The 72,089-nt window shown below is 40.8% G+C and overlaps 2 non-coding genes and 1 pseudogene across 2 annotated transcripts; 2 read left to right on the forward strand and 1 right to left on the reverse strand.

Moving 5' to 3' along the window:
* Positions 1-3,493: 3,493 nt before the first annotated feature.
* Positions 3,494-3,685, forward strand: LOC116858824. The gene has a single exon (XR_004381021.1). It is a non-coding gene; the product is annotated as a U2 spliceosomal RNA (small nuclear RNA).
* A 9,641-nt stretch (positions 3,686-13,326) lies between these two features.
* Positions 13,327-23,558, reverse strand: LOC116858779 (annotated as a pseudogene).
* A 13,900-nt stretch (positions 23,559-37,458) lies between these two features.
* Positions 37,459-37,616, forward strand: LOC116858822. Its single transcript, XR_004381020.1, has one exon. It is a non-coding gene; the product is annotated as a U1 spliceosomal RNA (small nuclear RNA).
* The last annotated feature ends 34,473 nt before the right edge of the window (positions 37,617-72,089 follow it).

A 72,089-nucleotide genomic window follows, 5' to 3' on the forward strand; every position in this document is an offset into this window, starting at 1 on the left:
CACTTGCTCCTTTCCCTGGACTGGGGAAATTTTCATCCAGGATATGATCAACTATATCTTCTAGTCTTTCTGTCTCCACCCCCTCAGGGATCCCAATAATTCTGACATTGGAATGTTTAATAACATTATTTATTTATTTATTTATTTATCTATTTATTCTTGGTTTTCATGGCTTCTAAGCTGTTTGTTCAAGGCCTTTTCCTGATCCTTCTTTTCTATTAGTTTGTCTTCTAGATCACTAATTTGATCTTCTGCCTCACTTACCCTAGCTGTTAGAGTATATAGATTGGATTAGATCTCATTGATAGCATTTTTAACTTCTGGCCTTAGAGATTCTATGTTGTCACTAATGGTCTTCTTCAACTTAGCTATTGCTTGGATAATTGTTACCCTGAATTCCTTTTCTGACATGTTGTTTATGTCCATATCCAATAGTTCTGTGCCAGAGGTCAAAGTCTCTGAATTTTTCCTCTGTTGGGTGTTCCTTCTCCTAGATATTTTGGTGAGACTTGGTTGAGGGGATTTATAGTTGAATATAGCAACCATGGTCTAGGCAATGTGCACCTTGAGAAGTTTCAGAGCAATCAATAGTCACCACCAAAAAGAAAGAAAAAAGAGAGAAAAAGAGAAAAAAAGGAAAAAAGCCACCAAAATGGGCCCCAAAAGTAAGATTACAAGGTACAAAGACAAAAAAAAAAAAAAAGACTGACAAAAGTAAAAGAAAACCCCAGCCAAAATGAACCCCAAGAATAAGATTTATATAGTACAAAAACAAAAGCAAGTACACAGAAACACTGACAGAAGGATAAGATGGGAAGGTGTTTATAAATCCTCGATGTGGGTGAGGAAGTTTATTTCAGTTCTTCCTGGGTTTATCTTGCTATCTTTGTTAAAGGATTCAACTTTCCAGAGATACAGGGAAATTAAAACTGGTTTATATATAGGGGTAGTGTTGAATAGGGAAAAAAGATTACCTTGAAGCTTATATCTCTATTTATATTAAAAAAGAGAGAAAGAAAGAAAAAGAAAGAAAGAAAGAAAGAAAGAAAGGTATATGCATGAAAAAAGTTCAAGTTAAAAAGTTATTATGTTGTATTAAACTTCTAGTTGTAATTGTAAGTAGGTTTAAAAAAATTAAAAGAACAAGAATTGTGAGAACAAATCTTTTAAAAAAAAAGTTGTATCTATGAAACATATAGGTTTTGAAGCAACACCAGGAGGTTAATATATTGTTTTCCTCTGATGTTGGGGTTCTCCAATTTTATGGGGACCCCGTGGTTGTTGTCCTCTTGTTTTTTCAGTTTGTATTCTTGGGGAGGGGCTTGCTGTGTTGTTTTCCAGTCAGTCTTGCTTTGGCTGAGTCACCCTGTCCCCATCAGGGGGCTGGGCTCTATGGAAACTGGTTATTCAGGCTTTTGTTCTCTGGAGGTTTTTGTTCTTTGGGGGCTTTGGGGACTTTTCAGAGGGTTAGTGAAAAGTAAACTGTCTGCACCCAGACCTCTACCTCAGAGGCAAGCCTTAGTCAGCTCCTCTCTGGGTGGTTCAGAACACACAGACTCCTCCTCTGCAAATTCCGCTGAACACCACAACCTCCCACAGGCGGTGCACACCCCGGCCACCATCTCAGTGGCCACCCAAGGCTCCACTTGTCTCTGCATCCCTGTGCCACTAAAACCATGAGCAATATTTGTCCAGGGGGGCCTGAACCTGGGTGGCTGCCACTGTCGGGACTGCTGTCTGGAGCCCATGCCCATGCCAGGTGCACTCACACCCGGCAGCAGTGGCAGGATGCAGAAGGCTGCAGGCTGAGGTACCCAAACTGGAGACTGCGCTGTGTTCTCTGAGACTGGGCTGGGTATGCTCAGATCCTGAGGCTGCGCAGGTCATGGAAGGCTGTGGGCCCAGAAACCCCCAGCCAGTGGCCACACTGGGCTCTCTCAGGCATGGGCAGAAGTGTACCCAGCACGAGCAGTGGTGCAAGCAGTAGAAAGCCAGGACCATAGACTGGAGCCCCTATTGGGGGGGCTCTGGCACAGGTGATCGCTAGTGGTGACTGTCCTGAGACTGTGGGCTTAGCTCCATGCCCATGGTCACTTGATTCCACCAGTTGCCCCTTAAAATCTTTTGTTCTTTTTGAGTGTTTTTAACCAGACTCCCAAGTTAATGCTGGTCACCAATCACAGGACACTTTCATATTGGGGTATTACTTTCCAATGGGTCACTTCTGGTGCCTCCCTCTCCCTTCTGTTTATCCTCCAATATCAGTCCAAGTGTTCCCACTGCACTTTACTTCTCCACTGATGATCTTCTGACACCATAGAGATCCAGAAGCGTATAATCTTATATCTCAGTCTGATTTCGTGAGGGTTCAGAGTGTTCTGGTAGACATTTAACTCACTTTAGTGGACCAGGTGGAAAGAGGGTCTCCTACTTCTCTGCCATCTTGCCCCTCCTTTTATATATTTATTAAATATCTAGATATTCTCTTTTGTGATTTATTTCTTTTTCGCTTTTGCTCATTCCATTGTTAAGTGTTTGTCTTTTTTTAACTGATTTGTCAGAATTTTTCAACATAGTTTAACATAAATAAGCAATGTGATTTTTTTTTTTCTTCCATGTCTGACAGTTTTAATGTCTGATGTCTTTATGGAACTAATTCTTCTGTTTCTGGTTTCTGCTGACTCTTACTTATTTTATCTTGTTTCTTTCTGTGTCTTGTGTTTTTTACTGTGTCATATTCAATTTACTAGTAGCTTCACCATATGGGAATGTTTTGACACCTAGATTGAAGTCAGCTCCTCTAGAAAGAAGGTATACTTAGTCTTTCCAGTCCTCTGGGTATACTACTGACATGTAATCACTTTCAATTTTTCAATCACCTTGATAGCATGCATTCAGATCACAAACTCACATGTGTTCTGGCTGGTACTTACTAATTCTGAAAGGATTTTTTTCTTGATACCTACTACTAATTTTCAATAAGCAATTTTATCCTTATTTTATCCAGGATGGGGTATTTGTCATTCATTCTTACACTGACAGAGTAGCCCTTTGGAATCTGTGATAATTAGTTTGATGTATTTACTTGGTCAGTCTATAGTACCCAATTATTTAATCAAACGTTAATTTCTGTTGCTGTTAATGCATTTTGTAGTATGGCCATCATCTGCAATCAGCTGACTTTAGGTAAGATGACTCAGTAACTTGAGTAGGGCTACTTGTGGAGGAACATTTTTTTCCTCACTCTTCAGGATTCTTGGAGCTGGTCTAAGATTTAAATTGACATGAGATAATTAACAGGAGAAAACAACAGCAATGCATTTAATTACATGTATATGGAGACCAACTATAAATATTGAGACCCAAAGATGCCACTAGATATTCAAGTTGAGTAAAGCACAAAGTTAAATTGGAACCTCATGTTCAAAAAAGAAGTTTTGGCTATAAATATAAATCCTAGAGGTAAAGTAATGGATTTAAAAAAGGGGATCCCATCACTTCTCAGATTTTTGGCTAAGATCAAGTGTAGTATCTGTACTTATCAGTTTAAAAAAGGGGATCCCAGAAGAGCTCAGTAGGGGATCAAAGGAAGGAGTAAAAAGTTGGACCTTAATGAAAGAGTGGACTCATCACCTCAGAGGCTGATGCAAAGAGAACTTTGGGAATGGGGTTGCAGGCACATTTACAAGGTCTCAGCAAAGATGAAAGTAAGAGGGTGGGAGGGGAAGCCTAGGGAAGGAAGTGGAACATGGCGTTGTTTGTGAGAGCTCAGGGAAAAGGCACTGACCAAACAAGCAAGAGACTGGGAACTGTCAGGATGGTGGGTGGGTCTCCTCTCTGACTCAGGATAAGCTACCTTGCCACTCTTCGTCCTAATGTGCCAAGAACAGTTTGGTGGCTACAGGTACAGGATGCCAACATCCAACACATCCCTGAAGCAAGTGCCCCAGCAGGTCTGCATGCATCTGCAACCATTCACCCCTTGTGCCTGGGACTGCTGCTGGCCTGAAGGTGTTCTAACTCCACACCCACCACAGCTTGCCCCACCCCTGCCCTGGCCAGGGAGCCAGACTGCCTGCACCACCTCCTGGCCAAATTACATCCAGAATCTAGCACCCTTCTGCTGCTGTTCCCTCACCTACTTTCCACCCCAACCATTGTAGGAGATAGCCCTGGAAAATACCCAGGTCACCTGATTCAACCTCACTGTTGCAGAGAAGACACCAAAGGTATTCGTTCATTCCACAAACATGTGTTGGGCTGCCATTATGTGCTGCTATACTTGACACTATCCCAAGAGCTGGGATGTCCCAGCTGGGGATGTCCCTTTCCTCATATAGCTAACATCTAATGAGAAGATAGATGTAAAATAAATAAAATTAATAACAGCAGAATTAAAGTTATGGTTCCAAATCATGCACTTTTGGAAAGGGACATGTTTCTGAATAAGTACATGGCTGACGGTGGGGGAAGAGTTCTTCTTTGAAGACACAACATATTTTATTTTATTTTATTTTATTTTTATTAAATTATTTATTTAAATTCAATTTAGTTAATATATAGTGTATTATAATTTTCAGGGGTAGAATTTAGTGATTCATCAGTTGCATATAACAGCCAGTGCTCATTACATCAGGTGCCCTCCTTAATGTCCATCACCCAATTACCCCTTCCCTTACCCACCTCCCCTCCAGCAACCAGTTTGCTTCCAAGAGTTCCGCATCTCTTATGGCTAACCTTTCTATTTTCATCTTATTTTATTTTTTCTTCCCTTCCCTGTGTTCATCTTCTTTGTTTCTTAAATTCCACATACAAGTGATTGAAAACATGACATTTAGACCCAGAATCAAAGAATGTATAGAAATTGATCAGCCAAAGAAATAGAGGAGGTTTCAGACAACATTCCAGACAGAGAAGGCCCTGAGGTCCACAGACCATAACCCTGTCTCAACTCATGTCTCTTCTTTGATGTATCCCCCCTCCTCCCTTATTCCCACTTATCTCCAGATGAAAATCTCCCTGAGGGAAGGAGATATTGGTTGCCTTTTGTTTATTCAAGTTTAAGGACATATGGTGGTTTTTATACTTCAGACTATTTGTAACATTGCAAGTTCTTCCACTCTTTCTCCTTTAAATAACAACCCAGAGAATTTCATTATTACCTAAACTTGACAGAATAACAAACCAAAAGGGTTTAGCAAGCATCCTTAGCTTTACTGAGCTAGAATCCAAAACAACAATCTCTTTTTTCTTTTTTTTTAAAGAATCTCTGTGATTTTAAGTAGCAGTATACATTTAATTTCTTCACACACTAGAAGTCTACAAGTCATGAAGTTCTATCCACTCTCCACAAGCCACACATCACTCAGAAAAGCCCTTCTATCTGTCATATCTGGGCTACTATATACATACAACACTATTTCCTATGTGCCTGGATCCATAACAGGCTAGTGTGCCCAAAGATATCTTGAATAGTTAAGGGCCCACATCCAGATCAATGGACAATAGACTAGAAGATACACACCTGAAATGTGAACCTCATGACATGTATGTAAAAACAACAAGAAGGGAAGGGGCACCTGAGTGGTACAGTCAGTTAAAGTGTCAGACTCTTGGTTTTGGATCAGTTTGTGATCTCAGGTTCATGAGATTAAGCCCCTTATTGGGCTTGTGCTCAACACAGACTCTCCTTAAGATTCTCTCTCCATCTACCACTGCCCTCTCCCTTTAACTCTCTCAAATAAATAAATAAATCTTTTTTAAAAAAAGAACAAGAAGGGGAAATAATTAAGAATTGAGCTAAATTTAGTAAAAAACAAGAATAAAACTTCCATATTTGGGGTACATAAGAACACTGACGGGGCACCTGGGTGACTCAGTGGGTTAAAGCCTCTGCCTTCGGCTCAGGTCATGATCCCAGGGTCCTGGGATCTATCCCTGCATTGGGCTTTCTGCTCAGCAGGGAGCCTGCCTCCCCCCACCTACCTCTCTGCCTACTTGTGATCTCTGTCAAATAAACAAATAAAATCTTTAAAAAAAAAAAAAAACACTAATAATAAATGAAATGAAGACTGTGGGTTCTCCATAATAAAAATGGAGTAATTGAGAGGAATGAACAGTGGCATCACACCACATACATACACACACCCACATCACACTGCACACACACCACACACACGTATACACCACATACACATACCACACACATATATACACCACACACTACACACACATTGCACACACACCACACACATATACCACACACAAATAACATATACCACACACACCACACACACAACCCTATGCTTACACACATACTGCAAATACCACACACCACACACACATATGCACCACACATACATATACCACACACACACCACCCATATCACACATACCATATACACATATACACTACACACACACACACACATCATACACACACAAACAGTACACATACTACAAACACATACACACATACCACGCATACACAGCACATATACATACACCACACACATAGCCTACACATACCCCACACACATCACACGCAAACACATAAATACAAACTTCAGCCACAATTTCTTTCTCCTTCTAGCACTCCAGAATTATAGAGAGTGATAACACTTGCCATTGCGTTTTTGATTTCTGCATCAAACAGCAGAGATTTGTGGCTTGTGGATGACTAACATCCTTGAGGTATATTTCTGGAAAAAGTGTACAAAACAATGGTGATATAGGGAAATCCACCTCAATCTAGGTTCTTGACCATATCTCCTCAGTTATTTATCAAGGAAATGTGAGCACAGTGCCCTCCTTGCAGCTTCTTGCAAAGGTCCAATGGGGAAATGTATGTAGAAATCCTGAGAGCTTGTTGCCCAATGTCTGTGGATATTTGGGAGGTGACTGTGAAGGATTTGAATAAGATGCTGGAGAAGAAGAAGGAACTATGGCTCATTAATGATGATTAATCAAAATCCAAAAGATTTCAGCAGATTTTAAGTATGAGGAAATGTTGCTAATATTATAGCAGATTTAGTGTCTAATATGACACTAAATCAAGACAAACTGGAGTCCCACACCTAGGTTGAAAAACAAGACTGGTGAGGATATGATGGGGTAAGAGGTGGAGTAATAGCAGTTGTGATGGAAAGATCTTCTGGGCAGTGTGACCAAAAGACAGTCTTGGAATGCATTGTTTATATTATTTTTTTATTGAAGTATAATTGGCATACAGTGTTATATTAGTTCCATATAGACAATATAGTGATTCAACCATTCTATACATTACTCAGTGCTCACCACAGTAAGTGTAGTCACTGTTTGTCACTGTATGTTATTACAGTATTACTGACTATATTCCTTATGCTGTACTTCTCATCTTCATGACATTTATTTTATAATTAGAAGTTTGCACCTCTTAATTCTTTTTATCTATTTCACCCAACCTCCCCCCCTCCCAATCTCCCGTCTGGCAACACCAGTTTGTTCTATGTATATAGAGTCTGGTTTTTTGTTTGTTTATTTGTTTCTTTGTCATTGCTATCATTATTATTACAAAATAAATTCAGAACTACACCACTTACATAGGGTTTTGCAGGTATCACCTTATAAATTAAAGAATATTGTTGGATCAAGAAAGTAATTACTCCTGTGAACTTTATCTAAGTCAAGGGACCCTGGGTTTTTTGTCCAGTTCTGGCCACCCACTGTAAAGGGAATGTGAGCAACCTGGAGAACAGCCTAATGTCCAGACAAAGAAATAGAAACTCAGTTCAGCACTGGCATGTACTAGCTGCGTAGCTAACCTCAGGAAGGTGATGTAATCTCTCCAAGCCCAGCCTCAGTTTCCTCAGCTGTCAAAGAGCCCTACAGAGCTGTTTTGAAGATTAAATGAAATCATATATAGTGATTCCCTGAAGGAAGAAAGACCACTGAATATTATTAGACACTCAGCTATCTTAATTATTCAAATATTGGTGTCCACTCTGTGGGTCTGCTGTGATCTGGTTTGATCCCAGGTCAGTTTCTTCCCTCCACCTTCACACCTTGGGCTCCTCCTTCCTCCCCCACCCCCATATGATGAGCCAGTGGGAGGGATACCATCCAGGACAAACCAGATACACAAATTACATTTGCCATCTGCTCCAAGACAAGTCAATAGACAATCACAACACCAGTTTCCCTTTGAATTCTGCATGTCTAAGATGTTTGCTGAGTACTGACACAGACATGGATGGGGTAAGCATGGTCCCCACTGCCCACTGTCATGGCCCTTATCATCTAGTATGTCAGTCAGACAACATAAAACATGTACACACATATGGGCACACACACAGAAAAACACGTAAAAAAATAATTACAAATTAACAGAATGCTAAAGAAGAACCATACAGAAGAATCCTAATTTGGTAGCCTCAAAAGATGGACTCTTAAAAGAAGGAAAATATGAGCTGAGCCTAGAGGAAGAGTTAAGAAACTTCCCATCTCCCCTTCCATGCAGACAGCTGCATCATTCTTGGGTACCAAAAGGCTGCTGGCTATCCTGAAAGGGAACTCCCAACTCCCTACCAGGGGGAGTCACATTTTACTGCAGTCTCTGCAGAAAGTCCCCTAAGTTCCTCCCACACCTCCCAAGACCTCCCACCCCACCCACCACTCTTCCCAGCTAATAACACCTTCTCTTCTCTCCTAGTCAGCATTTCTAATTAAGGCCTTGCCCTCAGTCAGCCCTGCCAGGCAAAACCTGCTGGGCCAGAAACACACCTGTCCTGCTTCTGCTTCTGTGTGGCATTAAATTCTGAAAAATGTGTCCTTTACCCATAGCCACCCCACCCTTGGCCTCCTGCTCCTCCTTCCACTACCTGGCACCCTGGAAGCCCTAGAGCAGGGTGGGACACATTGGTAGGGATCAATAGTGCTAAGGCACAGGACCCTTTCCTGCTGCTTCTTCCATGCTGCCATTTTCTAGATGCTGGGGAAAGCAAAAGAAGAAGGGCAGAATCAGGTCAGCCACAGAACCAGAAGGGTGAACAGAGACAGAAAATGAGAAGCATTGAAGGGCAGAGAGGGAGGCAGGGTGAAAGAAAACAAGAAAAAGAGAGACTTAGGCAGAGGTGAGAGGGAGACAGAGACATAGAGATAATGAAGAAGGGCGCACATGCGATAGAGAGAGAGAGAGAGACAACTGAAGTGGGAAACAAAGAAGCCAGAGGGACAGAGGAAGAGCCTGGGAGTATAGGAGGTAGCTGGGCAGGTGGGGTTGGGATAGTCCCTGCCCTACCCCAGCCCTGGCTGAGGCCTTCACAATAAGAAGGTCACAGAAGCATCCAAGGATGGTGGGGGAACTTTGGTGGTAGAGCATGTTTTTTCCCAAATCTCACTGATTTCTGGGGGTGGGGGGAGTATGCCAGAAGGTGGGAGCAACTGTTGTCCCAGAATAAAGATGGAATTAATCTGTGAAAAATCTGATGTGCTACTAGTGGGCAGTTTCACGCAATGTGAAGACATGGGATTTTCCACTCTTGACAAATTTCTCAAAACCAGTTGAGGGAATAACAGCTGCCTTCCCAGGCTGGGAATGCTTCCTCTGCTCACCCAGCCCTGCCCAGGCATGGCTCTTCCCTTCCATTGCACAGACACAAAGGCCTCCATGTGGCCCTGGAGATCCTGAGACCGGGCAGGTGTGGTGCAGCATGGGGAGTCCAGGTTGGGAGGGAGAAGTTGGGAGGGAGAGGCTCAGGTGAAGTCCATGGGCACCTGGGGCAAGAAGATGTCATTTCTGGTCCAGAGAATCAGGAAGCCTTTTGGAAGAGCTAGCCTGGATTAGTGTTTTAAACCTGATATAATTGCAGTAGTCAGGAGTGGGGCAGGGACAGTGTGGGCAAAGGCTCCCAGATGGAAAAGCCCAGCAGCTGAGCCCATACCTTGCCCAACTGGGCTCATTCTGTGAGAAAAGGTAACTTGGAGTGAGATTGTGGAAGGCTCTAACTGCCATGCTGAGTTGTTTACTCTGTCTGAAAGGAGGGACCACAAAATTATCTTGACCAGACAGGTGAGAGGAATGGTGCCATGCTTAGAATCTGAGTCTCTCTTCCTTTCTTTAACTCACTGAGTGAACTTGAACAGGTCATCTGACCCCTTTGGGTTCAATTTTCTATAAAATGTAGGGCTTTAGCCAGATAAGCATTTTATTCTGGAACCAAGAAAAAACTTCGTTTGGTGTCTTTTTTTTTTTTTCCCCAGCTACTAGTTGTAGAAAATAACTGACAAGATGAGCCCTAGAACCCCTCTCACTCTGACAGTAAAGGGGCCATGAAGGAGGTGTGTGTCCCTCCTTTACCATGGGCTCCTTCTAACCTGCCAAGGCCTGTGTGCCACAAGCTTCAGGCCAGCCTGATGTCCTGGGGAGTATCAAACACCTGGGAGCTCCCAGGGCTGGTGCCTGCATAACCATGTCCTTTCTGCGGCAAATAGGACTAATTGATACTGAAGGAAAGAGAAAATTCTTCTCTAAACTTGAGGTCTTCTGGCTGGACTGGAAATTAAATTTATATGAGATAGATTAACAGGAGAAGAAAACCTGAAAGTTAGTTATTAAGTGCACACAGAGGCCTAAGAATAAAATTGAAAACTAAAGAAATGACTAAGGCTGTTAGTTTTTATATATTTTAGACAAAGAGATAATAAATTTGTCAGGCATGGACAGAAAAAAGGAAATTTAACTTTGGGAGCTTGAGGTAGTAAATTAGTAAAAAACTAACAATAATTTTTTATATAGCCTTCTCTGCTCTCAATTCCCCACCTCTGGTGATGAGGATATCTCTTTACCTTATGCTACATGGGAGGTACCTTTCACATGGAGATTTACTTCTGCTTTCAGCAGGATTGAGAAGGGTCTGAGTGTCCTTCTAGCACAGGCTGTCTCTTACATAACTTTTACTTAAAAGGATTGGTATGCCAAAGTGGCACATTTTGGGGCAGCCTGCTCTTGGCTCCTATGACAGCAAAACTATAGCAACAGCAATATGAATAGCCATACCTCCAGGAACTTTAATAGAATCATTATCACATGCCAACCATGAGGTCTAAGACCTTACCACACTTCATTCACTTAACTCTCACAACAACCCTCTGAGGGGGTGAGGGGTAGTATGAACCCCACTTCATGATTAAGTGGAGTTGGGAAGAATTTATCTATACTGAGGACTCAGAAGAGGCAATGGCACAGAACAGGCTGCCTCAGAATTTGCCATGAAAAAAAAGCATTTGCCCACTTGAGTGCTCTGTTTTTTACTTAGATTGTATATGTGAGACCAATACAAGTTAAGTATTTGCAAAAGACAATAGTCTAGACCACAGTGTTGTTGATTTGAGGAGGCCTTGAAGAGTGCTTGTGGAGGTCAGGGTGTCTACAGCCCTGTCTACAGCCTGCCTGGGACAGAGGCTCTGGGAGGCCTACAAGATCCTCTGGGATCAGGTTTGAATCAAAGGGAAGAGAACCTTCCTCAGTCAAAGGTAGGATTGTAAGAAAGGTCAAGAAATTTGAAGGACACAGTTTTTATTGTGATACTATTCCTCAGCATCTTACACCCTCCTTGTTGGCTACTCCCCGTGTGGAGGGTTGGGAAACTCATCTTTGATGTTTTAAGTGATGGAGAAATAGAAGTTTCCCCTGGAAAGTCTGTATCCAGCCCCCTCCCCCAAGGAAGGAGACTCTGGTAGAGAGAGCTCAAGGGGGTTCTCCAGGAGCCAACTCCTGAGGGCTCAGTAAATCAGAAAGGGGCACTGGGTTCCCTAGCCCACCTAACCCTCGAGATAAACTATTCCTTCCTTTGCTTACATGCCAGGTAGCCGGACAACAAATGACAAAAGGACAGCAAATCCAGTAAGATCACAGGGACAGTCTTTGAAAAGCAAAGGGGCTGTAAAAATAAGAGGCTGTCAAAACCTGCCTTGTTGATACAAAATTTGGGTATTCACCCTTTCTGATGGCTGTGTAATATTCCATTACATATATGGACTACATCTTCTTTATCCATTCATCTGTTGACTCTTGGGTATTTCCACAGTTTGGCAATTGTGGCCATTGCTGCTATGAACATTGGGATGCAGGTGGCCCTTCTTTTCACTACATCTGTATTTTTGGGGTAAATACCCAGAAGGAAGAGATGTAAAACACCAGACACAGTATGAATACCAAAGGTTATAGAGGGGAGAAAAGTCATGTTTCTGGCTTCTTTTTTTTTTTTTAACCCTCCCCTTCTTCTTCCCCCTTTATGTCTCCAGATCAGGAGAAATAAGATCCTACCCATGTGCTTCCAGTGCACAGCAGAATACTGCCTACTGCATGCAGAATATTTTCAGTATCTGGCTTCTCTCTGGGTGGGAGGATCCCAGGCCTAGAGGACTGCAGAGTGCCAGGTTCTATGTCCTCAGTGAACCCACACCTAGTAGGGCACAGGTGACTTATATGGACACAGCTCAGATAGGCCTGGAGGAATGCAGTCTCTGTCCTCAGGGAGTTCAAGGAGGACAGGACACAGGACCCTTGAGGCATAGCAACTATTACACATAAGCCACAAGAGCTGGCTCTGAGCCTCAGATAGGGAAGGGCAGGAATAGAAAGAAAGCTGGCAGGATGGAGGACTTCCCCAGAAGGCATCGCAGAGAAGGGGTAGTGGAGCAGACTGAAAAGGGGAGCAGGGACTTGATCCACTCTTTCATTCATTCGTCCACCTCTCCAACAAACTTCTGTAGCACCTACAAGACTCCAGACACTGCCGAGGACCTGAGGATATGGGGAAAAAGAAAACTGGAAATCCTCACAATCCAGTGGAGGGAGGTAGCCCACCTATCAGTGATGGAGCCCTGAAATAAGGGCCACATTCACATTTGAACAAGTTGGTGTGTGCGCAGAGAAGGGCTTCAGGCCTTGAACCCGTTTGAGTCTTGGGGGCTGCCAGGCAGATGGCAGGGCTAAGGTACATGGGACAGAGGGGCAGCCAGAAAGGGAAAGAGAAATCAAACAAGCAACAGCCCACCTTCCCACCTGGCTTAGGAGCTGGGTGCTCAGGGGAGGGGAAGATGAGCAGAGAGGAAGGTGGGGCCTACTCAGAGGGCTGGGACTGTCCAGCTCTGGGGTCTCAGAGCTGCTTGGAGGATAGTGGGGTGTTAGCAGTAGAGGATCATCCTAACCTGAGAAAGGGGGGATAGGATGGGGCTGACAGGGACAGGACACCCAAGTGTTGAGTCAGGACGGAGGGTGAGGACAGGGAAAGCCCAGCAGCCAGGCAGGCACAAGGAATAGTCTCAGAGGGAGCAGGGGCTTCCTCAGTGTTTGAAATGAGGCCAAGCCTTAATGATGTTGTACAAAGTTCACCCAGGAGACAGAGTGTTGACAATATCACTGTGCCCCACCAGCAGGTAGTTGGGAATTAAATATCCCTTGTCCACTGCGCACTGGATCAGGTTCTGGGCTGCCTCCAAGGCTGTGGCATTGGGCGAGGTATCTGCAAAACAGTTATCTATCTGTTACAGGTTTCCAAGGCACCCTGCCCAGGGCAGGACCCACTCCTGAATCCCCCTTAATGCACCCCTACCACCATGCTAATATATTCTGCTACTGCCTGCAAGTCTATATACAGAAAACAAAGTCAGGCCTTAGATTCATCAGCATCAAAGTTCTTCCTGAATGAAAAGAACAGAGTCTGTGATACATAGAGTTGTTTGGGGATGTACAGAATGTTTGTCCATTGCAAATATTTAACCTGATAGTTCTCAACTAAGGGAATTTAGCCTCCCAGGGGATATTTGGTACTGTCTAGACACGTTTTTGGTTGTCACAACTAGGCAAAATATGTTACAGGCATCTGGTGGCAGAAGCTAGGGATGCAGCTAAGGGTCCTACAATACACAGGTCAGTTCTTCTACAAAGACTTACCTGATCCAGGATGTCAATAGTGTTGAAGCCGAGAAACCTTGCTTTGGCCACAAGGTGTGCTTCCTGTACCTTCACACACCCACCCCCATCCCAGGCACCTTCCTAGGTATCCCCTCGCCCCACCCAACATTCATTTTAGTATCATCCTGAACCAGTCCCAGTGACATGGGCTCCTCTTCCCAGAGGTGCAGCAAAAGTTCCCTGAGTTTAAACAAACTCTAGTCAAGAGCTCTGAACAATGGCAATTGTCAGTGAACATTCTGGATGCTGATACAAGGACTAATCCAGGGATGTGGCAAATAAGGTAAAGGTTCCCACATTGTTGCCATGGTAAAAACTTAGCAAAATATGTGCACAAAGATATTTTCCCCTTGTCTTATATATGTTTTGATGTCAGAAGAGAAAGACATTTGATTGGTTGTGAAGGAGATAGATTCAGGGTGGGCATTCTCTCTGGGGGTGGGGGAGTTCATTCCTGGTAACACTCAGATTAGTCAAATGATAAATCTGAAGCTGGCTAAGTCTAGCATATGCTGGCACTGAAGTGATGCCTGAGTTTGATGCTGTTGTCTTGCATTTGAGACACTCTCCCTCAAACACCATACAATGACTGCTACTGCCCAAAGCATGCACTTACACAAGAAAGTGCCCATAAAGGCAATGCCCAGGGCAATGTCATTGTAGCCAGGAGCATGGGAACCTTGGACATTTCAGCCCACTCCTTCATAAACAGCACCATCCTGCCCCATGAGGAAGCTAAAGGACCATGAGGGGAGATGGAGATCAGCATGACAGACAGACAATCTGGGATTGTTTCATTTATTTATTTATTCATTCATTCATTCAATCATTCATGCTTTATTCAGCAGACACTGATTAGCTATTAAATTCTAAGCACCGAGTTACAAAAAAGACAGCAAGGGCATGTTGATAAACCAGCTTTTAGCAGAAAGGGGCAAGGGGAGAAAGCCCAATTTATAGCCTTCACTGATTTCTGTAGTGTAAAACTCCCACTATAGCTGATTTTCAGCTACTGATGATTTAAAAAATGTCCTGGCTCCCTAATAATCCACTCTCCTGAGCCTATCCAGCTCTGGCACACTGCTGCTACCTTAAGGAGCTCACAGTCTAGGAAGAAAAGAGCAACAGCTGTCATCCTTGCAACCTGGCTTTCCCCAAACCTTGCCAATGACACTGTTTCCCTGGAGGTAAGCTGTGGCTGCCTTACTACTAAGGTCAAAGTACACTTCTCTAGCCCTGCCTTGCCTGATCCCTCTGCATCCACAAACATCCTCCCCCCTTCACTTCCACCCTACTCTCTCTCCCAGCTGTCTTTTGTGGCTGCCCCTCACTCCTCTGCACCTTGTCTCCCTGTGTCCTTTCTTTAAATGTGCAGTTCTTCAGGTCTTTCTGATGCAAATTTAATATCAAACCCTGCTTTTAGTCCCTTGGCAACATAGTCCAAAATTCCCAGTTTAAGTGTCAAGATTATTCATGAGATGGCCCCTGTTTGCCTCCTTATCTTTCACCATCTGTCTCTTTGTCATCTATTTTTATTATGATAAACTTCTCTTGGTTCCTCAAAGACACCATTCTTGGGCTGGCATCTAGGACTTTCCACAGAGGTCCTTTTTCTCTGCTTGAAACACTCTTCCCACTCTTCTGACAAGTTCGCTCATTTCTTAGGTCAGCAGATAGTCACCTCTCAAGTAGTACTTCCTTAATACCCAATACCCTAGCAAGCTAGCATGTTAAAAATGTCTCCTGTTTACATTTTTGCACCCTTTATCATAACACATAATGTACTCTATTATGATTTATTCATTTAATTATCTTTCTCATTTAGCAGAGTATCAGCTCCATCAAGGCAAGAACCAAATCTGTGCTACATCTGATAGCATCCCCAGAGCATAACCTCATGTCACAGAGTAGGCATTCAACTGTATTCTCAGTGAATTAATTTATAGCAAGTGGGTGTTTACTCCTGACTACAGGTCATTTCACAGTGAGCAGGGTCATGAAAGTTATGGTACAAGGGACACAATAAAAGGTCAAAAACCAAGGGACAGGAAACTGGCTTCTGAAACCTGAATGGAAAAAGGAAAAGGTCCTTTCTCAGCACCCATCATTTTCCAGTTTAGGTTAAAAACACATAGTAAATTTTCAGGTATCCATTCTATTCAAAGAGAACAACTCTGTATAAACCTGCATAGCAGGATATAGCAGAGCACTTGACAAGTCTTAACAGATGAAAGGTATTGGAGGAAATTTTCTCCTATCTCAAAAGGGTTGAAACTAAAGCAGGAAGGAGAGAGGAGATTCTATCAGCATAGAATCACGTGGTAATTGTAATTCCACGGTAATTACAACTGGTAAATATAAGCCCGCTGGATTTGGTAATCCAGTGGTAATTGGTAAATCCAGCTAAGGCAGGGCTACTGCACATGGCTAAGCTGTTTGTACCCTGAACAGAGTGCCTGGCCAGAAGGAAGGTAGGTCTAAAATCCCAACTCCACTGCTAAGCCATGAAGCCCCTAGACAAAGGGCTTCTTGATTAATGTGTACTGTCTGGATTAGTGGTGGCCCATCCTGAGACTTAACATTCAGTATAATTATTTCTGATGGATATGAGATGGTCTCTAACCTCATACATCTTATCTGTGAGCTTGGAGTGCATCCTGCAAGAAGTTTTTATAATCCCATTAAGTCAGTGTGCTCTTTATTAAAAAAAATTACAGGAGAAAGGGGAACCCTCCTACACTGTTGGTGGGAATGCAAGCTGGTGCAACCACTCTGGAAAACAGCATGGAGGTGCCTCAAAAAGTTGAAAATAGAGTTACCTTATGACCCAGCAATTACACTACCCTAAAGATACAAACATAGTGATCCGAAGGGGCATGTGCATCCGAATGTTTATAGCAGCAATGTCCACAATAGCCAAACTATGGAAAGAACCTAGATGTCCATCAACAGATGAATGGATAAAGAAAATGTGGTGTATATATACAATGGAATACTATGCAGCCATCAAAATAAATGAAATCTTGCCATTTGTGATGATGTGGATGGAACTACAGGGTATTATGCTTAGTGAAATAAGTCAATTGGAGAAAGACAACTATCATATGATCTCCCTGATATGAGAAAGTGGAGATGCAACATGGGGGGATTGAGGGGTAGGAAGAGAGGGAGACAAACCATAAGAGACTCTTAATCTCACAAAACTGAGGGTTGCCGGGGGGAGGGAGGGAGGGAGAGGGTGGTCGGGTTATGGACATTGGGGAGAGTATGTGCTATGATGAGTGCTGTGAAGTGTGTAAATCTGGCATCTTTAAAAAGGACACATTTTGAGTACATGCCCAAGGAGAATGGCTAGTCCTTTAGCTATATCCTAGGTAAGACTCACCCAGAGCTGCATGAAAAATCAAAGTTATACATAAAGCACCTCTCATATGGTGCACATTCAGTAAACTTTACTTTCCTTTCTCTCCCATTCAAAAGTTCAGAGTCTGTCCTCAGGTAAAAGAAGCCCACATGTCCTGAGGTCCACTTAATTATACCCAATGTTACATGAGTTCAACCTGTCTATGAAGAGGGACTGGATATCTTTTACCAGCAGGCAGCACTCATCAGACATGATGCAGATTCTCCCAGCAGTGTGGATGATGATGACATACTTAGCTGGGAGGTTCATCTTAGGGCAATGGGTCTTCCTGGCCTCCCATGCCTACCATGAGATAATGGTGGAGCAAACTGAGAAGGGAAGCAAAAAAAAAAGGTGGACATGTGGGCTTATTGTGCCCACCCATGTTCACTACTGAACATCCCCATCCTGACCTGACTCTGACTGTGTAACTCAAGAGAGCCCACCTGGGAGGTGAGTATGTTTGCCTGATTGGATTATATTCAAAAGGCAAGAATCATAGAGCCATGGGATCTAACCCAAAAACAAAACCCAGAGGACAGTGGGGATGTTGATCCTAAGGATAAATGGATGTTCATTCCCAAGGAAAAAGGATACCTATCTATCTGCATGATTGCCATGTGCGTATGTGTGTGTGTACCTGCATAACAGGGCCCTTTGTACAAATTAGTTGAATCATCAGCTGAAAGCATGTCTTTGAGCTTACCCATAATCCCTAAAACTCTCTGTCAATATAAGCAATTATTAATTTTAGTAGATAGCACTAATCCAACGACTGAGATCAAATTTACTCAGAGCTTTCATATAATAGAGATAACTATCTTTAAAACTTTATTAAGACTAGGAAAAGGTTGAAAGTGGTTATTAACTATACATTTTTTTTAAGTGAATTCTCTCCCCAATGTGGGGCTCAAACTTAAGACCCCAAGATCAAGATTCACATGCTCTTCCAACTGAGTCAGCCAAGTGCCACTTAACTTTACTGGTTTTGATGTTACTGTTTGTTAAATCCTTTTTTAAATCTAGTATTTAGTACCCAAATTACCCTAACAATTTCCTCTGACTTCGGTATTGGTAGTGATGTAAGCCCTTCAGTTTATCAGTGCTGTTCTGGTTCAGAAAGATGTGCATTTGTGCTTTTATGTGTTGTGCTTGTATGTGTTAGATGCCTATTCCTCTCCATGTTTTTTTGTTTTGTTTTTGTTTTTGTTTGCCCCCACAGCACTTTTTACCTTCTAACATGCCAAATATTTGACTTGCTTATTTGCTTTTTTTTTCCTACCCTCTAGGTTGAAACTTCACAGGGGCACCACTTTTGTGTTTTGTTCCATAACAGGTTCTCAGTAAGTAATTGTTGACTGATTAAAAATAATGAGAGCACATATATTACACCAGGTTAATACAATGGCTCTATCATTCTAGGAATCTGAGGGATAAAGAGGTAACCTGGAGGGTCCTTCGCAAGGTGTGCCAGCCCCAAAAGTTCAGAGAGCTATGTGACCAGTTGCCTATCAGAAAGGATCCAATGAAAGCCTAACTGAAAAGTCCACTCCCAATGGCATTTGGAAATTTGTAGGGGATAGTCTGGTTGGGTGGGTCTAGAAGGAGGCCCCGGTAGGATTGAAGGTCTTACCTTCCTTGGGATTTGCCTTCTGCAGAGGGAGTAGGCAGTTCTCACCTTTCACAAGAAGGGGCTGAATGTACTTTGATGACAGGTGGCCCTTCTGGACAGCATAGGAGATCAGGCCCTTCATTGCTGATTGGGCAGCCAGGCTGGGACTATGGCCAGAAAAAGAGCCATCTGTAGCAACCTGGGTCTGGCCTGCATTTCATGGGGTTGTGGGGGAAGGATTAGATGCCCTGCCAGCCCTTACATAGCTGTTGGCAGGAAACTGGCTCATCACCTAGGTTGGAAAGCCTAAAAGTCAAGGATCCACCTGCCCCAGGATGAAGACCTTTCCCAATAACCTGCCAAAACTTCATTCATTGCTCTTTCTCCATGGAGGAGCTAAAATGCAGCCCCATGTTCAGGAATGCCCAGCTAGCTGGGTCAGTGTTTCCCATTGGCAGGGGCTCTTCCAGGCATGTGCCAGCCTCTTTACTGTATTAATTTATTTAATCCTCACCACAAACCTCTGAGGTAGATGCTGTTATGTTATTATTCACAGAAGGGAACTTGAGGCTTCAAGAAGTAACATGCTCAAGACCCTACTACTAACAGGGTGACACCCAGGTAACAATAACACATACACACACACACACACACACACACACACACACACACACATGCTGAACACAGAGTCCTCTGGTGTGCTGGAAACCACCCTGGAAATGGAAATGGAAGGTGTGAGCTTGCCTTCTGATTCTTCTTGGGTCACTTCCTCCAGAATTCAGGCTGTACTTTGTGTAACAGCAGATCAGGAAACTTGTCTGGATTTTCTCACAGAGTATTGGGAGGGGACAATAAGAAACTAGACATGCAAGAGCTTTAACAGTCAAGGGTTCATAAACTCAGGGGAATGGTCCTGGAGCATGTATGTTAGGATGCTGGGAGAGTTGGGAGGACAGACAGCAGTAAGACTAGAAGAAAGTGGAAGGGACTCAGGGATTGGAGGCCTCAGAGTGGTCTTAAAAATTGTACAGAAATCTTGAGGTAAGAGAGATGGGAGGATGAGGTGCCTGGCAGGAAATGGGAAGCAGGGTCTGGTGCTTCAGAAGGGTCAGAGTCAGAGAGGAAGATGTGACAGTCACTTACAGAAGAGAGCAGAAGCCTACATCCTTCCATAAAGAGAATGTTCATAAAGAGAAACACTGGCCACCACCTCCACTGCAAGATATCCAGGGGAAGAGGAGACACCTCAGAGACTGAGGAGGAAACCAGAGTAGGAAGAGGAGAACCAACACCATTCACGTAAGCCAAGAGAGAGGGGAACTGCAGGACAGTAGATCATCAGGGAACTAGGAGAAGGTCAAGGAGGCAGTGTAGAAACAAAGAAGTAGGTAACTCTTTGGAGAAGGGCAACTGAGATGATGATTACCTTCCTTGGTGCCAAAAAAAGCAAAGCCCAGGGAGATGTTCTTGTATCCCTGGGTGTGCACGCCTTGGACATTCCAGCCAACACCTTCATACACCCTGCCATCGTCCCCAACCAGGAAGCTGTGGAGCAGGAGATATAGGCTGAGTGGTTGGCACTGTGGCACACCCCCACAAAAGGAACCATTTATCAGTTTCCAAAAGGAGAAGGGCTTAATCTCTGTTCACTACAGGGAATTTGCATGTACTTGTCCCAGACAGTGGATAGGCCAAGTCAATTATATTCCCTTAGAATTCAGAACCCACCCCCAAACTCCCTATCTCCCTCCTTTGTTTAGAAGCCCAGGTTTTATGTAAATCATCCTACACACTAAGGAAGAGAGGCCCTGGGGCTCAGAACTTTCCCCCCCATTGCCTGCCACCAGACAGGTAGGTAAACTTCCAAGGAACTGAGTACATGCACCTAAAGATTGTCCCTAAGAAGGACTGAGGGCCAAGGAAGTTATTTACAACTGCTGACCCCTGGGGGGGATTAACTCCCTTTCACCATCAGGAGTGGTAAAATTCTGAAGCAGAAAAACAGAGATGCGGAAGGTCGTCAAAGTGAAAAGCAATCACCATGCATAGGAACTGTCTACACCTAGGTAAGGTCAGAGGTGGGCTGAGGACATGTGGTCCTAGGCACTAAGAAGGCCCACTAGAGTGACCACTAGAGTAAGACGCCTCACCATAAGAGCCCCCTACATGCAGTGAAGTGGAACATGCAGTGGGCAAAGAGCCAGTTTTGAGTCAGTCTGTGCTCCACAACCTTGTAACTGGATGACTCTCAGAAAAATCAAACAATGTCCCTGCCTTGGTCCCCTCACCTGGAGCATGGAGATGGTAATGTATGCCTGACAAATGCACTCATGCACTTGGTAGTCATTCATAACTACCAGTGTGCTGTGTGAACCAGTTTTGGAGGGAGCTAGGAAGTATAGTTATTATTTAACCTTCCCTGCTTCCTTTTAGGAGATCTCCTAGAAAATTCAAAAGGATTTAGAATTTTATAGGGTTTTTAATATTTTATTCACTTAAATCTGATAAAAACTCAACCCAGGAAATGAGGAAAGAAGACATAAGTAAGGGTGGGAGGAGCACTCTAAGGAACAACATTGATCATATACCCCCACAGGGCCCTTACTTGTAGGCCACATCACACCAGCTGTTGTGTATGTGATGAGCCCGCAGCTCCCATAGCCTCTGACTGCACTTAGTCTGGTTGTGACACTCCAGTCCAGGGATATGGTGCATGACAAGGAAATCCACGGGCATGGTCAGTGGGGTGCTGCAGCCAAGAGCTTCAGCCCCCCATTCCTTGCAAGAGATCACTGTGGATACATCTGTGGGGTAATCATGAAGGTGAGGAGGATATCACTCAGCATATCCTGCCCCATTGCTGCCTCACTAACCTCCCTGGTCCATGGGTGCCATTCTGGGCTGCATCGGCCCAATAGGGGTGGAAGAGCCCTGGGAGGAGGCTTTCAACAGCCACACCATCTACTTTTCAGACACACCATCTCCTTCTCACCTCCTCATCTATTTCCTCTCCACTGCCCCCACCGCAGAGTATGCACATGCCTAGAGCAGCTTAGATGCTCTGCTTCCCTACAGAGGGCATCCATATCCCACTGGACAGACTCCACCCTGAAGTTCCTGCCCTGCTCTACTTCTGGACCTCTGCTTTAGGGAAGAAGCTCCTTCCCACTGCTTCCCCTGGGAAAGCCCTGAGTGGCCCCTCTGGGTTTCATTGCTGCACTAATCCCTTCATTGCTGCACACTATGCTCACTGACAGTTTGCTCTGTGACTCTGACTGTGTCCTTTGTCCTGCCCTGCGTGCTTTCTGAGGGGAAAGCACATCTCTTCCTCAACCTAGAGGCTCTCTGCAGATATGTCCTGGCCCTCCCATTCAGTTGGATGACTCCCTCAGGGAAAGGTGAGGGTCTTCAGATTCAGATGCTGAATCTCCCTGTTCTGACTTCTGTCCTCTTCTGGTACCACACCAGACCCCCAAAGCCTGTGGCATCCCTGCAGGTGTTTTCTTGATGCTCCACTGTCTCAGTCCCATTTGCCACATGCCAACCACAAGGGGCAGAGCAGATTTCAGAAGCACTCTAGTCACAGAACATACCCAGCTCTCTTTAAGTCTCCTCACCATTGAGACTGAGTTTTCCTTTCTCAGTGAGATGAGAGATGTTGCCAAATAGGTCCCGAAGGCCCTCTGATACACGTTTGGCTTGTGTTTCATCCCACGAGAAATCACCTGCAGAAGAAAAGTCCATTTTACATGGTCCTCAGAGAGTCCCAGTACTAGCCATCTCAGAGACAGATTCAGGCCAGATCACTGAGGCCTCTCCAGGAGAACCCTCTGTGCTGACCAGAGGACCACCTCCAATAGCAACACATGCATATTTTTCTTCAACACCAACTCCAGGGAATCCCCAGAATACAGTTAAATAGCCAAGAGCAGGAAGTTGGAAATATACCCATTTTTCATGAGCTGCATCTATATACACTATTGGGAAAACAACAACAAACTGGAAATGTATCTAAGCATCTCAAAAGTGCAAGGTTTTCTTTTGTATGGATTTTACCAAGTAGAAACAATGAAAAGATGATATGGAAAAGTGCACAAATCAAGTCAGTTCTTTCAGGCCTAATTTGGGGCCATGTGTTGTGCTAAAGCCCCTCTGTATGTGACTGACACCCCTAGCCTCAAGAAACTTTCTCTTACTGAGAAACATAACCCCACCTACATACAGATAGAATCATTGCTTCCCTTGCTCAGGTGCAAAGTTCTTCATGTGCATTATCTCATTTAACCCTCAAAAGTTTGGGAAATCATAAATTTATTTCAATTATCAGATGGGAAAATAAAGGTTTAAAGGGATGAATAATTTGCTTAAAATCATTGCTGGAGGTAAGCCAAGGATTTGAAACCAGGTTTATAGACTTCAAGTTCTGTGTTCCAAAAGCAAAGCTATTTTTTCTCCCTAAGGGAGAGGTAACATTTAAAGAACTCTGCTATGAGGTAATATTTAAAGAACTCATTTAAAGATCCAGTAAAGGAAAACTCACCCCAGGCCCTAAGACCCAGAGCCAAGACACAAAGCCACAGAAGCATCCTCATGTGGTCCCAAAACACTGATAGGAGAGTGAGGAACTCAGTCCTAGGAGAGACACTGACAGTTAATCAGACCATCTTCACTCCTCAAACGGACCACCCACCCCACTGCATGGTACCCCTGTCTGCCTTCCTGCCAAACTATGGGCCTCCTGAGGGCCAGCATCTGGCCAGGATTCTCAAGGTCCCCAGTACATATGAAGTGTTCCTTGGATGGGTAAACACCCTCATTCTGTTTCCCTGGGCAACTAGATTTCACTGAGTGACTACTAATGGACAAGGCCAGCATAGACATTCACACATATAATCTTATTTAATCCTTATGCTAACCCTGCCATGTAGTATTATTAACCCCCATTCTTGTAGAAGAGAACTGTAAAATCCAGGAATAGTAGAACTAAGAAATCCAAACACACATGGATGGGTCTAGTGCTGAGAATTCCTTCCCAGTTGGGGATGCAGTGGGGTGAGAGAGGGTACAAGAGTCAGTCAGGGGTATTCCCCAGCTCTAGGGCAGAAGAGATCTGATCTTAACACTCCATGTGGTACATCCAGTCCTTTCCAAGGGAGAGGGCTTCACAACAAGAAGCACACTCACACCCACACTCAGAAATACCTGTGGGTCCTGCACTGTCCCAGCCCAACCCAGGTCAGGGTGCAGGTGGCTCTCTCATCATTGGCTGGCAGTTCCTTCAAATTTGGCCACTGGCCCTGCCCTGCTCCTCCAGCTGCAACCTCCCAGGCCTTCAGGCTCCTTCTCACCAAGGGAACACTTGAGCTCTGGTCTTCCAGAGGGAAGGGGATCCCTATTGGAAGGTGGAGAGGGGGCAGAGTTCTGAGGCTCCCACAGGTTTTATCCAGAGCACCCAGAGGAACTGAAGGAGACCAGATTCAAGCTGAAAGCAAGGCCTCGCCCTGTGAATAAGCCCAGGTACCTCCTCCCTGGGAAATGACGTGATTGCCCTAGGCTCCCTGAACTGTTTTCTCATTGCCAGTCCTTAGAAACCTGACCAACCCAACATCTGGGAACTTCCTGGCCTTGGAGACTGTAAGAGGAACAAATTTTGCCACTCCAAGATATGCTTCTTTGGCATATTGATTATGCCGAGCTGGTTATTTTTTTAAGGAAATACACAAGAGCCATAAGAAATGCTGAAAACCAAGAAATAAACTTTTTGTAAGAGGCCTTTACATAAATAAGGGAAATCTCCACTTGTAAGGGTGACTCCTTCAGTACCAGAAAGAGGGAGTGACTGGCAAATCTCTAGAAGATGCAATCAATGGAGAAAACAATGACTTGAATCTGTTTAAACTTTGCCCTTATTTGCTGTGCTTTTCCTGGTGACCTCCCACAATTGATTCCCTGCCACCAACATTTTTGGTCTTTAGCTGAAAATGGTATTCAAGGTGATGGCTTTGGCCATTTCAGTGGGTAACTCAGTTTTCCAGGGGCTCTCCCATGTATACAGGAGGAATATAATTTCTTTTTTTAAAGATTTTATTTATTTATTTGATAGAAAGAGAGAACACAAATAGGCAGAGAGGCAGGCAGAGAGAGAGGGGGAAGCAGGTTCTCCGCTGAGCAGAGAGCCCATTGCATGGCTCGATCCCAGGACCCTGAGATCATGACCTGAGCCAAAGGCAGAAGCTCAAGCCACTGAGCCACCCAGGTGCCCCAGGAGGAATATAATTTCTTAAGCTTTGTTTGATTTTCTCCTGTTAATATGCCTCACATCAATTGAATTTTTAATCCAGCTAAAGAATCTTGAAGGGCAGAGGAAAATTGTTTTCATCCCCAGCAAGACTGACCTGCTTTAGGAGTTTCAAGGCTGTAGATAGGGGTCATTGACCAATATTCCACCCTTCCCCACCTCCTTCCAAGGGGTTCACCTGCACCGATAGGATGGGGGCAAGGAAATAGAAAGGTATATTCCAGAAGGCAGCACAAAATGCCATCATCACTAGAACTTATTCTGGCCCATGCATCTACCACCACCACCAAGAATGACTGGCCCCTCACCTATTCCCAACTCAAGGCCCTCATACAGTCATCACCTGACTGGTTCCTTAGTCTGCATCCTGGCCTCCTGGAAACCATGAGTCTTCACAGAATCTTCACAGAGGAAACTCCATTCCCTGTGTAGATATTTCCTTCATGGGGAACCTGGAGGGACCTGTAGAGTTTTCACTTCCTAGGGAAAGGGGGGCAGTCTCCTGAGACTACAGAAAGAACCCTTCTAAGGGAATGTCCCAAATCCAGACAGGTGGGCCTAAGTGGGACTGCAGTCTTACACTCAGGTCTGTAGGCCCCAACAATGTCCCCTTGAGAAACCCCCATGAGTGTGCCAGTTCCACCTGCTCTTCTCCCCCATTTAATTGACCAGACCAGGGCTGGGGAGAAAGTCCTCAGGAGCAGTGTGAAAGAGAGCAGAGGGGTTCTGAGTTTACCCAGCTATAGCCTGGGACCAACACTGTAGGGACCACATCAGTTTCCCAAGCTTTGCTGACTTGCTGTTTTTCCTAACCTTCACTTTCTTCTCATCCTGACTAGTAGTAAAATGCTTACAAAGAAAAAGTCTGTGTCACAAATGACATATCAGATAAAGGGCTAGTATCCAAAATCTATAAAGAACTTATCAAACTCAACACCCAAAGAACAAATAATCCAATCAAGAAATGGGCAGAGGACATGAACAGACATTTCTGCAAAGAAGACATCCAGATGGCCAACAGACACATGAAAAAGTGCTCAACATCACTCGGTATCAGGGAAATACAAACCAAAACCACAATGAGATACCACCTCACACCAGTCAGAATGGTTAAAATTAACAAGTCTGGAAATGACAGATGTTGGAGAGGATGCAGAGAAAGGGGAACCTCCTACACTGTTGGTGGGAATGCAAGCTGGTGCAACCACTCTGGAAAACAGCATGGAGGTTCCTCAAAAAGTTGAAAATAGAGCTACCCTACGATTCAATAATCACACTATTGGGTATTTACCCTAAAGATACAAATGTAGTGATCTGAGGGGTCACATGCACCTGAATGTTTATAGCAGCAATGTCCACAATAGCCAAACTATGGAAAGAACCTAGATGTCCATCAACAGATGAATGGATAAAGAAGATATGGTATATATATATACACACAATGGAATACTTTGCAGACACCAAAAGAAATGAAATCTTACCATTTGCAAATGATGTGGATGGAAATAGAGGGTATTATGGTGAGTGAAATAAGTCAATCAAAGAAAGACAATTATCATATGATCTCTCTGATATGAGGAATTTGAGAGGCAAGGTGGGGGGTTGTGTGCATTAGGGAACGAAAAAAATGAAGCACGATGGTATCGGGAGGGAGACAAACCATAAGAGACTCTTAATCTCACAAAACAAATTGAGGGCTGCTGGACGGGGCGGGCGGGTGTTTGGGATAGGATGGTTGGGTTATGGACATTGGGTAGTGTATGGGCTATGGTGAGTGCTGTGAAATGTGTAAGCCTGATGATTCACAGACCTTTACCCCTGGGGCAAATAATACATTAGATGTTAATTTTAAAAAATGTTAAATGTTTAAAGACCCACTTTTAAATCTGTTTAGGGCCTTGGAAAAAACACATGACCGTTGAATGTAAGTCTGTGCCTGGAGAGCTGATAGTGTATAGTCTGTCTTAGTTCAGTGTTCTGCAGTGCACGGTGGTCTGCAGATTATTTGAAAGTGGACATAAGTGCTGTTTCTATCACTGTTGTGATTTAGTAACAGTTTTCCGAATGAAAATTATAACCAAATTATAAGATATATGAAAACTAGTGGTGTTGCAAATATTTTTAGAAAAAGTGACCTGTAACAGAGAGAATATGCTAAATGAATTTGGAAGTGATGCACAAGGGAGCAACATCAGGCAGAACACTGTCACTGGAATTGTGTCTTTGAAGTTGGTCAGATGAGCTCTTAAGGAGAATCCATGAATGACAAGATTTGAGTGGTACTGATTTATGTAGGTTGCACTGCTGAAGTGCCATTTGATGTTATATCCTTCTCACAGGTAAACCTTATAGCCATAGATCCTAATTTTAGGTGAAATTCACCAGTTGGGTGAATTTCAGAACCATCATTATTATGCTTTATCGTCCACAAAATTGTTATGGCCACATTTTACCCATTTAATGTTAAGTTTCCCAAATCAAGTTTGACTCCAAAAGGGAAAGGAAAAAACTGCTTGTGAGGATATAAGGAAGATAATAATTTTAATATTTCTTTTTAAAGTATATTTCACTTTTCAGACCTACAGATTGTAATGTATAACAGTATATTTGAAAATAGATCATTCTGAAGTTTTCATGATATTTCATCATTAGTGAAAAAAAGACAATTTGTAAAACTTGATTATAGAGCATTGATTATAGAGCAAAATACAGCCTTTTGTTAATTAGAGCTTGATGATTTAAATAGACTGACATACCATACCATTTTAGAATTGGAATTGAAATATTATTTCTCAAAAATTGATTTGATAATTTCAAGTATTATACACATATATGCTAATAGAATGCTGAAAATACAATATGTTTTATGGGTAACCAAATTTGGGGTTATGTGAACAGTTTGTATTACTCGTTTGGTTTATACTATTTTTTTGTCTCAGAAAAACAAACTGTTGTTCCCCTCAGAAGTGTTTAGGTATTACTGCAAGCAAGTTTTAATTCTACTGTATGAAATATTTGATGTTTTGTTTGAAACAACAGACATCGAAGAACCAATATATCAACTAATATTCTTATCTTATTTTGGATAAGATAAGATATTCTTATCTTAGTTTGGATGACTGTAATTCAGTTTACTGCATCTAGTTTGGTGTTTGATGGTCTGGAAAAATATTTCACAGTTGGGGGAAATGCTCAATGCTTCTATGAAGCAGCAAATCAATATTGGTCTTACAATATTTGATGCAATTGAAAAAGGTCTATAGGACATAGCACTTGCAAATTTGTCTCAATGTACAAAGCTATAATTTTGAATTAACTTGTTCCCCATTGATTCTCTCATGTACCCAGTATAAAAATTGGTAAGTTTCCCATGTCTTAAGAGTAACATTTGATTTTCAGTTCTGAATTTCAAACAGACAATAAAATATTTTAATGCTAGTTTTTAATCCACTTAAAAGTTTACAGATAAACCTGTTAATTATTGTTATTCTGGATCTGAAAGTTTATGTATAGATCACATTCACAAGCCTCTTTGTCTAAAACTATTGTGAATATAGTGTCTGATGCATTCAATATTTTCTCCTTATATTTGTTTCTACTCTCTGAAAAATAAGTAGGAGGAGTTTTCCCTGTCGTTGGATAAAATTTGCTTTTGGCCTTTATTTGGACAACCAAGTTAGGATTCTGTGGATGCTGCAGTTTTGTAAAAGGAGAAACATAAGTATCATTTGATCACATTTTCATTTAAGTAGAAAATTTAGCTTATTTGTGAATAAAATATAATAAGTAGCAACAATGTGGAAAATAAACCTTATTTTGAAAAAAAAGACACTAAATCCCAAAATTGTAAAGAAAGAAAGCATATATATATGTATATATATATATATAGAACAGTGAAAGGAAGCAAAAAATGAAGAATATATCTATAAAATGTAAGTGTAAAAATTAAAATTAAAAAAGACTTTAAAAAAAGAATTGAAGGGTGCCTGGGTGGCTCAGCTGGTTAAGTGTCTGACTTCTGGCTCAGGTCATGATCCAAGGGTTCTGGGATTGAGCCCTACATTAGGGTCCATGCTCAGCAGGGAACGTGCTTCTGCTGCTGTCTCCCATGTGCCCACTCTCTCTCTCTACCTCAAGTAAATAAATAAAATCTTTAAAAAAAAAGTCTTAAAGAAAAAATGAAGAGTTGATAAAATGAAAAACTAGTTGAAAAGGGAAAAAGGAAAAGAATATTTTGAACTGAAAGACTAAGGACTTATGGGAAAAAAACTTGAATTCTATATACTATTTTCTGCTAATGTGGGAGTTTTTCAGTTCTGAGTGATCCATAAACTTGGTATTTGACTGATGTTCCTGCTGTCTTCTGGGGGAGCGGCCTGTTGCACTGATTCAGGGGTCTTTGTCTGCACAGTGCCTAGTCAGGGGGTGGGCTCAATGTAAACTGCTTCTGGTTTTTCTATGTGGCTTTTCTTCCCTAAAGGCTTTTTGCACCTCTTGCAAAAAGTTGTCGATTTTCTATTTGTAGAATTGCAACAATTCTTTTCTTAGATCTCAGGTTGAATTCACAGATGTTCATAATGATTTGATAGATATCTAGCTTAATTCAAGGGACCAGATGAAATGAGGGTCCCCTACTCTTCCACCATCTTCCTCCTTCAGCATTTTTTAAAATATAAGTATTTTTCATTTAAAAAATGTGCCAGTATAAGACGGGTTTACTAATACCCAAGTGAATTCGTATTTTAAACTTTAAATTTTCTGATATTGTAAATATTAACACATATAACCCACATAAACAAGATTTCTTTGGTTTCTTCAATAATTTTTCAGGTGTAAAAGGGTCTTGAGAGCAAAAGTCTGAGAATTGGGATCCAGGGAATGCCATAGGCTGTCCTGCAGCTGTAAGGCCACAAGGGAGCAGCATGCTCTCCCGAGTCTCCCCAGCTTGCTGTGCACCACACCTCCCACTTTCTTTCCTTCTCTGCACTCTCCCACACTGCGCAACTTCTTAATTACAGGAAGTAATCCTCTAAGCATGGGTTCCATCGAAACCAAGACAGGCACCTACTTTTCTTCAAATGTTTATCAGATATTTCAAAAGCAAATCTTAACATCCAGGGCTAAGTAAACATGAAAACCCCAGGTCTAGAGGTGTTAATAATCTAGTGAGGGAACCAGACCCAAAGGCCAGTAATTAGACTGCCACCAAGATGATGTGTGTGAAAGCCCTATATTTTCTGAAAAGGACTGAATACATCAAAGGAATTTCTTACAGGCAGGGGGAAGCCAACAGGGAGATACTGAGATACTTGTTAGGAATTTCTAGAAGGACCTGGAACCTCGGGGCATAATGAGGACAAACATTAGGTTCTGCAAGAGATAGGAGAGGAGTGGTTGGAAAAGCAGAAGCCAGGAAACACAAGAGGTAACAATGGATTTTTCTGTTTAGAAGGTGAAGTTTCCAAGAAGTCATGAGGGTTTGAGTGAAGACAGCAGGTAGAAAGGGTTGGGGAGAATGTTCTGACTTGGGAGTGCTGCAGGTGGGGATCTAAGGAGCTGCTTACAGGAGAGACCTCACTGTGGAAGTGTGGTGTAGGTGCCAGATTGCTGGGAGCAGTCTGTCTCGGATATTGGTAGGGTGGTCAAGCTTGGTGTGGACTGGTCCAAAGGCCCAGAACAGTGGTCTGACATTGCCTACGGCCTTCCTAATGTACCAGACACACAGAATGAGCAGTGGAGGGGCAGGGGTGTCAGGAGGCTTGTGGTCAGGAGTCTAGATCCAGAAACCTCCCTGGAAGAGGGGTACCTGGCTGGCTCAGTCAGTAGAGCCTATGACTCTCGATCTCAGGGTTGTAAGATTCAGCCCTATATTGGCTGTAGAGATTACTTTAAAATAAAATCTTTAAAAAGTTGGAGGGGATGCCTGAGTGGCTTGGTCCATTAACCATCTAACTTTTGATCTCAGCTCAGGTCTCAATCTCAGGACCGTGAGTCCAAGCCCCACATTGGGCTCTGCACTGGGCATGGAGCTTACTTAAAAAAAAAAAAAAAAAAAATATCCAAGGCCTCTGGGAATCCTGGCCCAAGGGCTGAGGAGAAAGGAGGGAAGGCAATGAGAATGAAGGGAGGTATGAAGGAAGAGGCAGCAATTGTATGGCCAGGAAGGGGCTGGGGCCCTAGGCATCATCTGCCCTGTGGGGAGAGTAAGCCTGACTTCCTTTGCTGGGGGTGCCTCAAATGGGGCAGGAACAAGGCCCTGAGAGCTATGAGGCCTGTGTCACCTGAAGTCAATGCTAGAAATGACTAAAGGCCAGCCAATACAGTCTTCTCGCTTAGCGGATAAGAAAATGATGGCCTGGACAAGGGAATGAATGACTGCTAAAGCCTACCAAGCAAGTCTAGCAGAACTAGAGATAGAACCCAGCTCTGGTATCCCCAGTCTGCCACGAGCTTTTGCCCAGGGTCCCACAGGCAATAGTGTACAGGCAGGGCCTGGGGAGATCCCACCGTGTACCTGGTGTCACTGTGATTACAGAATAAACAACTGAGAAGAGGCAAACTTCCTTGTGTGCCAACAGCAGGACAACAATGGAGAAGGTGATATGGGCAGAGATAGCCCCACTCTTGGTCCTGGGTGTGCGGGAGGAAGCCTACAGATAGGACTGGAGCCTCTGTTAGCTCAGTTGTCTGTTTTAACTTTACACATGGCTGAGTTCCTCAGCCATTTCATACCTTTTTTTTCCAGGGGCAACCTCCAGAACCACTGTCCAGAAACAGAAAGTTGCCCCAATTCATTGTAGGAGCCAAGGGCAGACCACCCCAAAATGTGCCATTTTGGCATACCAATTATTTAACCCAACCAAAGAGGTAAAGGATCTGTGCTCTAGGAACTACAGAACACTTATGAAAGAAATCGAGGAAGACACAAAGATGGAAAAACATTCCATGCTCTTGGATTGGAAGAATCAACATTGTGAAAATGTCTATGCTGCCTAGAGCAATCTACATTTTTAATGCAATCCCTATCAAAATACCATCGACATTTCTCAGACAGCTGGAACAAACAATCCTAAAATGTGTATGGAACTAGAAAAGACCCCAAATTGCCAGGCCGATGTTGAAAAAGAAAACCAAAGCTGAGGGCATCACAGTGCCTGACTTCAAACTATATTATAAAGCTGTGATCATCAAGACAACATGATACTGACACAAAAACTGACATATAAGTCAATGGAACAGGACAGAAAACCCAGAAATAGACCCCCAGCTCTACGGTCAACTAATCTTCAACAAAGCAGGAAAGCATAGCCAATGGAGAAAGGACAGTCTCTTCAATAAATGGTGCTGGGAAAATTAGACAGCCACATGCAGAAGAATGAAACTGGACCATTCTCTTCACCATACACAAAGAGAGACTCAAAATGGATGAAAGACCTCATTGTGAGACAGGAACCCATCAAAATCCTAGAGGAGAACACAGGCAGAAATCTCTTCAACCTTGGCCACAGCAACATCTTGCTAGACACATCCCCAAAGGCAAGGGAAGCAAAAGCAAAAATGAACTACTGGGACTTCATCAAGATAAAATCTTCTGCACAGCAAAGGAAACAGTCAACAAAACTGTAAGGCAACCTATGGAATGAGAGAAGATATTTGCAAATGATTTGACAGATAAAGGGCTGGTATCTAAAATCTGTAAAGAACTTCTCAAACTCAACACCAAAAAAAAAAAAAAAAACAAAAAAAAAAAAAACAAATAATCCAGTCATGAAATGGCCAGAAGACATGAACAGACACTTCACCAAAGAAGACATACAAATGGCCAACAGACACATGGAAAAATGCTCTACATCAATTGCCATCAGGGAATTAACAAATCAAAACCACAATGAGATACTACTTTACACCAGTTACAGTGGCCAAAATTAACCAGACAGGGAACAACAAATTTGGTGACATTGTGAGGAATGGGGAATCCTCTTACACTGCTGGGGGAAATGCAAGCTGGTACAGCCACTCTGAAAACAGTATAAAATAAGAGCTACACTATAGTCCAGTAATTGCACTACTGGGTATTTACTCCCAAAGATAAAGATGTGGTGAAAAGAAAGGGCACCTGCACTCCAATGTTCAGAGCAGCTATGTCCACAATAGCCAAACTGTGGAAGGAGCTGAGATGCTCTTCAACAAAGGAATGGATAAAGAAGATGTGACTCATATATACAATGGAATATTACTCAGTTATCAGGAAGGATAACTGAGTTAGGATAAAACAATTTGCATCGACAAGGATGGAACTGGAGGGGATTACACTAAGTGAAATAAGTCAAGCAGAGAAAGACAATTATTATATGGCTTTACTCATATGTGGAATATAAGGAATAGTGTGGAGGACCATAAAGGGAGGGAGGGAAAACTGAATGGGAAGAAATCAGAGAGGGAGACAAATCATGAGAGAGGCTGGATTCTGGGAAACAAACTGAGGGTTGCAGAAGGGAGGGAGGTGGATGACAGGGTAACTGGGTGATGGGCATTAAGGAGGATACGTGATGTGATGAACACTGGGTGTTATGTGCAACTGATGAATCTTCAAACATTATGTCAAAACTAATGATGTAGTATATGTTGGCTCATTGAATTTAAATTAAGAAAGGGATGTCATTAAGGAAAAAAAAAGGGAGTAAATGGAAAGGAAGGAAAGAAAGGAATCAAGAAATAAATCAAGAAATAGATCCCTAAATATAAAGAACACACTGATGGTTACCAGAAGAGAGGGGGATGGCTTAAATATGTGGTGGGGATTAAGGAGTGAAGTTGCGATGAGCTCAGGGTATTATATGGAAGTGTTGAATCACCATATTTTACGGCAGAATCTAATATTATACTGTATGCCAACTGACTGGAATTAAAATGATTTTTTAAATATTTTATTTATTTGACAGAGAGAGACGGGGGCAGGCAAGAGAGAAGCAGGCTCCCGGCTGAGCAGGGAGCCAGATTCAGATTCAGGGCTCAATCGTAGGACCCCGAGATCATGAATGACCTGAGCTGAAGGCAGATTTTTTGTTTTGTTTTTTAAATTTTTATTCACAGCACTCACCATAGCACATACCCTCCCCAATGTCCATCACCCAGTCACCCTATCCCTCCCCTCCTTCCAGCAACCCTCAGTTTGTTTCCTGAGATTAAGAGTCTCTTACGCTCTCTCTCCCTCCCCATTACCATCTTGTTTTATTTTTCCCTCCCTTCTTCCCACAAACCCCTGCACTGCCTTTCAAATTCCTCATATCAGAAAGATCATATGATAATTGTTTTTCTCTGATTGATTTATTTCACTCAGCATAATACCCTGTAGTTCCATCCACGTCATTGCAAATGGCAAGATTTCATTTTTAATGGCTGCATAGTATCCCACTGTATATATACCATATCTTCTTTATCCATTCATCTGTTGATGGAGATCTAGGCTCTTTCCATAGTTTGGCTATTGTGGACATTGCTGCTATAAACATTTGGGTGCACGTGCCCCTTCGGATCACTACGTTTGTATCTTTAGGGTAAATACCCAGTAGTGTGATTCCTGGGTCATAGGGTAGCTCTATTTTCAACTTTTTGAGGAACTTTCATGCTGTTTTCCAGAGTGGCTGCACCTGCTTGCATTCCCACCAACAGTGTAGGAGGGTTCACCTTTCTTCATATCCTTGCCAACACCTGTCATTTCCTGACTTGTTAATTTTAGTCATTCTGACTGGTGTGAGGTGGTATCTCACTGTAGTTTTGATTTGTGTTTCCTTGATGCCGAGTGACGTGGAGCACTTTTTCATGTGTTTTTTGGCCACTTGGATGTCTTCTTTGCAGAAATGTCTGTTCATGTCTTCTGCTGATTTCTTGATAGGATTATTTATTCTTTGGGTTTTGAGTTTGGTAAGTTCTTTATAGATTTTGGATACTAGCCATTTATCTGATATGTCATTTGCAAATATCTTTTCCCATTCTGTCAGTTGTCTTTTGGTTTTGTTGACTGTTTCTTTTGCTATATAAAAGCTTTTAATCTTGATGAAGTCCCAATAGTTCATTTTTGCTTTTGCTTCCCTTGCCTTTGGCAATATTTCTAGGAAGAAGTTGCTGTGGCTGAGGTCAAAGAGGTTTTTGCCTTTGTTCTTCTCAAGTATTTTGATGGATTCCTGGCTCACATGGAGGTCTTCATCCAATCTGAGTGTATTTTTGTGTGTGGTGTAAAGAAATGGTCCAGTTTCATTCTTCTGCATGTGGCTGTCCAATTTTTCCAGCACTATTGGTTGAAGAGACTGTCTTTTTTCCTTTAGACATTCTTTCCTGCTTTGTCAAAGATTAGTTGACCATAGAGTTGATGGTCCATTTCTGGGCTCTCTATTCTGGTCCATTAATCTATGTGTCTGTTTTTGTGCCAGTTGAAGGCAGATGCTTAACCCACTGAACCACTCAGGCATCCCTAATTTTTTTTTTTTTTAAAGAACACACATTTATTTATTAAGAATCCAAAAAGGATTTCATGGAACTAAAATCAAGGTGTCAGCTGGGCTGCCTCCCTTCTTGAAGCTCTAGGGGACAATCTGTTTCTTTGCCTTTTCAAGTTCCTACAGTCCCTGGACATTCCTTAGCTCATCGTCCTTTTCTCCATCTTCAGCCCTAACATAAGTAGGTAGAGTCCTCCTCATACAACATCATTCTGACCTCCCTTTCTGCCTCTTCCAGTTTTAAAGTCTGCATGTAATTCCAGGGAGCTGCCTGGGTAATCTGGGGTGATCTCCCCTTCTCAAGGTCTTTTACATAAACATCTATGCAGAGTCCCTTTTGTTGTGTGATGTAACATATTCACAGGTTCCACACATTAGAATGGAGGAAACTTCTAGGGATGGGGCATTATTTTGCTCACACTATTCACTCAGGTGAAAACTGATGTCAATTGCCTCTCTAAATCTTTTCTATTTCAACAGTTTAGTAAAGGTAAACCACGATCTCAAGGCGCAATCAAGACAAAGGCAAATCAGAACCCTAGAGGGCTCCATCAATGACCATAAATTTGCCCAAGTACTAGTCTCTTCAGAGTAGTTGCTTTGCTTTGTTTTCCAGACTTGTCTTTTTTCCCTCAAAAGGTGGACTTTGCAGAAATCTCATCCAAGGGGAAGTGCCCAGTTGTGGAGGGAGGGAAGGCGGTGGGAGAGTGGAGTGCCTGGGACCCCACTAACACACCTCCTCCCCCCCTGTGAACTCTGAGCTGGGTCTGAGTAGAAAGGATGGTTTCCTTTGAACCTGCCCTTGCCTCTCAACACAGGGATCCCAGTGCACCTCCCCGGGCGGCCACGAGAGGGCGCAGCAGCCTTGCCTTAGGAAACCTTAGGAAACCTTATGAAAAAGCAGGCACCTGGATGTTTTCAGCGTGTGGGCTCTGGTTTACAGGGGTCAGCACCATTGCCCAGAGGTTACTGACTTTGGTCACACCCCCGGGTTGTCCAGGCCTGGGGGCTAGGTGGTGGGAGGACTGGCTTGGAGGCTGAATTCCTCAGGTGCAGCCATCGCACTCTGTCTTCTGCAAACCAGGTTCTGACCAGAGAGAGAGTGAAAGAGAGGAGAGATATATCTGCACTTCCCTGGCTGGTGGAAAATTGCCCCTCACATTCTCTCAGGCTGGCGCAGCTTTCCCTGTGCTGACAGCTGAGTGTGTGTGTGCAAAGGGGTGGAGGTGTCTGCCCTAGAGCTGCAGGGAGAGGGAGGAGGAGTGGTAACCAAATCAGGCCGGAGGGGAGAAGATGGAGAAGACTGGGAGCTAGAGGAAGGAAGCCCAAGCAGGTGGAGGGCTGAAGAGGGAAGAGGAGGAGCATCAGAAATCCAAGGTGAGAGGGGAGCTTGGGGGCAGGGTTATCCGATTGGGGGTTGGTGAGGGAGTGAGGCGAGGCCCTTGACTTCTTGGGCGGGTCCTGTCTGATGTAAATTAGGCAATGTTTTGGTGCGGTTTTGGATGGTAGAATTCCCAGGGCTGTGGAAATAGCATAGCTGTTGCTTCCATTGTATTAGGAAGACTTGTGTAGAGGGTTAGGACACTTGAGACAGGACGGCGTGTAAAGGGTTTTGGGGTGTAGCGTCCTAGTGACTATGTTTGTATGGTGGAAGGCATTTGAGGCTCTGATGGGGCGGAGGCAGGGCAAGTCATATTGGGGGGTGGGAAATGTCTTGATTGTGAAAGTGCCTTCTTCAGAGTGAGACTTATCCATTGCACTCCTGTTGTTCTGACCTTGGCAATTTCTCCAACTATGGGAAACTTGGTTGCATAATTTGTTGAAGAGGGGAACTGCATTTATGCTTTTTGGAAACTTCTTAGAAGCAGTATAGTAAGGTCCTTGAGACAGTCAGAATTTATGTTCCTTTCTCTTTTTAGTGCTTAGCTGGTCAGTGCTTTGGTAAAGTTGCTTTGTGTTTCTCTCTTCCCACTGAGGACAGAGGTAAGAGGGCTAGGTGTTACCCCTCAAACACTCCACAAAATCTCAGACAAAGCTTGGACTCTGAAAGAGTTTCTGACTTCATGCTTTCACCGGTGCCGTGGCTCTGTAAAAGTCTCTTTTCAGAATCTATATTGACACTTTCCAACTTTGATTTTCACTTAAGGGAGGCAGACCAATGTGGACTCACAAGAACTGGTTTAATTTCTTCCCTGAACAACAAAACAAAACAGCGACAAAACCACACAAGATCTAGGAAATGCAGATTTCCAGATACTCGGTATCAGGCAAAGAAGACAGCCAACCTGGAGACATGGAAACACACAAGTGAGCAGAGTTCTATAGTTGCTCCAAGGTACTGCTACCAGAGAGTTTCCAGACAAGGCCCAGGGGAGGTGAAATTGAAGAGTAGCCCAGTAGACCTTGTGGAGTTGAGGACACTGAGCTGAGAGTCCATAGGACAGTGTATGGGCAAGGACAGAGCTGCAGAAAGTCAACTAGTGAGAGCTGTGGAAGGGGCCCTCCACCACTGTAGCGGGGTCCTGCTCAGGGCCTCCATGGGAAGCAAAGATAGCAAATCAGTAGACAATCCTTTGAACAGGGCCTGGTTCTCACACAGCTCTGGGAATAGAGCCTGTGCCCAACAGATAGACTGAGACAAAGGAACCCTCCTAATTCCCAAGGCATAATGTGGAGTACTCAGAGAGGTCTTGCCACAGTTCTGGAAACTCATCATTAACCCTCCAGGGAGCACTATTCTGGACCATTGAACAAATCATTAAAGCAACACCAGAAATGATCAAACTGTTTCCAGGTAACTTGAATACACCCTTGAACAAAGCTCAAAATTATAGAAAACAGAAGTATCTAGCAACTAACAAGGTAACATTCACACCATCTGGCATTCCATCCCAGAGTTTGAGGTATGCCATGAAGCAGGGGACATAACCCCTCATGAGAAGACAGATGAATCATCTGAAAATGACCCAGAGCTGACACAGATGCAAGAACCACCAGAGAAGTGACAATTAAGTTTTTATTATACTGTATTCCATCAATTCAAAACATTCAGCAGACCCACAACCATATGGTCAACTAACCTTTGACAAAGCAGAAAAGAATACCCAATGGAAAAAAGTCTCCCCAACAAATGGTGTTGGGAAAACTGGACAGCAACATGCAGAAGTGTGAAACTGGACCACTTTCTTATACCATACTCAAAACTAAAATAAAAATGGATGAAGAACCTAAGTGTGAAACAAGAAACCATCAAAATCCTAGAGTAGAACACAGTCAGAAACCTCTTTGACCTCAGCTATAGCAACTTCTAACTAGACATGTCACTGGAAACAAGGGAAACAAAAGCATAAATGAACCATTGGGACTTCATCAAGATAAAAATCTTCTGCACAATGAAGGAAAAAAATCAACAAAACTAGAAGGCTGCCTACAGAATGGGAGAAGATATTTGCAAAGGACATATCTGATAAAGGTTTAGTATCCAAAATCTATAAAGAACTTATCAAATCCAACACCCAAAAACTAAAAATTTTAAGAAATGGAGAGAAAACATGAATAGACACTTTTCCAAGAGGACATCCAGGTGGCTAACAGGCAGATGAAAAGATGTTCCACATCACTCATTATCAGGGAAATACAGATCAAAACCATGATGAGTACCTTACGCCTGTCAGAATGGCTAAAATGTACAACACAGGAAACAATAGATGTTGGTGAGTTGCAGAAAAAAGGGGAACCCTCTTGCGCTGTTGGTGGGAATGCAAACTGGAGTAGTCACTCTGGAGAACACTATGGTAGATCTTCAAAAAGTTAAAAATAGAACTACCCTAGGATCCAGCAATTGTACTACTAAGTATTTACCCAAAGAATAAAAAAAATACAGATTTGAAGGGCCACATGCACCACAATGTTTATAGCAGCATTATCAACAATAGCCAAACTATGTTTGGGCTATGGAGAAAGCCCAAATGTCCATTGACTGATACTGGATAAAGAAGATACAAACACATGCACACACACATGATGGAATATTATTCAGCCATCAGAAAGAATGAAATCTTGCCATTTACAACAATGTAGATGGAGCTAAAATGTATTATAGTAAGTAAAATAAGTCAGTCAAAGAAAGACAAATATCGTGCTCTCACTCATATGTGGAATTTAGGAAAGAAAATAGAAACACATATGGGAAAGGGGAAAAAAGAGAGAGGGGAAACAAACCATAAGAGACTCTTAATTATAGAGAACAAACTGAGAATTGATAGATGGATGTGGGTGGGGGATGGGCTAGATGGGTGATGGGTATTAAAGAGGACGCTTGTTGTGATGAGTGTTGGGTGTGGTATGTAAGTGAAGAATCACTGAATTCTACTCCAGAAACCAATATTACTCTGTATGCGAACTAAAATTTAAATTAAAAAAATTATAATTGACATTGTATTTTGAAATTGAGGTGTACATCAAAGTAATTTGAAAGTTTTTTTTAAAGATTTTATTTAAGAGAGTGAACAAGAGAGAGAGCATGAGTAGGGAGGAGCAGAGGGAGGAGAAGAGGGAGTGGGAGACGCAGGTTCCCAGTTGAACAGGGAGCTCAACTTGGGGCTCAATCCCCGGATTTTGTGATCATGACCTGAGCTGAAGGCAGACACTTAATCAGCTGAGCTACCCAGGTGCCAGTGATTTGATAGTTTTATACATTGCAAGATGATTCTTAGGGTAAGTCTATTTACCATCTATAACTGTACAAAGTTAGTACAATTATATTGATGTATTCCATATGTGTGCATTACATCCCCATGACCTATTTATTTTATAACTAGAAGTTTGTATCTCTATATCCCCCTCATCCATTTCACCCACCCTCTATCCACTTCACCTTCTGGTAACCAATAGCTTGTTTCCTATAAGTCTATTTCTGTTTTGTTTTGTTTGTTTTGGTTATTTTTAGATTCCATGGTAAGTGAACACATACTATATTTGTCTTTCACTGAGCATAATACCCTTAGATCCATCCATGTTTTGCAAATGTCACCAATGGCTAGTAATAGTGTGTATGTATGTGTGTGTGTGTGTGTGTGTGTGTACACATACACAATGTATTATACATATATACATGCATATACATATACATATATATGCTATATATACACATACATATATACATTATATACATATATTATATAAAATATATACACATTATATATTACACATATAATATATGTACATATGTATAACATATACATATATATGCATATACATTATATACATATATTATATAATATATACATATATACTATATAATATACATATACAATATATTTTATATACATATATTATTTATGTGTGTGTATATATATATTATATCTTCCTTATTCATATATTGATGGACACTTAAAGTAACATGCATGTCTTGGCTAGTGTAAATAATGTAAAAGTAAATAATGCTGCAATAAACACAGGGGTGCATGTATCTCTTTGGATTGGTGTTTTTGTTTTGTTTCAGATAAATATCCAGAAGTGGAATTGATGGGCCACAGGATATTTCTATTTTTCATTTTCTTGAGGAACCACCATACTGTTTTCTGTGGTGGTTGCACCAGTTTATATTCCCACCAATAGTACATGAGGGTTTCATTTTCTCCACATCCTCACCAACAGTGGCTGTTTCTTTTGTTGTTGATTTTGGGTGTGAAGTGACATCTCATTGTAGTTTTGATTTGCATTTCCATCATGCTGAGCATCATTTCATAAGCCTGTGTCTTATACCCATTTCTTTAATCGTGTTATTGGTTTGTTTGTTTTTTTACATTAGATTGGATAAGTTCTTTATAAATTTTGGATATTGAGCCCTCATTGGATATAAGATTTGCAAATGTTTTCTCCCATTCACTGGGTTACCTTTTAATTTTTTTGATGGTTTTCTTTGCTGTGCAAAAGCTTTTCAGTTTGATGTTTACCCATTTGTTTATGTCAACTTCTGTTTCTCTTGCCCAACAAGACTGGTCCAAAATAATATTGCTAAGACCAAAGTCGAAGAGCTTTCTTCCATGTTTTCTTCTAGGAGTTTTATGGTTTCAGGTCTTACAGTCAAGTCTGTAGTTCATTTTGAATTTATTTTGGGGTATGATATAAGAAAGTGGTCCAGTTTCATTCTTTTGCATATGGCTGTTCAGTTTCCCCAACACCATTTGTTGAAGATACTATCTTTTCCACATTCTATATTCTTGCCTCCTTTGTTATAGATTAATTGACCATATATATGAGGGTTTTTCCTGGGCTCACCATTCCATTGATTCATATGTCTGTGTGCCACACTGATTACTACAGCTTTTGTAGAAGAGTTTGAAACCAGGGAGTGCAATACCTCCATTGAGGCTGTGTGTGTGTGTGTGTGTGTGTGTGTGTGTGTGTGTTTAAAGATTATTTTAAAGTAATCTCAACATTCAATGTGGGGCTCAAACTCAGGGCCCTGAGATCAGGAGTCGCATGCTCCATCAGTTAAGACAACCAGGCACTCTGAGGTTGCAGTTTTAAACTGGCAATAATCAGTCTCCATTTGGACTGACTCTGGATGGGGTCCCAGGCTTGCCCAGCAATCAAGACTCCCAAGTCTGTTTACTGGAGGACACCCTGGCCAACCTGTCCAGCTCAGCTCTGGCAAGACAGATTTCTCTAACTGCCTTCAGGGGCAATCAATTTGTGTAATTAGGATTTGGAATTAGAAAGATATCCTTGTACCTCCAAAAGCCTGCTCCAGGGACCTAGCCTCTCCAATTTCTCATCCTGTTCCTACACACACACTCATGTGCAATAAGCACCTCATCAGCCAGCCTTGGGCAGGTCTTTGTAGCTCAGGCTGCTTCCTAACCACCTGCATAGCTTCCAGGGTAGAGGAATTCAATCCTCCCCCAAATTTTTCTGAGGCAGGTTTTAAATGGTGACAGTCTGTACCCTTTTGGACTGCTTGCCAGAGGGTGCCAACAGCTTTTCCAGCACTCAGTACTCTTCAGTGTCTCATATGCGGAGGGGTCAGTTTTGTCAGTTGCCTGGCCCCCTTCCTGACAAGGCAGTCCAGATACTTATGGTTTGAATTTTGGGGACAAATATGAACATTTGTGTAAGTTAGTGCTTGGAAGTTGGCATATGTCTAGGACACAAAAGATCGTATGGTGATTTTAGGTGCATGGGCCCCAGTGGAGACTATACAGGTGACCGGGCATGGGCCCCAGCTCCACAAACCTGCAGGGCCCCAAGTTCTTCAGGTCAGCTGAAAGGAGAGTACTGTGCATGCTCTATCTGAGCAGTGCAGAGTAGCCAGAAACCTAGAACAGGGCAACTATGGGGATAGGCTGGGTTGTAAGAGAGGGCTCTTGAAGGATAAGGTGTCTGTTAATCCCATGCCCTGACCTACCTAAAGTGCAGTAGTGCCCCTGAAAACAGAGCTCAAGAGTCCTTGGATGTCTTGCCGAGTAAGCCCTGAAAGCTGGTAAGGTACCATCTAATAATAGCCTGTAACTCTGTGTTGGAGAAGCATGAGGCCTTTCAATAAGCTGGTCTTGATAGGGAATGACTGGCATCAGTTTTTGTAACTGCTGTTTCAGAGTGATTTTATGTACATGGGTCCCCTCTGCACTGGATATTATGTAGGTGATTGAAGCCAGGTTTCATCTCTTTTGACCTGCAGGGACCCAGCTACACAAGGCCTAATGATGGGGTGTTAGTTGTGCATTCTGGGGCTGTGAAGGTCATGGTAACCAGGGACCTGGAACAAGGCAAGTGTCAGGAGACACTGAGACACAGGAGCAGGATCCTGGGGGAATATACATCTCTATAATCCCAAACCATAACCTACACAGATGCACATATTTCTCCTGAGAGTAGAGAGAGAGGACACTGGCCTCCCTTGCCAGGGCAGGGCTGGTGGGTTGGCTGTTCAAAGCTCCTGTAAGAGATACTTGGTGCCCTGGTTGCCAGAGAAGCCCAGAACACCATCAGGTTGCAAGTTCAAATGGGGGCTAACTGTTACCAACTTGCATTTACTACTTCAGGGTGATTTAAGTGTGTGAACTCCCTCAATTCTGGAGAATGTGCAAGTGGTTGGGTCCAGGTCAAGCTCCACAGGTACACAGGGCCCTTATATTCCTGATTGGCCAAATGGGTGTGTACTGTGCATACACAGACTGAGAAGTGCAGTGTAGCCAACGATAGGGAACAGGCCAAGGATATGGGTCCCAGGACAAGGTATCTGCCTGATCACAAGGTCTAACCTATCAAATGGGCAGCAATCCCCTTTATGGCAAGGCTCAAGTTTACTCAACTGCCTTGCTGGAGAGGGTCCTGATGGCTGGTTGGAGGGTTATCTAATTAAGAGATGCCTGGGAGCCCTGGTTGCAGGAGCAGGGACTCTCCCTCTATAGTTGAGAAGTAGGTGTTTGGATGCTTAGAAGAAAATGCACAAACTTCCTTGATACTTCCTACTGGTTGCCTCAGGAATGAAGAGGAAAACACATTATTCTGTTGGCTTACAACTGAACTGAAGGAAGACCCTATTCCACACATGGGATATGCTTTTTAAAATATATGGAGAATGCAAGAAAGCAGAGCATTTGGAGGCAGAAGGCTCTAGCAGAACATGACCTAAGAAATGTGAAGGAAGTTATAATGTGGGTGGGTCCAATAAAGAAGGCCTCCAGGAAGAGGGTTTTAAAGAATTTTGGCTGGTAGGGGAAAGAGTTGGTAGTCTGGTTCCTGTGCAGAGAAGTTGACAGCTCACTTACCCAGGCTGAGGAGCCACACCGAGGTGTGGTGCTGACCCAGCATTTATAGGCAGCTCTCAGCTCTCATGAGAAAACTGCTTGATGAGCCAGCAGTGAGCTAACCCTGACCTGAATTATCACTACCAGAATAGGGCTGGAGAGGGGCAGAAAATGCTAACAGAGCTCCTTTTGCCTTTTCATGAAATGTCCAGCCCTGAACCTAGAGCTGGTTTGGGGGGAAGCTGGTTGGTTAGCTCACATCTCCTCCATCTCAACCCTTAGCCCTCCCAGGGCAAGCCAGCAATCTGCCTGTCCTGGGGCACTGCTTGCTGTCCCCACTCCTGTTGAGGTTAGGCCTTCCAACTTGGGTGAACAAGTGGCTGGTGGAAGCTAAGGAACTCTCAGGTACCTGGCTCACTCTGACTCTCACATGTGGACAACCCCGGAAAGATGGCTGAGCCTTCTTGTGCCTGTTTGGATCTGAGCTAAGTGTTCTTAGGAGGGAGGGCGAGGGATTGGTGTGAGAGTCCTGGCTTAATAGGGGGTGTGTTGGTATTGGAAGGCCCCTCAGAGGTGGTCAGACCCCTTATATTGCAAATGAAGAAACTGATGTCTACAGATAGACCTGAGCAAGTCTATATAGTATGTTGGTGACAGAGCAGGAATTGGGCTCAAACATCTTTGTTTCTGGTTAAGGACAATTCCAATTATACCTCCCTCAGGGCTGCTGGGTATCTACAGGTCATCAGAATTACTCTTCCTAAACATGTTCCCAATGTGGGAGCCATGCTCCCAAAGAACTTACAACCTAGAAGACAACTATTTTTATGTAGCCTCTTGGTAGGCAGCACCTGTCCCTTTCCTGCCATGAAACTTCCCTGGCTCCCCATCACCCAGGGGAGAAACATGAGCTGCTTAGCACAGCACATATAGCCCTTTGGGAGGGCCCCATTTCACCTCCATCAGCCCTCTCCAGCCCTCACCTCGGGACACATGGGGCCCACCTGCCATTTGCCCTCCTGCCTCATGCACATCCAGCCTTTTGTCTTTGGTGGTGTCACCCTGGACTGCCCTTCCTCACTACAGGGTGTGGTCCTACTCACCTTTGTGGCTCAATTCAAATGCCACCTCATCCAGGAACCTTCTCTGTTCTTCCTAACTGCAAACAATCCCTTCCTCCCAGAAGATTGCTTACAAACCATTTCTGGCTCTCAGCACTTTCTCTCCAGGAGTACAATTGTTTACATATTTTGCCTTTGTCTGACAGTTGCCTGTACATCCTCAACAGGCATTCTTATTCATTCTCATATCCTCTCAAGCACACAGCCCAGGGTTTGGCATATGGAAGACCTCACATTTGCTGAAGGATGTGTCCTATTGGCACCTGGGCCCTTGACCCAGGAAGTACATATGGTGGACTTACTATTGGTGCTTTCCTTTACCCCTCACTTCTTCCAAACTCTCCCCTTCCATCAGAGATGAGGGTCTCCTCTTCCACCTCTACCAACCCTTCTGTCCAGTTTTCATGAAGCCTTCTCTGTCTGCCCCAGTCCCTCCTGACCACTCTGCCCTCTGAAAGCCCTAGGTAGTCCCTGTGTGTGCTACACCTTGGCCCCAAGCTTGTCCTACCTCTCTCTCTTAATCGTTATTCCATGTGCCATGGCATTGTTCCTAACAGGAAGGGACAGCCTGGACTCCGCTTCAGTCAAGGGCAGCCAGTGAGGAAATGAACCAGGTATTGCTGGACCTTCTAAAGTTTCAGAAAAGCTGAATTCCATTTTTTTTTGTTTTTTTTTTTTTTTAATCTAAATTCAGTTTAGTTAACATACAATGTCTTGTTAGTTTCATGGGTAGAATTTGGTGATTCATCCATTGCGTATAATACCCAAGTTACAACAAGTGCCTTCCCTAATGCTCAACACACAATTACCCCATGCCCCCACCTCCCCTCCAGCAAAACTTAGTTTATTTCCTAGAGTTAAGAGTCTCTTATGGTTTGTCTTCCTCTCTGTTTTTATCTTATTTCATCTTCCCTTTCCATATGTTTATCTGTTTTGTTTCTTAAATTCCACACATAAGTGAAATTGTATGGTATTTGTCTTTCTTTGATCAACTTATTTTGCTAAGCATAATACCCTCTAGTTCCATCCATGTCTTTGCAATTGACAAATTCCATGGTTTTTGGTGGCTGAGCAACATCTCATTATATATATATACCACATATTCTTTATCCATAAATCTGTCGATGGACATCTGGGCTCTTTCCATACTTCAGCTATTGTGGACATTGCTGTTACAAATATTGGGGTGCATGTGCTCCCAAATCACCAGATTTGTAGCTTTTGGATAAAAACTTAGTAGTGCTCAACACACACGAAACAGATAATCATGTCAAAAAATGGGCAGAAGACATGAACAGACACCTCTCCAATGAAGACATACAAATGGCTATCAGACACATGAAAAAATGTTCATCATCACTAGCCATCAGGGAAATTCAAATTAAAACCACATTGAGATACCACCTTACACCAGTTAGAATGGCCAAAATTAGCAAGGCAGGAAACAACGTATGTTGGAGAGGATGTGGAGAAAGGGGAACCCTCTTACACTGTGCGTGGGAATGCAAGAACAGTGTGGAGATTCCTCAAGAAATTAAAAATAGAGCTTCCCTATGATCCTGCAGTTGCACTACTCGGTATTTACCCCAGTGGTACAGATGTAGTGAAAAGAAGGGCCATCTATACCCCAATGTTTATAGCAGCAATGGCCACAGTCGCCAAACTGTGGAAAGAACCAAGATGCCCTTCAACGGATGAATGGATAAAGAAGATATGGTCCATATACACAATGGATTATTATGCCTCTATCAGAAAGGATGAATACCCAATTTTTGTATCAACATGGATGGGACTGGAAGAGATTATGCTGAGTGAATTAAATCAAACAGAGAGAGTCAATTATCATATGGTTTCACTTATTTGTGGAGCATAACAAATAACACGGAGGACATGGGGAGATGGAGAGGAGAAGGGAGTTGAGGGAAATTGGAGGGGGAGATGAACTATGAGAGACTATGGACTCTGAAAAACAATCTGAGGGTTTTGAAGGGGTGGGGGATGGGAGGTTGGGGGAGCCTTGTGGTGGGTATAATGGAGGGCTCATATTGCATGGAGCGCTGGGTGTGGTGCATTAACAATGAATTCTGTTACACTGAAAAGAAATTAAATTTTAAAAAAATAAAAAAATAATATGATTGACATAATGTACATTTCATGCAATCTATAGTTAAAAATTCAAAAATATAAGTTTTACCTTCAAAAAAAAAAAAAACTCAGTAGTGCAATTGCAGAGTTGTAGGGTAGTTTTAACAGAAAATCTGAATTTTTTTTAAATTTTTATTTATTTTTTTAAATTTCTTTTCAGTGTTCCAGAATTCATTGCTTATACACCTCACCCAGTGCTCCATGCAATACGTGCCCTCCATGATACCCACCAAAGGCTCACACAACCTCCAACCCCTCTCACCTTCAAAACCCTCAGTTTGTTTCCCAGAGTCCAGAGTCTCTCCCCCTCCAATTTCCCCCAACTCACTTCTCCTCTCCATCTCCCAATGTCCTCCATGTTATTCCTTATGCTCCACAAATAAGCGAAACCATATGATAATTGGCTCTCTCAATTTGTTCCAAATTGTAAAATCTGAATTGTCCAGATAGTTTGTTTCAATTTCAAACACCTCTTTGTAAAGTGGAACTTGAATATTGGTTGTGAGTGAGACAGGTTCTAGTAAGTAATATAAATAATACAGACATCTTTAAAGCTATCATTTTTTAGTGTCTCCTTATGCTGGATTCTGTGGTAAGTGATTTTATATCCATTAGCTGTTTTAAACCTTAAAGAGGTACATATGAGCTTCTTAATCTTATCCTCCTCCTCCTTCTTCTCCTTCTTCTTTTGTTTCAGGTAATAAACCAAAATAGTATCTCGTATTACACAAAGCTAGTAACTAACATAGTCAGGAGTCAGTCCCAGGTTTGTCTGATGCCAGATTTCATCTCTAAACTAGTGCACTATTCAGCGTGTCTAAGAAATAATTATTTCAATTTAACAAAGGTTCTGGGCCTCTAGGCATTCAAAATCAGTGTTCCCAAGATGTGCTATTTTGGCATGCAGATTTTTCAAACTGAAAACAATCAAGGTCTAAAAGATTTAGGAAGAACCTTTGCAAGACCCCTTATCTGCCTAAAATAATTTAGATAGAGAACCTGCTCTAGGACAAAAACTATCATCTGAGATACCTAAAATATGATATGAATAAAGAATGGTAGACAGGGAGGAAGTTAGCCAAACTTTTTTGTTTCCTTTCTATGCCCCACTGTTTCTGTATGACCCAGCAAACATTTGTTTACCAAACATTTACTCTTTTTCTTCTTCCTATGAATTGTTCCCTTCCCTTTGAAGTCCCAGACCTCTATCTCTTCTTGGTTCAGGATATGCCATATATATCTCATTTTGCCTGACTATATTTGAAAGCTCACATGTTTATATGGATTCCCTGTGCATATATAATGTAATTAAATTTTATTTTCTTCTGTTAATCTGTCCCATGTCAATTTGATTCTTAGATCAGCCAGAAGAATGTTTAAGGGTAGAGAAAAAAATTTCCCCTCCCAATGGGGGCCACTAATAAAAATTAAAATACAGGTGAGAGGAATGGAATAAAAGCATGTCCACAGGGGTTCGAACATGTATGTGATTATGAATCTATAAATAATCACATATTTGCATAATCAAAGTTTAATCATGGCATATTCCATTTTATATAAATTGTCCAAATAATTCACTCAACTCTAATGTGCAAAACCAGTATTACACCATTTTATTTTTTACACAAAGGCTCATACAAACATAGTAGTTACAGAAGTTGTGTAGGAAGCTTGTTGATGGAACATTTATAAATGAACTAAAATTTATCCGTAACAGAGCTGAGTGCACAGATTTTTATCTTTGTAAATCACTTCATAGAAATTTTTGAAAATTGGGTGGTTAATAAAGTTAAGTCTAGCCAGACCAATAATGAATGAACCCACCTCATGAAGACGTGGCTGCATCATGCTATGTGAGGGAGAGAAAGTAAGATAATGTATAGAAAACAACCTCTGTGGTTCATTTCTGTGCATCTTATTAGTCAGTATCAGTCACTGCAGCTTTTGCTACTGCTATTGAGTATATAAATTGGCATAGTGAACCATAAAAGCTTTGCTTGCTGCCTTGCCATCCATTTTATTAACTTTGGCATAAGTGAGCTTCAAACAGCAGATATTTGGATTGTGCACATTGAGCAAAGCAAAAAGCAAACAAGAAAACAGCATTTTACTTTTCTCTAATATTTTCTGTGCTCTTCTAACCTAGCCTTATAGACTTCATTCACAAATTCACAACTGTGTGTGTGTTTGCGACCTGCAAAATAGTGCACATTGATCTCACCTCCCTGATTTCATATAACCCAATTTCTCTAAATTATACATGTGATCTTTACTATTAGTCAGATTTGAGTTTCACAGTTGTATCCCAATTGTTCTTTTCTCAGATGGTGAATATTCCCCAGATGGTAAATATTAGCTCATTAGAGTCAGGATGTGTCATATTAATTCATTTACTCATTCATGTGGTCATTATTTCATTCATTCAGAAAGGATTTATTACCATGATATTATTCAGCACTACCATAGCTTTTTCCTATTTTAAATTAGAAAAAGTCTCTTAGCCACCCTGAGCTTCAGTTTTCTCATGCCTCATATGTGACCTATCAAAGTAAATTATAATTGTAGTGAAAATTAAATGAGAAAATTTCTGGAAGAGGCCTAAAACATGGCCTGGAAGTTTCTTAGCTCAAGGAGGTTTCTGCATTTCCTTGGGTAAGACCTTGGCAAATGTTGAACTGCAGGTTAACAACTGGTTAGTTCTATAAAAATGTTCAAATAAATTATCTATTTAGAAGTCTAGTAGCCATTCATTTCTCTAACTCCTTAATTAAATTAGAATTTAGGGGTGTCTACGTGGCTCAGTTGGTTAAGTGTCTACCCTCCACTCAGGTCATGATCTCAGGGCCCTGGGATCAAGCCCCACATCAGGCTTCTTACTCAGTGGGAAGTCTGCCTCTCCTTTTCTCTCTGACCTTCCCCCATGCTCATGCTCTCTCTCTCTCTCAAATAAATAAATATTTTTTTAAAACAATTTAGAGCTTATTCTGCACAGCAAAGGAAACAGTCAACAAAACAAAGAGCCAACCCAAGGAATGGGAGAAGATATTTGCAAATGATAGTACAGACAAAAGGTTGATATCCAGGATCTATAAAGAACTTCTCAAACTCAACACACACAAAACAGATAATCATATAAAAAAAATGGGCAGAAGATATGAACAGACACTTCTCCAATGAAGACATACAAATGGCTATCAGACACATGAAAAAATGTTCATCATCACTAGCCATCAGGGAGATTCAAATTAAAACCCCATTGAGATACCACCTTACACCAGTTAGAATGGCCAAAATTAACAAGACAGGAAACAATGTATGTTGGAGAGGATGTGGAGAAAGGGGAACCCTCTTACACTGTGGGTTGGAATGCAAGTTGGTGCAGCCAATTTGGAGAACAGTGTGGAGATTCCTCAAGAAATCAAAAATAGAGCTTCCCTATGACCCTGCAATTGCACTACTCGGTATTTACCCCAGTGGTACAGATGTAGTGAAAAGAAGGGCCATCTGTACCCCAATGTTTATAACAGCAATGGCCATGGTCGCCAAACTGTGGAAAGAACCAAGATGCCCTTCAACAGGTGAATGGATAAGGAAGATGTAGTCCATATACACTATGGAGTATTATGCCTCCATCAGAAAGGATGAATACCCAACTTTTGTATCAACATGGATGGGACTGGAAGAGATTATGCTGAGTGAAATAAGTCAAGCAGAGAGAGTCAATTATCATATGGTTTCACTTATTTGTGGAACATAACAAATAACATGGAGGACATGGGGAGATGGAGAGGAGAAGGGAGTTGAGGGAAATTGGAAGGGGAGGTGAACCATGAGAGACCATGGACTCTGAAAAACAATCTGAGGGTTTTGAAGGGGCGGGGGATGGGAGGTTGGGGGAGCCAGGTGGTGGGTATTAAGGAGGGCACGTATTTCATGGAGCGCTGGGTGTGGTGCAAAAACAATGAATTCTGTTATGCTGAAAAGAAATTAAAAAAAAAAGACATAGGATTGAGCTCCACTCTGCTTTTTCCTTTCCCTCAGCTCCTCCCTTGCCCCCTCCCCCTGTTCATGTGCTCATGCATGCTCTGTCAAATAAATAAATTAAAAAAAAAATAAAAAAAATTGAGCTTAAAAAATGGAAATGAATTTTGTTCACCTCATATATTCATGAAAATATATCAAATGCATTATAGGAGGTACTTTTGGAAAGGGAGAGGGGAAGTAAATGAGGATCTCAGATGGAGGCAGTGTAAAAGAAGACAGGGACCTTGCACTGACCAAGTATGACAGTGTGCCTGGGCCTTAGAATTAAATTAACCTCTGCTCCTGAGAAACTGGAGAAGGAGCAGGAAAAGCAACAAACAATAACAAAATCAAAAGTCTATTCATCTTGTTTACAGGCACCAAGAAAAAAAAATACTACATATCTGTATGTGAGTAAAGTTAGTATAAACACATGTATTATACAGTTTGTATAGTCTCTCTGTTTAGGTTTAGATGTTTAGGTTGTCTAGCTAACTAGCGCTACCTAGCTACTTAACTAGACAACCTAGCTGTTCATGCTACTGTTGGGGTTAGTGACAACATGGAATTCAAATGACGATCTTCTTTAACTTGGACAGCCTCTTCAGATTACCTTCCACCATTCCCACAAATGGCATGTATCCAAACCCTTACTTCAGCCTCCTCTGAATGATGGTGTACATCAATTTTACTGAGGAAATAATGATGTCTTCTAAGCATGGACTTTAAACTACAGAATGAAATGTATAGATTTCATCACAAAAGAGAATTTCTACATATATAAAATATTTTAAAAACCTGCCATGACTTTAAGACTGGAAATACTTTCTTTTAAGGACTTAAGTCATAAAATTTAGTGGAATTTAATTATTTATCATGGGGAAAGCAAACGATCATTACAATCAGAGTGGCATGGGCATGGAGTTAAGATTATTTTGACCCAAAAAAGAATGAATTTTATGTAAAATATAATAATGATGTTATTTCATATCTTTATGACATTTTTAAAGCCAAACATCCATGATCTACACTCTCCTATTGATAAAAATTGCCTCATTTATCACCTTTATTAAAAAAAAAAAAACCTTCCTAAAAGAATAGATGAAACAAGATGGGATAAGAGACTCTTAATCTCACAAAACAAACTGAGGGTTGCTGGGGGGAAGGGGGTAGGGAGAGGGTGGTGGGGTTGTGGACCTTGGGGAGGGTATGTGCTATGGTGACTGCTGTGAAGTGTGTAAACCTAGTGATTCACAGACCTGTACCCCTGGGGCTAATAGTACATTATATGTTAATAAAAAATAAATAAATAAATAAATCAAAGTAAAAATAATAAACTTCCTAGATTTCTATTCTATTTAAAATTATTTAAGATTTACCCCTCAGCAGAAAAGGAGTGTATATACAAGGACAGTAGTAGAATATTTCTGAGAAGAATTTCCATTGTAGCTTTTTTCTATGATGCCCTTTTAACACAGAGGATCTAGGAGACAAGACACTGAGAACCCAGAGTGATGCTTATTAGTTCTCACATGTTAGTCAATATGAAATCTTAAGTACCCTCTTTCAGAGTGTAGAGAGGTCACTCACACTCCACAGAACACACCTTGAATAATATCACTCTAAAATATTTTTAAAATTTTGCAACTTGATTCTGTGCCAAAAATTTTGGGGGGAATTAAAACAATGTCTGGATAAATATGTAAAGTCCAAGGAATTAAGACAAAGTTACATATGCTTTAATCCTTAGATTATTGTCTTACTTTTACTATCTTCTTTCTTAAAAAAATATTAACCATGCCTTGTGTAATTTTAGTGAGATAACACACTAATACAGAGAATAGATTTTATATAGTGAATATAGGCATTTGCTTAAGCATAAAAATAATAAATTATTTTATCTCAAGTATCATAGTAAGACACATTTAATTATGATTTATAATTACAGAATTCTGTTCTTAAGAAGAGTTTCCTATTATTAATATTTGACAATAAGTTGTATGGGAAATTTTGTACCAGTGTGTCTATGGAGTAGTAAGTTTTAATGTAGTTGCAATAAAAAATAATTTGCTAACGTCGGAGTGTTACCAAGCGAGGCCTGATGCCTGTGGTAAGAAAACTAGCAAGGGACCTTGACTCAGTGGTCTAGGGACAATGTTCCTTCTCATGTGCATGAGAATATACACACACGCCTGGGATTCTTGCATGAAGACTCCCATTGACCAGACCTAAAAGCCAGACCCTTGCTCAGATGATTCTTCTGTAGGTTTTCTTTTGACCACACTTTGAGAAACACTGCTTTAGAGTCTGACTCTCATCCTAACAGACTCAGAAAGCTGGACAATTTTTCAGTACGTCAAGTATGGGTGTATCTGTCTTGAGCAGACTCACATCAACAGAAAGCAATATATAGTAGACCCTGAAACAATGCAGTTTGAAAGGAGCAGGTCCACTCATATGCAAACTCTTTTCAATACAGTCCAGTACTGTAAATGTATTTTTCTCCCTTTTGATTTTCTTAATAACATACTCTTTTCTCTATCATACTTCATTGAAAGAACATAGTATATATTATATTAACATATAAAATATGTACTTTATTGACTATGTTATCAGTAAGGTTTTTGGTTAACAGTAAGGTATCAGCAGTTAAGATTTTGGGGAGTCAAAAGTTACATGCAGATTTCGACAGCATGGGGAATCAGCACCCTTAATCACCATGTTGTTCAATTATATAACAGAATGCTAAAGTATTAACTAAAGTAAAAACTATAACTCATGCAAAGCAGTACACTTAGGTCACTAAGGGAGGCAATTATAATCAGAAAATTGCCTACAAAATATAGACTCAAATCAAAATAATTTATAGGATTCAAATGAAGTGACATCAAGGTAGAAATTGATCTCACAAAAAAATCTTGTTAATTATGTAGAATGGTTAGCTATCTTCATTTTTAAAAGAAATATTAACATATAGAAAGTTACAAAGAGCACAATACTACTTCATATATCCATCACTCAGAATTAGCGAATGCTAGAACTTCAATATATCTCATTCTTAAATGCATGAATCCCTTGATACTTAAATTTACATAATTTGTATTACCCATAGGTTATGTGCATATATTGTCCCTTAGCTTATAAAACATTATAGATGAAGTACCCGTTAAAAACTGCTTAGTTCCTTCTTCTTTTATAGTGTATTGCAAGGCCTTCTCTTGTGTCATGCATAAGCTGTCACAAATGATGTTCACTTACATGAAAGCACTGAATGTCTGTTGCCATCCTGTCATTGTCAGCTATTCACTCACCATGCTGCTACATCTAAAATGTATCCAGGGATGTTCATCTACATCTAAAATGTATTCAGGGATGTTTAAGGGGGCTTCCTCAGTTTAGTAGCCAGAAGGCTATTTTACATTTATAGATATCAACAACAAATATAGGAGGGAAATATCATTAAAAATTACAATTTGCCACTCATTTTAGAGGCATAAACAGTAAGGGTTAAGCAAAAAAAAAATTCACACTTCAAAAAGAAGCTTACACTGCAACCACGAAGACAAGATTGATATCTAAGAGGATATAATTCTTAGATGGAGGCATAAAAACTTGCATATCTACTATGGCTCCAAAATAAAGCATAATAGCCTAAAATGGAGATCATTAAGAAAGGCTTTTTGGGACAGGGGGATTTTGACCTAAATCATAGCAGTCTGGCAGTAACTAGTGGAAAGGAAAAGAAAGATGATCTTAGCTGGGAATGATTCCACAGAAGTGGAAATGAGCAAGCCTTGTATAGACCATGTCACAAGAACACCTAGATTATGGCTCTTGACAATTACTGAGATTTTTTAAATGGGTGAGTTGATGGTCAGATTTTAACAATAGGTTTTCTCAAAATGATTTTCACAGATTACTTTTCCTTTAATGGTGTTTTGAAAAATGCTGGCATTCTGTTGGATACTAATGCTATTTCTTTTCCCCTCCAAAATAATAACATATTCTATTTGGGAACTGCTCTATACCCTCTATATCCTATACCCAGACTCTATACCCCACTGGCCATTTACAGTGAGGATCTGCATACTGTAGTAGTTTCTATGGAGTTGAGTAGGAAAGAAACATCTTTACATTTGTTTACTTTAGTGCCTAAAATATTTCAAAAGAGTAACAATATAAGGGTTTGGCAACATTTGCAAGAGATAGTGGGAATACGTACAGATTCTTGAACAATTTTGCAGCACGGTGAATATCCTTCAGAGGCAAGGGCCTGGTCAAAGACATGTGTGGAGCTAGGGAGGGAAAAGAGGCTGGTGTCAGGAAATAGGCAGGGTGGCAAAGGCCTTAACAGCAGGTGTGAGGTAGTGAGGGTGAGACATGCATGGTGCAGAGGAAATAAGGAGCAGTGAAATCTGAGAGACAATGAGGTCAATGAAAAGAACATATTAGTTGCTTGGATATAAAGGAATGAACAAAAGGGAGGGATAAAAAGAGCTATGAGTTAGTAAAAGCTACTTACTAATTTTTTCTCTTCTTTGCTTTTAAAAGGCAGAAAAGCCTTAAAGAAGTCAGTGGGGGCAAAAATGAAGTTCTAGGAGTGAGTATCTAGATGCTATGCAGAATAAAAGTAGAAGTAATGAATCCAAGGAAAATGCAATATTGTCAATGAGTAAATTAATCAAGAAAATGACCTATAAGATTTAGGTCATCCATGGGATTCATATTCATATATCTACACTATTTCTTTCTATATAAACCCACCTTATCAATATTACATATGGATATATACATATAAATATTATATAAGGGTCTTTTTGTTTTTAAATTGTAAGGTCTGGAACTCAAAGCAGATTTTAATATTGAGTTCAGAGAATGTATGAACTGAGGAATATATATCTCCAATAAATATGGAAAACATATACTAAAATTTATAATTTATGTATTAGTGTTCATAGTAGAAAAAATAGCATTGAGAATAATTTTTCTTGAAGCCTGTGATGTCACAAAATGAAGGAAAAAATGGCAGTTCCTTCTCTATCCACTGCCAATACTGGCTTCCTGTTGAATGACAGTAAGAGAAGTCAGGCAATAGTAATATCAATCACCTCAAGACTGACTTATTTTCCATTGCAAGTTCAGTGTAGTGAAAGGTGTTATAATGGTAGCTTGAGATCTCTAAAGTAGAACATGAGAAGCAATAATTTAAACTGTTCTACACATAGGCCTCTATCTTGACCTAAAAATTGCTATGAACATTTAATTATTTGACTCCTCTTTTGTTTATACTAACACTATTTAACTAGAATCTTGTCTGTAGAGTATAATTTCTATGTAATTTCTATCCATGCCTTCAATAGACAAAATGTTGAGAGAATTATCCTTCAGTTACAATAATGTTACACTAAACTATTGTCACTATGGAGCCAAGGATATGTGAGGCATTTATGTAGATGAAACTCCAGACAATGGGTACAGCCTTTTATCACTTTAAGAGTACTTCCATATTATTATCTCATTTGATATTTAGCATTAACATTATGTTTAAAATTGTGAAAATTGATGGAGCGCTTTCTCATGACTGTGCCAAACACTGTTTCATGATACACTTTAAGCTAGGATTTCATTCATCTTGGATCTGTAGTAACTTGTGTGTCTGTGAATTTATACATAACTATTTTTTTATTTTCTATTTCATTTTGTTAACAAAAAATATGAACTTATTCTAAATTATCTGAGTGATCATAATATAATTAAACACTAATAAATTTCCATTCCTGCTTTGGAATTTGGATTTGCAATCACCTGTTATTTACCCAAGAGAAACCCTAAAATAATTACATTTAACATTAAATGCAGTCCTTCTCAAACTGGAGTTCAAAGGCTGAGACATCTGAAGGTATATTCTTGGAATGCTGAATACTTGTTATCCAGGTTTCAGTTTCAGAGAACAGAATCCACTGAAACTAGTTTAAGCAAAAAAACAATTTAGTACAAAGAATTATTAAATGGTTTGCAGAATCAATTGGAGGTCAAAAGAAATATATTTCAGCAAGAACAATTCCCCAAGATGCTACAGATATAGAAGCCAAAGGAGCTGCTGCTGCTATACCATACAGGTGCTGCCCATGGGGTTGGTACCACAACTAGGGCTCTAGAACCATCCACCCTCAGCTACAATACACACCAGCACTATGTAATTCATCTTTGTGTGTCCATTAGACATGGTGTTTAGCTTGAGGAACATATTCAATGAATATTTACTGGTGAGATGAACAGATACTCTTTCTTCTCTATTATACACTCAAAGTTTATTTGTGCAAATGGCTAAAGGAATTAAAAGACTTAACTATGACCATGAAGGAAAGCTAGAGAGCAATACTGTTAGACATATTTTTGTAGACTACTGTATTATTTACTGCCATTAGTCACTAAGATAAAACAGAATCCATACAATTTTAGTGAGAGAAGAGTACTTCATCATTTACAGTGAGCTGAACTGTCTAGGCAGTGGGAAAAATGGGGGCCAGCTTGCTTCACATTTCATTCACAGACCGAATGGTTTGGGAGCAAGGTATTAAAAATAGCTAAGCCTTCTGCCTTGGTTAACATTCAGCTGGCATTGGGAAGGGTAAATGTGTTTATGGTTTAGGCCTAGAAATGCTGCACCTAATATTTATTTGCCTTACACAGACAGCATAGTCATATGGCTCCAGTGGACTATAGTGAAATCAGGGAATACAGTAAAGTTGTTTATTTTATCCACAGGAAGAATAGGAAGAAGTGCTGGAAGAGAAACTGTAACATCTGATTTATAAAAATCATTATGGTAAATTTTATTGTGAAGGTGGTTTTTGAGATATTCACAGAGCATAGACAAAAACATCTTATCCATCAATGTAATAATGATAGGACTTTAAATATCCACCAAGTTGGGTTTTAGTATTTCCTTGGATTGATCAATAACAGCTTCTGAGATTTCTCTTTTTCCACATAATAGACCAAGGTCATTTGCACTGCACTAAGCATCCAAACATTTTCCAAGGAGAGCAGGTCACAGTTGACACCTCTCCCCAAAAGAGATATTTTCTTGCTTCTAGGCATGGAATGCACACCTCTTCCACCAACTGTATTTCATGGGAGTGTCATTCAATTGACACTAATAATAAATTTTTATCCTTACGCATAGACCCTTTGAAAAAGAAGATTGATGTTGAATGTAAGTGGATGTATGCAAAAAAAAAATAGTAGATGAGAATTACTAGCTGAAAGAAATGTAAAAGCATGTGAAAGATAAAAATGTTTAGAGAAAGGGCAAGATTCTGTAGCTGCCCTACATCTATGGCATTTGCTTCTTTGTACACATTTTTATTTTTCTGAATGCCCAAGTCCACTACACTAATTTTTGACAATAGCTAGTTTTATATATTTTGAAAGATGTTATATGAATACATATTATAGGAAAAAACAGAGGAATCAGAGACAACATTCCCACGACTAGAACATGAAGAAGAGGATCAAGTCTTCATCCTTAAGAATAACGGATTATAAGAAACTTCCTTTTTCATTAAGCCATGGAGTTTTGTCTGTCCTCCTCTAATAGTAAAGAAAATCCAGAAATCCCATAGGCAAAAGATTAAGTTGCAAAAATTAGTTTCATTTTGACCTCCCAGGATATCTAAATTTCTCCCATCAGCACTTAAGACTTGGGGATATGATTCTGCTATTATAGTATCTTATTATAGTACCTATAGTATCTATATAGTATCTATTATAGTATCTTAAATTTATATTGATGATGCATTTTATCTTTATAACATTTCATTTTTACAACCTGATTACACAAATATCTCTCCTTCATTTTCTTTGTTTCTTAAACATGGTAACACTTCTTATTTTATCTTTTTACAAATAAGCTATCTAATAAATATATCCTGTTGGTGTTGGTTAGGTAAATATTCATACATTCATTCATATGGTCAGAAAAATAAAGCATTATTAGTGGACCTATGATTTTTCAGAAGCATTCTTCTTAATTGTTTTCCCTAAATTTGCTTACAGTCGCATATTTTCCTTCAATCAGCAATATTATCATGTCAGATACAAGAACCATTGGCTTTTTTCATCACTGGCACAGTTAAATTCAAAATTAAGTTGTCAGCAGATGATTAACACAAGGGATTTTGCTGACTAGAGAGGCTTTCCCCAGAAGGAACTTGGCTTTCCCTTGGGATTCTTCAAGATGTCAATGTGCGTATAACATTACACATTAACAGTATAATTGAAACAACTATTACTCATTCAGTCTTTCTATATCCTTTGCTATTGTCCAATGTTCTAAGGTAGAACAGTGATGGAAGACTGATAAGGAGTCTGCATTTATGGACTTTTAGTTCACAGACAATAAGAATATAATAAAACAAGTGAAATAAAGCAGAGAGTGGTATGCGCATAGAGGGAAAAAAATCAGGAAAATGTGATCAAGACTGACTGTGATAACGTACATTACACAGAGGAGTCAGAAAAAGATCTCTTGTGAGGTGACATTTGTGCTAAGCTCTGAATGACAAAAGTCAGCCATGTGAAAATTGGAGGAAGGGGTCTCCAGGGAGATGCCAGTGTAGAGGCCACAGTGACAGAATGAGTTGGGTTTATTTGCAGAGAGAGAAAGGGAGTGTGGCTAGAGCCTGGAATGAGGGGGAGAAGACTGGGACAGGATACTGGAAAGGAAGCCAGCCCTCTCTTTGGTAATGATTCCTTCACCTCTTGTGCTAGGCTGGAGGCTTCCAGAGAGAAGGCAGCTATTTCCACCTACTCATGTAAGAATATTCTTAATGATTCTACTACGAGGTACTTTAATTTTTATGAAGTTTTCCAATTTTCCCTAAATATGGCCATAATATCTATTCACTGTGGAAGTTTTAAGGAATAGAAGTATTAGAAACTAAAAATATACCTTAAATCCCAAACATTCAAGTAAGCACTATTTTCCTAAGTATTTAGGGCAGTGGATCAGCAAACCCTTTCTGTAAAGGCCTAAATAGTAAACATTTTAGACTCTGTGGGTTGCATGATCTCTATAGTGACCTCAGCTCTTCAGCTAAATCTGAAATCATTCAAAAACAAATGTAAATGAAGGTTCATGACTGTGTTTCCAAAAAACATTTTATTTATGGACACTGAAATTGAATTGTAGATAATTTTCACTATCATCAAATATTATTCAACCATTTAATTATATTCAAGACCATTCTTAGCTGGTTGGTTGTATAAAAACAGGTAGCCAAGCCAGATTTGACAGGACCATATTGAGCTGACCCTTGACTTAGGCATATAGGTATGTAGATAGAGCTATATCCATTTATAGACATATAAATGTTGTTGTAAACAATTAAAAAAATGAGAACAACACCATATAGCTGTTTTAGAAAATGTTATCTCACTAATTTTCTCATTCTATGGCAGGTGAAAGGAAAATCTGACGTGTGATTAGACACATGAACATATATATATGTCAAAAGGGAAAATGAAGAATGAGGAATGTACAAATACATTGCTTTTTTATGCATACAACCAACTGAGAAGATTTTGATTGCTTATCCATAAAGGCGGTAGGAAAGGAAAGAATAACAGCAACAACAAACAGTCTTTACAAAAAATAGCTAGAAACTTGGAAAAGCATAGGATTGAGGGTGTTTATTTGCATGCCCAGCTACCCCTCTGTAACAAAGTCAGTAAAAATGTGACAGAGTTGATAGGATTAGTGTGTAAGTAGGAATTTAGCTGGTAAAATATGAAAGAAATTCCCTATCATGAAGAAATGATAGGAAGAAGGAAGTTCTTCCTATCATGGAAAGGAAGAAAGAAGAAAGAAGTTCTTCCTATCATGCTATAGGAAAAATGTTATTTGGCAGAAGTGTCATTTAGAAAGAGGCCAGAAAGGAAGTTTCTTGAGATAACAAAGGATATCACTAAAGCACATACTAATTATCAGTGCCCAGTTATTTTTAAGGGACATTTCCCCTGGAAAGGGACATTTCCCCTTCTAGATATATCTGGCAATCAGAAGGGAAACAAAGAGAGCAATCCAGCCTTTGGGAGGTTTCCATTCTTACATTTTTTAGATTATATACATTCTCTTATGTTGGTAGGTTGTTTATCTGAATATATAATTTTTAATATCACTCATTCTTTTGTTAGTTCATTTATTCAACAAGCACTGATTTAGCACTATTCCATGGCAAATATTGTGCTACATATCTTGGAACTGTGTCTGTGACTAATAATAATAATATAAAATTATATAGTAATATATATTATATACAATAACATATAATTACATATAATTATATATAATAATTAGTAAGAACTATTATTATAGTAAACTTCGTAGCAAACTTTACAGAGTACTCAACTATGAGTCAGGCTGGAAATTTTTCCAAGCATTTGATTATGAGAAACACAAAATGACAAGAGAGTATAATAACACCCCTGATTTATGGGTAAGTACATGAGGCACAGAGAGGTGGGTAACTCTCCTAAGTCAGTAAGTCAGTAAATGTCATAGCTAGCATGGCTTTAGTCTATACCTCTAGCCACCATGTTGAAGACGCCTCTGAGATAGTGTGTGCTCTCAGAAAACTTAGATACTGGCATAAGGAACAAAGTAATTATAATAAAGCATGACAAAAGCTACACTGGGATGTATTTAAGGTGTTATGAGAATACATAAGAGGACTCACTAACCCAAAGGAATGAGAACAGAAAAGACCCAACTAAACTGAAGCCTGATGTATAAAATGTAATGACTGGATGTTGGGATGAGAGGTCAAAATGTTCCAGGAAGAGGAAACAGCATGAAGGCCTTAAGGTAAGGGAGAATAAGATTTGAGAAATGACATAAAGTTCACTGGACCTGAAGGGGAGAGATAATGAGGATAAGCCCTAAGATTTAAGATAACAAAGTCCAGATGCTAAAGCTACAGACCCTGTTCTTCTCTTACAGGTCTGTCCAAAGAGGTAATGTCTGACTCACCTTCCAAAGCCCCACTTGTAGTAAAAAGTGCATGAGTAGACAAACCATAAGTGACTCGTAATCTCACAAAACAAACTGAGGGTTGCTGGGGGGATGGGGTTGGGAGAGGGGGATGGGATTATGGACATTGGGGAGGGTATGTGCTAAGGTGAGTGCTGTGAAGTGTGTAAACCTGGTGATTCACAGACCTGTACCCCTGGGGATAAAAATATATTATATGTTTATAAAAAATAAAAATTTAAAAAAAAAAAAAGTGCATGAGTATCTGAATGGCCTAAAACCTTTCCAGGCAGAACCATTCCAGCCAGATTTTATGGGAAACCTGCCTCTCTTCCTCAGTCCTTTGCCTTTTTTTTAAATCAATAGCAGATAATCTTTCCTTTGAAAAAGTTTATAAAGGTTTTTGTAGGATAGTTTTAGAGCTAAAAGAATTAATCTATAATGGTAAACAGAGGATGAGTTGCTAGAACAGGAAGAACTTCTAGGAGGATTGATTAAGAGAGTGAAGGTTGGATGGCCCTTTTAAGATGTCAGAGAGTGAGTGAAAAAGTTAAAAGTGATATGAAGGAAGATTTTAAAAGGTGCTGAGTAAAGATAAGGCTTTCAAGAAGAAAGTCAATAGTCTATAAGACTGCAAAAACATTTGATGGAGAGAGCAAGAACAGAACAGCAAAGGAGAGAAAATAGGTTAAAGCTAACTTAGCAAAAATCTAAACACAAGTGAGAGAGTCTGTCTATACCATCAAGGTAGAAAGTATAAAGAAAATGCCACACAATTATAAAATGTCACACAGGAAACATGGAATTCACAAAGCAGAGGAAATTAGGATTGATTTTTAACATATTAAAAATAGGCAATAAGATGGTACAGAAAGAGAAATGAAAAATCAAGAAGATGTTCTTTAAGAAAGAAAATGATAGGGGGCGCCTGGGTGGCTCAGTGGGTTAAAGCCTCTGCCTTCGGCTCAGGTCATGATCCCAGGGTCCTGGGATCGAGCCCCATATCCGGCTCTCTGCTCAGCGGGGAGCCTGCTTCCTCCTTCCTCTCTCTCTCTGCCTCATTCTCTGCCTACTTGTGATCTCTGTCAAATAAATAAATAAAGTCTTTAAAAAAAAAAGAAAGAAAGAAAGAAAGAAAGAAAGAAAGAAAATGATACATGATACATAAGTAAAAAATGTCACATAAAACAGAAGTAATGTGTACCAATGTCAAGGAATTAATCAAGGAGTTAAGAATTGTTCTATGGCAAATGTATCAACTCAAAAACTGCACAGAGTTGGGGGTGCCTAGGTGGCTCAGTGGGTTAAGCCTCTGCCTTCAGCTCAGGTCATGATCCCAGGGTCCTGGGATCAAGCCCCGCATAGGTTCCCTGCTCAGCAGGGGGCCTGCTTCCCTCTCTCTGCCCGCCTCTCTGCCTACTTGTGGTCTCTTTCCCTCTGTCAAATAAATAAAATCTTTTTAAAAAAATTGCACAGAATGATTAAGTTAGAGTTTGATGTTTCCCTTGGGTTTGATATTGGATAGTTCTCTGCTGAGTCTTTCAGTTCTTAAAACAAGAGGAAATCTAAAAAGCTTTTGAAAGGTGTATGAATAGAAGGTCAAAAAGTCAGCACAAGAAAAACTAACAATAATAATTATAAGGGAGAGAAGAAAAGAATTAAAACCCAGAGACCAGGAGCATAACTGAATATTGATCACAAAACTTACATAGACATCTCACTGCAAAAGCTGGCAAGCTTAGCAGAAGGCATGACACACAGGGCAAATGATATGTCAGAGATCCAAAAATAGCTGATTGTGAAATTCAGAGGAAATCTGAAACAGGTCAAAATTGAGAGGTAGAAAAATTATTAATTTATTTATTCAAAAATATGGATTTGATGTTTAGCTACGGTAATTCTTTCTTTAAATCTGTATCCAAAATAGTGTTTCCCAGATAAGCTGCTAAAATAAGTGAGGATGTTAGATATCAAAGTGACCCAAACCTCAGTGGGTGGGGAAGAAATAATGTGACAAGGAGCGTGAGGCAAGTGTACACTCACAGTCCTTTATTTTAGTGTGTGCTCTGTAAACTCTCTCAAAAGAAAATAAATAACAAATTGGAAAGAAGACAAATGGAAATGTTGTAAAAAAGAGATGCTATTGGAGGTAGTTAATAAACCTAGATGGCTTATGCAGATAACATCATTTTAACACTAGCAGACAAACCAAAGATGAGAATATTTAAAATCTATAAAGGTTTCTCCAGGAAGCCATAGCAAGAGGAACAATGCTATCAAGTGTGACAGAAAGAGGTGATATTGAAAACCTCAAAGTGCAGGCCAGGCCACTGGCAATGCTTGACTTGCTTTGGAGAGGAGGAAGACTCAGAATGGCATCCATGCAGTGAAAATAAGAAAACAGAAGATGAAAATAACCAGAGGGGATTTGAACATTATTGGGAAGCAGGATACATATAAGTAAGCATTGCCAAGTGCCAATCCATGTTTGCACATGACAACTCCCACCACTGCATGCAGCTCCTTCATTAAGGAATCATATGAAAGTCCTCATGACACAACAGGGGCAAGAAAACTTAATGGGAAGGTTTATATTTCTCCTGAGAGGGTGATCAATGTCAATGCATTTCATCAGTCAGTGTTTTCGTCGTCAAGTACACGAAGGCAGAAGGTGGCAAAAACTGGGCCAGGTGATGATGCACAGCAGGGTGGAAAAGCACCCACTTTAGCAGGCACAGAGGCCCTCTGAAATCAGGTTCTACCATCTCAGCTGCAGGGCTGAGCCATGACCACCCCACTGGAGTCTCTGTTTTCTTATGTCTACATCCTAAAATGACAGTGAGAATTAGGGTGATAGATACAAAGTGTTCAATACGTCTGTAAACTTTAGTGGAGGTAGAATTTTTAAATCTAAAGACTCATAAGGGAGGATGGGAAGACAACATTGAAATAATAAAACAAAATTGAAGAATTTAAACTTGAAAGGTTTAGATATATTCTAGACAGCTACTAGAAATCACTGTGATATGGAGTGTTTCACAAAATGCAAAAACACAGAAAGCACCTCCCAAGCATGAGAAATGTGAGGAGACAACAGACAACAGAGAGCTTCTGAAGACACTCCTCTACAGGTTGTGGGTTGGGGGATGACTCAACTGCAATCACAACATTGGGGCATCATTCAAAGAGAATAGCACAGAGAGCAAACACAGGTGGGAAACGCTCTCCAGGGACTGGGAGAAAGGGTAAAGCATTATCATTCATTCATTCATTCCTTCATCCATCCATCCATTCATTCATTCCCTCACAGATTTGACAAGTATTTACTGTGCTAGGCATAGTGAAATAGTTAAAAAAAAACTGAACAGAAAAAGAAAACACACAGAAAAAGAGATGAAGAGCACCACACACATTTGCTTTTATTAATTTAATTAGGATAGGCCAGATGGTGATCATAGGAGGGTAAGAATCTATATCCAGAAATTTAAGGGGCCCCTGGCTGGTTCTGTTGGTATAACGTGTAACTCTTGATCTCAGGGTCTTTCAGTTCAAGGCCTGCACGGGGTATAAAGTTTACTTTTAAAAAGAAAAGGTATTCTATGATGAGTGCGGTGAAGTGTGTAAACCTGGCGATTCACAGACCTGTACCCCTGGGGAAAAAATATATGTTTATAAAAAATAAAATTTATTAAATAAAAAAAAAAGAAAGAAAGAAAAGGTATTCATGCCTTCATAGAAAAAAGAAGAAATTTAGAGCACTACATATATGACATAGCCTCATGTGAAATTCCTGGTCTGATTTTCATAAACTTGAGAGAAGGTTTTAGTTGGTCTGACTCAACCTGCCAGTCGCACTTGGGGAATAAGGAAGGAGGCATGCTTCACAGAGGTTTTTTTATTTGCCTTTGAGCTACTTTGAGCATCCATAGTTCATAGCCTTGATGGAAGAGGAGGAGCAGAGATGTATGAATTTAACAAAGGTTAGCACTCCTTCTGAACAACGTCTAATAGGCCAGCTAGTTATGAATGATGCATAAATAAACCATAAGTTATTCACTTCATTTTTGATGTAAAAGATCTTTGAAAGATATAAATCATAAAAATTATAAGAGAATATTATTTGCTATTGGTCTATGAACTACACAAGGGCTGGGAATTTTTCATATTTATCTATACCTATAGAGCTAGCACCCAGTACAGTGCCCTGCACAGAAATGGCATTTAGAATTTGTGGAACTTAGTTAAGGACCTGTTAGTCTTTCAGTGACCCTGTTTACTTATGCCTTTACCAATCGCTTTGTAAATGTACTTCACAGATAGGCTTAGACTAATAAATTAAATCCCAGAGCCTTCATCCAGACATATTAATAGCTAACAAGAGGAGGCTGAAGTCATATTGTCTCCAGTTTTTCTCAAATAGAAACATTAAGAAATATTTCTCAAACTTAAAAAAGAAAATAGGCAAATTAGTGACTTGTCAGTCAGGCAGCATAGCTGAGTTAATCCAGTACGTACCTCTTTAAGGATTTCTTCCCACTACAGCAAAACTAAACAAATGAAATAAAGTAAAATAAAACAAGTATTACTGCATTTAAGAAATACTTGTAATGTTAAAATGACAGTTTCTGTTGTTATAATGTTGCTATCACTTAGCAAGTGATGAATAAGTTAGAAATAGACCACAATATTATCCATTTTTTAAAAAAGAACACAATAAAAAAGATTGCCAAGATACTGAGCTTTTTTCATTTCTAACACTTGTTCTCCTGGTTACTTTTGTTCTGTCTACCCTACATAACAAGGTTTGTTGCTATAGTTAAATCCAGTTTTCATTTTTAGTGCTGTTGCATGCTTCTGAGATGCACCAAAGGCTAAACAACACTGTCTTCAGGCAAAATTCCTGTCAGGGTGCAACCTAAGCTTAATCCCCAGAGTAATTTTTAAAAGTCTAACTGGAATCGAAACTGCTAAGTTTATGCCCAGTTTTTTTCAGGCAAAAATATTTTCTCACTTATCTGTGTTACGGGGTAAAGAATTCTCCTTTCCACCCTTATGTATTATTTCTATATGATATATCATATGCAATGCTGACTGCACATTGAAATTTTGCCTGGTAAGAGTGAATACTTAATGGATTTCATCTTCATAAAGACTTTATCTTTGATCATGGGTTTAACAACCTTGAATAAATTCAGTTGACATATTCAAAGAATATGTAGCTTAAAGGATGGACCCAGACAAGTAAAATGCAATAGTTATTGCTGGGAAGTAGAATCTGTAGGGAAGAAGGGAAAAATTTTACGATATATATAAATAACTTATATAAATACATATAGTGACATAAATATATACATATATTTAGGTATTTAATTCAGTGATATAAATATATATGCCTATAATAGCTATATATAGAATTCAGATCAAAGGTGTTTTTGTATACTTTCAAAACTTTCTCTACTAAGTTGCTTTTTTGTTTCAGAAAAACAGTGATATATGTTGAAAAAAATACAGTTTGGAAACTGGCATAATCAGGGTCTAAGGTGCTTTGGAGACAAACTCCAGTATTCAAAAAAGAGGTACAAGGCTTGGAAATAGGATTAGCAAATGGTGTGTGGACAAAGAAGAAAGCAAAGCAGTGAGTAACGATAAATCAGTTTTTAGCTGACATATTACTTTCTTTAATTCCCTTCTCCATGCCTTTCCGTATTCCATCTTACCATTAGAAAATATTCATGCAGGGGGAGACAAGATGGCGGGGAAGTAGGAGGAGGAGCCATTTCAACCTGTACCCTAAAGTGAGCTGATTACCTACCAAAGAACTCTGATCACCCATGAAATCAGCCTGAGATTAGAATTATACACTTCTGGATCTCTACGGGGGCAGAAGATGCCAGTGGGCAGGTAAAGCGGAGTGGGAACATTGGACTGATATTAGAAAATAAATAAAAGGGGGAGGGAGCCACCGGAAGCGACCCATTGGAAAGTAATACTCCAATACGAGAGTGCCCTGCGACTGGGGACCAGCATTAACTTGGAATCTTGTTGAAAGCACTCAAAAAGAGCAAAGGATAATGGGGGGAAATTGTGGGAATCAGAGTGGTTAGGGACAGGGGCTTAAGTCCCCGGACCAGGACAGCCACCCCTGGCACTGAGCCAGAGAGAGTGTAGCGAAAAAACCAGGTCTTGGTCCCTGAGCCATGAGCGCGTCTGAGAATGCGTGTGGGGCAGCTACTGCGAGGGGCTTGGAAACCTCGCCATCCAGCTGAACAACAGCCTTTTTGCAGTCCCCACGTGTGCACCACACCGCACTACCAGAGTCTGAGTCACGCCCAACACCCTCCCCTAAGAGAGGCTCGTGCAGGTGCCAGCCCGGTGCACTCAGACCTGGAAAGTCTAGGCACTCCCAGCCCAGGGCCAGTGGGAAAATCTCAGTGTGCTATCACTGCTTGGGCACTGGTGCTCTGGAGCTGCCCAGACAGCCGCCGCTGTCCTGGTTTTGGGTACGAGCAGGAGTTCCTGCTTGCCCAGGGACTGTGACTCAGAATGTGCTCTGCCAGTGGCCAAGGGGGAATTTATGTGCTCTGGAGCACCCAGAGGGGAACAGACTGAGGATTGTCTCTGAGAAGGAGGTCTGGGTACAGTTTGCTTTCCTCTAAACCTCCAAAAACCATCAAAAGCTATCAAGGCAAGAGAAAAGAAGTAAATAAACATAAAAACCTCAAGAGAACAAAAGCCTGAAAAACTGGTTTCCTCAGAGCCCACCCCCTTGAGGGGGGTGGGAGGACTTAACTCAGGGAACACTGCCTGAAAATCCATGCGGCAGGCCCCTCCCCCAGAAAGCAAACTGGAAAAAAAAAAAGGTCACAAAAAAACAACCGCCACTACATCATAGATTCAACTTTTGTTTTTAATTTGTTCCCACTATTCTGGTTCTTCTTTTTTTTTTATTTTTTATATAGATAATGCTTTAGCCTACTTACCATCACAGTGAGATGTCCATTACATCAAATTCCATAATAACATTTTAACCTGAACTTATTGATACATATACCCGTGTTTCTCTTTTCCTTTTCTATTTTTAATATTTTTAAAATTTTAGTTTAGTTTAGTTTAGTTTATTCTTTTTTTTATTAATATTTTTTAATATTTATATAGAGTTAAAATTCAAGGTAATCCCCTTTCCCCAATGAATACTATTCCTAGAGGTAAACCAATTTTTAATCCCCCTTTATCTGAGGAAAGTTGAGTCCATTAACAAAGATATCAAGATACATCCAGGAAGAATCAAAATAACCTTCTCGCCCATACTAAGAATTTATAACCACTCTCCCATCTTTTTCTTCCGCCAGTGTTTCTATGTATTTGTGTTTGTCCTGATAGTATATAAACCTTATACTTGGGGTTCTTTTTGATGAGGTTTAATATATATTTTTTTTCTCTTGTCATATATTTTTAGCAGTCCTTTTGTTTGTCTGTTTTTGTTTGTATACTTCATAAATCTTACCTTGGGGCCCATCTGGCCTGAGCCTTCTCTTTTATCTTTCTTTCTTTTTCCCTGTCTCTCTCTCTTTTTTCTTTTTCCTCTCTTTCTTTTTACTTTCGTTTGGGTACGGACTCTGGATTGCTCAGAAGTGTTCCAGAGTACACCTTGACTGCACCACGGTTGATACATCCAGCTACATCCATTCAGTCATCTCTCACCAAAATGACTAGGAGGAGGAATGCCCAACAGAAGAAAAATTCAGAGTATGGGCCTTCTGCAACAGAGCTAATGGCTATCGACATAGACAACATGGCGGAAAGGGAATTCAGGCTAACAACTATGAAGGCAATAGCTAGGTTGGAGAAGCCATGGATGACAAAACAGAATTGATTAGGACAGAACTGAAAGCCACCAGGGATGATGTTCACAATGTTAGGGCAAAACTGAAAGCCACCAGGGATGTTCACAAGTTCTCAATGAATTCCAATCCAATTTAAATTCTCTAAAAGCTAGGGTAACTGAGACAGAAGATATAATTAATGATCTGGAGGACAAAAAGATAGAGAAAAAGGATCAGGACAAAGCCTGGAGCAAACAGCTTAGAAGCCACGAAAACAGAATCAGGGAAATAAATGATGCCATGAAATGTTCCAACGTCAGAATTGTTGGAATCCCTGAAGGGGAGAAGAAAGAAAGAAGTCAAGAAGATGTAGTGGAACAAGTTCTCCATGAAAATTTTCCCAATCTTGCAAATGGAACCAGCATTCATGTAATAGAGGCAGAACAGTCTCCCCCCAAGATTATAGATTCTTGAAAGTCCTCAAGACACCTGAGAGTAAGAATGAGGAATTATAATTGTAGACAGCCTCTCTTGAAGGCAGCTTGGACAAAGAAGCTCCTTACATACAGAGGAAAGCCCATAAGAATAATGTCAGACCTGTCCACAGAAATATGGCAAGCCAGAAAGGGCTGGCAAGATGTATTCAGGGCACTAAATGAGAAGAACATGCAGCCAACAATAATTTATCCAGCAATACTGACATTCAAAATGGATGGAGAGATAAAGAGCTTCCAAGACCGGCAAGGTTTAAAAGAGTATGCGACCACAAAGCTGACACTGCAGGAAATATTAAGGGGGCAGTTCTATAAAAGAGGAAAAATCCTAAGAATATCATTGAACAGAAATATATGGAGACAATCTATAAAAACAAAGACATCACAGGTAACATGATGTCAGTAAAAACATTTCTCTCAATAATCACTCTCAATGAGAATGGCCTAAAGGTGCCCATAAAATGACACAGGGTTGCAGATTAGATAAAACAACAGGACCCATCCATATGTTGTCTATAAGAGACCCATTTTGAACCGAAGGATATACCCAGACTGAAAATAAAGGGATGGAGAAGCATCTTTCATGACAATAGGCCTCAAAAGAAGGCTGGAGTAGTGATTCTCATATCAGATAAATTAGATTTTAAACTAAAGACTGTAGTCAGAGACACAGAAGGACACTACATAATTCTTAAAGAGACTATCCACCAAGAAGATCTAACAATTGTAAATATCTATGGCGCCAATATGGGAGCAGCCAATTACATAAGAAAACTGTTAAGATAAAGAGTCATACTGATATGAATACATTAATACTAGGCGATCTTAACATGCCACTCTCAGTAATAGACAGATCATCCAAGCAGAAAATCAATAAAGAAACAAGAGCATTGAATGACACACTGCACCAGGTGGACCTCATAGAT

This window comes from Lontra canadensis, unplaced genomic scaffold (assembly GCF_010015895.1).
Source record: "Lontra canadensis isolate GAN:19392208 unplaced genomic scaffold, GSC_riverotter_1.0 scaffold142, whole genome shotgun sequence".
Classification (NCBI taxonomy): Eukaryota; Metazoa; Chordata; class Mammalia; order Carnivora; family Mustelidae; genus Lontra; species Lontra canadensis.